General features: G+C 43.8%; 4 protein-coding genes across 5 annotated transcripts; 1 reads left to right on the top strand and 3 right to left on the bottom strand.

Annotated features, from left to right (window-relative positions):
* Positions 1–12844: 12844 nt before the first annotated feature.
* On the bottom strand, positions 12845–15104 carry LOC123169090 (uncharacterized). 2 transcript variants are annotated; one of them, XM_044586936.1, is made up of 3 exons: positions 14877–15104; positions 14107–14334; positions 12846–13734 (listed from the first exon to the last, which is right to left on the bottom strand). In XM_044586936.1, exons 2-3 carry the CDS (start codon positions 14260–14262, stop codon positions 13147–13149), a joined length of 744 nt encoding a protein of 247 aa, XP_044442871.1. In that variant the 5' UTR covers positions 14263–14334; positions 14877–15104; the 3' UTR covers positions 12846–13146. The 2 variants fall into 2 exon arrangements, with proteins under 2 accessions (XP_044442870.1, XP_044442871.1); XM_044586935.1 differs by having other exon boundaries at positions 12845–13734; positions 14107–15001.
* Positions 15105–25939: 10835 nt separating this feature from the next.
* On the top strand, positions 25940–29517 carry LOC123164244 (pentatricopeptide repeat-containing protein At4g18840). Its single transcript, XM_044581656.1, has 2 exons — positions 25940–27695; positions 28826–29517. Exon 1 carries the CDS (start codon positions 25983–25985, stop codon positions 27693–27695), a length of 1713 nt encoding a protein of 570 aa, XP_044437591.1. The 5' UTR covers positions 25940–25982; the 3' UTR covers positions 28826–29517.
* Positions 29518–29667: 150 nt separating this feature from the next.
* LOC100125696 (heat shock protein 81-1) lies at positions 29668–33958 on the bottom strand. Its single transcript, XM_044581655.1, has 3 exons — positions 33680–33958; positions 32342–32764; positions 29668–31417 (listed from the first exon to the last, which is right to left on the bottom strand). The coding sequence occupies exons 1-3, from the start codon at positions 33803–33805 to the stop codon at positions 29864–29866; spliced, it is 2103 nt and encodes a 700-aa protein (XP_044437590.1). The 5' UTR covers positions 33806–33958; the 3' UTR covers positions 29668–29863.
* Positions 33959–34766: 808 nt separating this feature from the next.
* LOC123166206 (sodium/hydrogen exchanger 6) lies at positions 34767–41502 on the bottom strand. Its single transcript, XM_044583971.1, has 22 exons — positions 41217–41502; positions 39743–39794; positions 39592–39651; positions 39456–39480; positions 39288–39373; positions 39090–39201; positions 38942–39004; positions 38830–38849; positions 38658–38752; positions 38461–38489; positions 38107–38138; positions 37973–38020; positions 37835–37895; positions 37654–37751; positions 37510–37585; positions 37094–37113; positions 36660–36757; positions 36461–36570; positions 36223–36315; positions 35595–35707; positions 35314–35405; positions 34767–35233 (listed from the first exon to the last, which is right to left on the bottom strand). The coding sequence occupies exons 1-22, from the start codon at positions 41389–41391 to the stop codon at positions 35160–35162; spliced, it is 1632 nt and encodes a 543-aa protein (XP_044439906.1). The 5' UTR covers positions 41392–41502; the 3' UTR covers positions 34767–35159.
* Between the last annotated feature and the right edge of the window lie 30587 nt (positions 41503–72089).

The following is a 72089-nucleotide window of genomic DNA, read 5'->3' on the forward strand; positions in this document are numbered from 1 at the left end:
CCATGTTAATCTCGAGATACCAGGGGGTAATACTCGACGACAGATCAAGGTAGAGGTTGGACTAGGGTATTGCTCTGCAGAAGACAAGTGCTCAACTTGTACGAGAAATGGTATTTAAAGGAGAACATAGTCGGAACCACGATTGCAAAAGGCCAGATCCCAGATATAAGATGAACTTATACCAAGGGAATAATTAATTTAAGAGAAGCTTTAATGATAAGAGCTACATCGACTCCATGGGCATGAACACTACTATCAGTGTCCGTCTTCCTCTTGAAGATCCATTTATTTCCTATGACTTGCCGATCACCGGGCAAGTCAACCAAAGTCCACACTTTGTTCTCATACATGGATCCCATCTCAGATTTCATGGCCTCAAGCCATTTTGCGGAATCTGGGCTCATCATCGCTTGCTCATAGTTCGTAGGTTCGTCATGGTCAAGTAACATGACCTCCAGAACTGGATTACCGTACCACTCTGGTGCGAATTTCATTCTGGTTGACCTACGAGGTTTGGTAGTAACTTGATCTGAAGTTACATGATCATCATCATTAGCTTCCTCACTAATTGGTGTAGGAGTCACAGGAACAGATTTCTGTGATGAACTACTTTCCAATAAGGGAGCAGGTACAGTTACCTCATCAAGTTCTACTTTCCTCCCACTCACTTCTTTCGAGAGAAACTCCTTCTCTAGAAAGGATCCATTCTTAGCAACGAATATCTTGCCTTCGGATTTGTGATAGAAGGTGTACCCAACTGTCTCCTTTGGGTATCCTATGAAGACACATTTCTCCGATTTGGGTTTGAGCTTATCAGGATGAAACTTTTTCACATAAGCATCAAACTTTAAGAAACGATAGCTTAGGTTTCTCGCCAAACCACAGTTCATACAATGTCATCTCCACGGATTTAGATGGTGCCCTATTTAACGTGAACGTAGCTGTCTCTAATGCATAACCCCAAAACGATAGTGGTAGATCGGTAAGAGACATCATAGATCGCACCATATCTAATAAAGTACGGTTACGATGTTCTGACACACCATTACACTGTGGTGTTCCAGGTGGCGTGAGTAGTGAAACTATTTCACATTGTTTTAACTGAAGGCCAAACTCGTTAACTCAAATATTTTACCTCTGCGATCATATCGTAGAAACTTTTATTTTCTTGTTACGATGATTCTCCACTTCACTCTGAAATTCTTTGAACTTTTCAAATGTTTCAGAGTGTTTCATCAAGTAGATATACCTATATCTGCTCAAATCACCTGTGAAGGTCAGAAAATAACGATACTTGCCGCGAGCCTTAACACTCATCGGACTGGATACATCAGTATGTATTATTTCCAATAAGTCAGTTGCTCGCTCCATTGTTCCGGAGAACGGCGTTTTAGTCATCTTGCCCATGAGGCATGGTTCGTAAGCATCAAGTGATTCATAATCAAGTGATTCCAAAAATCCATCAGCATGGAGTTTCTTCACGCGCTTTACACTAATATGACCTAAACGGCAGTGCCACAAACAAGTTGCACTATCATTATTAACTTTGCATCTTTTGGCTTCAATATTATGAATATGTGTATCACTACGATTGAGATCCAACGAACCATTTTCATTGGGTGTGTAACCATAGAAGGTTTTATTCATGTAAACAGAACAACAATTATTCTCTAACTTACATGAATAACCGTATTGCAATAAACATGATCAAATCATATTCATGCTCAACGCAAACACCAAATAACATTTATTTAGGTTCAACACTAATCCCGAAAGTATAGGGAGTGTGCGATGATGATCATATCAATCTTGGAACTGCTTTCAACACACATCGTCACTTCACCCTTAACTACTTTCTGTTCATTCTGCAACTCCCGTTTCGAGTTACTACTCTTAGCAACTGAACCAGTATCAAATACCGAGGGGTTGCTATAAACACTAGTAAAGTACACATCAATAACATGTATATCAAATATACTTTTGTTCACTTTGCCATCCTTCTTATCCGCCAAATACTTGGGGTAGTCCCGCTTCCAGTGACCAGTCCCTTTGTAGTAGAAGCACTTAGTCTCAAGCTTAGGTCCAGACTTGGGTTTTTCACTTGAGCAGCAACTTGCCTGCCGTTCTTCTTGAAGTTCCCCATCTTCCCTTTGCCCTTTTTTTGAAACTAGTGATCTTGTCAACCATCAACACTTTGATGTTTTTCTTTGATTTCTACCTTCGCCGATTTTAGCATCGCGAAGAGCTTGGGAATTGTTTTCATCATCCCTTGCATATTATAGTTCATCACGAAGTTCTAGTAACTTGGTGATAGTGACTAGAGAACTTTGTCAATTACTATCTTATTTGGAAGATTAAATCCCACTTGATTCAAGCAATTGTAGTACTCAGACAATCTGAGCACATGCTCACTGGTTGAGCTATTCTCCTCCATCTTGTAGGCAAAGTAGAGGTCTGATACCTCTCGACACGGGCATGAGTATGAAATACCAATTTCAACTCTTGGAACATCTTATATGCCCCGTGGCGTTCAAAACATTTTTGAAGTCCCGGTTCTAAGCCGTAAAGCATGGTGCACTTAACTATCAAGTAGTCATCATGCCGAGCTTTTGTCAAAACGTTCATAATGTCTGTATCTGCTCCTGTAATAGGTCTGTCACCTAGCGGTGCATCAAGGACATAATTCTTCTGTGCAGCAAAGAGGATAAACCTCGGATCACGGATCCAATCCGCATCATTGCTACTAACATCTTTCAACTTAGTTTTCTCTAGGAACATATAAAAATTAAACGGGGAGCAACATCGCGAGCTATTGATCTACAACATAGATATGCTAATACTACCAGGACTAAGTTCATGATAAATTAAAGTTCAATTAATCATATTACTTAAGAACTCCCACTTAGATAGACATCCCTCTAATCCTCTAAGTGATCACGTGATCCATATCAACTAAACCATGTCCGATCATCACGTGAGATGGAGTAGTTTCAACGGTGAACATCACTATGTTGATCATATCTACTATATGATTCACGCTCGACCTTTCGGTCTCCGTGTTCCGAGGCCATATCTGTTATATGCTAGGCTCGTCAAGCTTAACCTGAGTATTCCGCGTGTGCAACTGTTTTGCACCCGTTGTATTTGAACGTAGAGCCTATCACACCCGATCATCATGTGGTGTCTCAGCACGAAGAACTTTCACAACGGTGCATACTCAGGGAGAACACTTATACGTTGATAATTTAGTGAGGGATCATCTTATAATGCTACCGTCAATCAAAGAAAGATAAGATGCATAAAAGATAAACATCACATGCAATCAATATAAGTGATATGATATGGCCATCATCATCTTGTGCTTGTGATCTCCATCTCCGAAGCACCGTCATGATCACCATCGTCACCGGCGCGACACATTGATCTCCATCGTAGCATCGTTGTTGTCTCGCCAATCTTATGCTTCTACGACTATCGCTATCGCTTAGTGATAAAGTAAAGCATTACAGGGCGATTGCATTGCATACAATAAAGCGACAACCATATGGCTCCTGCCAGTTGCCGATAACTCGATTACAAAACATGATCATCTCATACAATAAATTCAGCATCATGTCTTGACCATATCACATCACAACATGCCCTGCAAAAACAAGTTAGACGTCCTCTATTTTGTTGTTGCAAGTTTTACGTGGCAGCTACGGGCTGAGCAAGAACCGTTCTTACCTACGCATCAAAACCACAACGATAGTTTGTCAAGTTGGTGTTGTTTTAACCTTCGCAAGGACCGGGCGTAGCCACACTCGGTTCAACTAAAGTTGGAGAAACTGACACCCGCTAGTCACCTGTGTGCATAGCACGGCGGTAAAACCAGTCTCGCATGAGCGTACGCGTAATGTCGGTCCGGGCCGCTTCATCCAACAATACCGCCGAACCAAAGTGTGACATGCTGGTAAGCAGTATGACTTATATCGCCCACAACTCACTTGTGTTTTACTCGTGCGTATGACATCTACGCATAAAACCAGGCTCGGATGCCACTGTTGGGGAACGTAGTAATTTCAAAAAAATTCTACGCACACGCAAGATCATGGTGATGCATAGCAACGAGAGGGGAGAGTGTTGTCCACGTACCCTCGTAGACCGAAAGCGGAAGCGTTAGCACAACACGGTTGATGTAGTCGTACGTCTTCACGATCCGACCGATCAAGTACCGAACGCACGGCACCTCCGGGTTCAGCACATGTTCAGCCCGATGACGTCCCTTGAACTCCGATCCAGCCGAGTGTTGAGGGAGAGTTTCGTCAGCACGACGGCGTGGTGACGATGATGATGTTCTACCGACGCAGGGCTTCGCCTAAGCACCGCTACAGTATTATTGAGGTGGACTATGATGGAGGGGGCACCGCACACGGCTAAAAGATCAAACGATCAATTGTTGTGTCTTTGGGGTGCCCCCCTGCCCCCGTATATAAAGGAGCAAGGGGGGAGGCGGCCGGCCTAGGAGGAGGGCGCGCCAAGGGGGGAGTCCTACTCCCACCGGGAGTAGGACTCCTCCTTTCCTTGTTGGAGTAGGAGAAGGGAAGGGAGAAGGAGAAGGAAGGAAGGGGGCGCCCCCCTCCCTAGTCCAATTCGGACTAGTCCATGGGGAGGGGTGCGGCCACCCTTTGGGGCCTTTCTCTCCTTTCCCGTATGGCCCATTAAGGCCCAATACGAATTCCCGTAACTCTCCGATACTCCGAAAAATGTCCGAATCACTCGGAACCTTTCCGATGTCCGAATATAGTCGTCCAATATATCGATCTTTACGTCTCGACCATTTCGTGACTCCTCGTCATGTCCCTGATCTCATCCGGGACTCCGAACTCCTTCGGTACATCAAAACACATAAACTCATAATATAACCGTCATCTAATTTTAAGCGTGCGGACCCTACGGGTTTGAGAACTATGTAGACATGACCGAGACACGTCTCCGGTCAATAACCAATAGCGGAACCTGGATGCTCATATTGGCTCCCACATATTCTACGAAGATCTTTATTGGTCAGACCGTATAACAACATACGTTGTTCCCTTTGTCATCGGTATGTTACTTGCCCGAGATTCGATCGTCGGTATCTCAATACCTAGTTCAATCTCGTTACCGGCAAGTCTCTTTACTCGTTCCGTAATACATCATCCCGCAACTAACTCATTAGTTGCAATGCTTGCAAGGCTTAAGTGATGTGCATTACCGAGTGGGCCCAGAGATACCTCTCCGACAATCGGAGTGACAAATCCTAATCTCGAAATATGCCAACCCAACAAGTACCTTCGGAGACACCTGTAGAGCACCTTTATAATCACCCAGTTACGTTGTGACGTTTGGTAGCACACAAAGTGTTCCTCCGGTAAACGGGAGTTGCATAATCTCATAGTCATAGGAACATGTATAAGTCATGAAGAAAGCAATAGCAGAATACTAAACGATCGTGTGCTAAGCTAACGGAATGGGTCAAGTCAATCACATCATTCTCCTAATGATATGATCCCGTTAATCAAATGACAACTCATGTCTATGGCTAGGAAACATAACCATCTTTGATCAACGAGCTAGTCAAGTAGAGGCATACTAGTGACACTCTGTTTGTCTATGTATTCACACATGTATCATGTTTCCGGTTAATACAATTCTAGCATGAATAATAAACATTTATCATGATATAAGGAAATAAATAATAACTTTATTATTGCCTCTAGGGCATATTTCCTTCAGTTGATCACCAACGACGGTTAAATCGTAAGATGAAAGAGGTGGTAAGAAAAGAAATACTAAAGCTTCTGGAGGCAGGTATAATTTATCCCATTACTGATAGTCAGTGGGTAAGTCCTGTCCATTGTGTCCCTAAGAAGGGAGGTATTGTTGTTGTTCCTAATGATAAAAATGAATTGATCCCACAAAGAATTATTACAGGTTATAGAATGGTAATTGATTTCCGCAAACTAAGTAAAGCTACTAAAAAGGATCATTACCCTTTACCCTTTATTGATCAAATGCTAGAAAGATTATCCAAACATACACATTTTTGCTTTCTAGATGGTTATTCTGGTTTCTCTCAAATACCTGTGTCAAAAGAGGATCAAGAAAAGACCACTTTTACTTGCCCTTTCGGTACCTTTTCTTATAGACGTATGCCTTTTGGTTTATGTAACGCACCTGCTACCTTTCAAAGATGCATGATGGCTATATTCTCTGATTTTTGTGAAAAGATTGTTGAGGTTTTCATGGATGATTTCTCCGTATATGGAACTTCTTTTGATGATTGCTTGAGCAACCTTGATTGAGTTTTGCAGAGATGTGAAGAAACTAACCTTGTTTTGAACTGGGAGAAGTGCCACTTTATGGTTAATGAAGGTATTGTCTTGGGGCATAAAATTTCTGAAAGAGGTATTGAAGTTGATAAAGCTAAAGTTGATGCTATTGAAAAGATGCCGTGTCCCAAGGACATTAAAGGTATAAGAAGTTTCCTTGGTCATGTCGGTCTTTATATGAGGTTCATTAAGGACTTACTCTAAAATTTCTAGGCCTCTCACTAATCTCTTACAAAAAGATATTCCTTTTGTCTTTGATGATGATTGTGTAGAAGCATTTGAAATACTTAAGAAAGCATTGATTTCTGCACTTATTGTTCAGCCACCTGATTGGAATTTACCCTTTGAAATTATGTGTGATGCTAGTGATTATGCTGTAGGTGTTGTTCTAGGACAAAGAGTTGATAAGAAATTAAATGTTATCCAATATGCTAGTAAAACTCTAGACAATGCCCAGAGAAATTATGCTACTACTGAAAAGGAATTTTTAGCAGTTCTATTTGCTTGTGATAAGTTTAGACCTTATATTGTTGATTCTAAAGTAACTGTTCACACTGATCATGCTGCTATTAAATATCTCACGGAAAAGAAAGATGCTAAACCTAGACTTATTAGATGGGTTCTCTTGCTACAAGAATTTGATTTACATATTATTGATAGAAAGGGAGCTGAGAACCCCGTTGCAGACAACTTGTCTAGGTTAGAGAATGTTCTTGATGACCCACTACCTATTGATGATAGCTTTCCTGATGAACAATTAGCTGTCATAAATGCTTCTCGTACTGCTCCATGGTATGCTGATTATGCTAATTATATTGTTGCTAAATTTATACGACCTAGTTTCACATACCAGCAAAAGAAAAAGTTTTTCTATGATTTAAGACATTACTTCTGGGATGACCCACACCTTTATAAAGAAGGAGTAGATGGTGTTATTAGACGTTGTATACCTGAGCATGAACAGGAACAGATCCTACGCAAGTGTCACTCCGAAGCTTATGGAGGACACCACGCTGGAGATAGAACTGCACATAAGGTATTGCAATCCGGTTTTTATTGGCCTACTCTCTTCAAAGATGCGCGTAAGTTTGTCTTGTCTTGTGACGAATGTCAAAGAATTGTAATATTAGTAGACGTCAAGAAATGCCTATGAATTATTCACTTGTTATTGAACCATTTGATGTTTGGGGCCTTGATTATATGGGACCGTTTCCTTCCTCTAACGGGTATACACATATTTTAGTTGTTGTTGATTACGTTACTAAGTGGGTAGACGCTATTCCAACTAGTAGTGCTGATCAGAACACCTCTATTAAGATGCTTAAAGAAGTTATTTTTCCGAGTTTTGGAGTCCCTAGATATTTAATGACTGATGGTGGTTCACATTTTATTCATGGTGCTTTCCGTAAAATGCTTGCTAAGTATGATGTTAATCATAGAATTGCATCTCCATATCACTCACAGTCTAGTGGTCAAGTAGAACTTAGTAATAGAGAGCTCAAATTAATTTTACAAAAGACTGTTAATAGATCTAGAAAGAATTGGTCCAAGAAACATGATGATGCATTATGGGCTTATAGAACTGCATATAAAAATCATATGGGTATGTCTCCATATAAAATGGTTTATGGAAAAGCATGCCACTTACCTCTCGAACTAGAACATAAGGCATATTGGGCCATTAAAGAGCTCAATTATGATTTCAAACTTGCCGGTGAGAAGAGGCTATTTGACATTAGCTCACTTGATGAATGGAGAACCCAAGCCTATGAGAATGCCAAACTGTTTAAAGAAAAAGTTAAAAGATGGCATGACAAAAGGATACAAAAGCGTGAGTTTAATGTAGGTGATTATGTGTTGCTATTCAACTCTCGTTTAAGATTTTTTGCAGGAAAACTTCTCTCCAAATGGGAAGGTCCTTACGTTACCGAGGAGGTCTATCATTCCGGTGCCATAAAAATCAACAACTTTGAAAGCACAAATCCGAAGGTGGTGAACGGTCAAAGAATCAAACATTATATCGCAGGTAATCCTATAAATGTTGAAACTAATGTTATTGAAACCGTAACCCCGGATGAATACATAAGGGACACTTTCCAGAACGTTTCACACTCCGAAAAGGAATATGTATGTGGTACGGTAAGTAAACCGACTCCAAAACAGTTCTAATGGCAATTTTTCTCCGTTTTGGAATATTTAAGAAAATAGGAAAATAAGAAGTAGTCTGAAAGGGACACGAGGCAGCCACGAGGGTGGAGGGCGCGCCCTACCCCCTGGGCGCGCCCCCTGCCTCGTGGGCACCTCGTGTGCCCTATGGACTCCGTTTTCTTGCACGATACTTCTTTTGGTCGGTAAAAATTCATTATAAAATCTCCCGAAGGTTTTGACAACTGTAGCACGCAAATATCCTCTGTTTTTGTTTCGAGCTGTTTTTCTGACAGATCTAGATCACCATGACGTCTCCAAGTGCCCCCAAGGACAAGTTCTTCGAGAAGGATATCAATCCCTACCTCGCGGAGGTGCTGCAACACCCTCAAACCATTGAGATGCGTGATGGGTTGCTGCACATCCGCGATGTCGAGGGACCAAGGAGGACCGGAAGCGTGGAGACAAGACTCGAAGCAATGGAGCAACAAGTTTTCAAGTGCCAAGGGATGGTGGAACGCGGACTCAACGCCAACCACATGGTGATCGCGGAGTTCACCAACAACCACAAGCTAGATGCCAAGAACATTGGGGAGACCATCTTCAAGCTTCACGAGAAAATCGAGCGCGTCCAAGCCCAGATCTATGACCTGCAAAACCAAAACTGTGAGTATGAATATAGATTCAAGAGGATGAGTTTGGCTGCAGATTTGAGGATTCCAGAGACTCAATCATCCTTCTATGATGGTGAGCCTATGCCTTGGAAGATGGATGACAAACCTACATCATCAACAACTCCATCATCACCACCCCCGAGGAAAGAGACATAATCACATTGGTATGGGCACTCCCCTTGGCAACTGCCAAGCTTGGGGGAGGTGCCCCGGTATCATATCACCATCACACTCCTATGTTTACCGTTTTTCTTAGTTCGATCCCTTTAGTAATATCTTGACCTAGTAGAATAAAGTTTTAGTATGATCTAGTTTTGAGTTTTGCTTTATGATCCCTCTATGTAATCGAGTATGTGAGCTATATATAATAAAGATTAGTGTTGAGTCAAGGGCTTGATTATCTTGCTATGATCGTGAGGGAATTAAAAAGAAAAGAGAAAGAATAAAAAGAAGTAAAGAGATCATATTGATCTTATGGAGAGTAATGACTTCACATATAAAGAGTATGATGAATAAAAGTTGTTGAGAGTTGACAAACATAGTTTTGGTCACCGTTGCAATTAATAGGAAGTAATAAAGAAAGAGAGGTTCTCACATATAAATATACTATCTTGGACATCTTTTATGATTGTGAGCACTCATTAAAATATGACATGTTAAAGAGTTGATGTTGGACAAGGAAGACAACGTAATGGGTTATGTTTTCTTATACCCGAAATAAAGTATATTGTCATGGATCATCCAACATGTTGAGCTTGCCTTTCTCCCTCATGCTAGCCAAATTCTTTGCACCAAGTAGAGATACTACTTGTGCTTCCAAATATCCTTAAACCCGGTTTTGTCATGAGAGTCCACCATATCTACCTATGGATTGAGTAAGATCCTTCAAGTAAGTTGTCATGTTGCATGCAATAAAAATTTCTCTCTAAATACGTATGATTTATTAGTGTGGAGAAAATAAGCTTTATACGATCTTGTGATGTGGAAGCAATAAAAGCGACGGACTGCAAAATAAAGGTCCATATCACAAGTGGCAATATAAAGTGACGTTCTTTTGCATTAAGATTTCATGCATCCAACCATAAAAGCACATGACAACCTCTGCTTCCCTCTGCGAAGGGCCTATCTTTTACTTTTGTCCTATACCTTATGCAAGAGTCATGGTGATCTTCACCTTTCCTTTTTACATTGTATCCTTTGGCAAGCACCTTGTGTTGGAAAGATCCTAATATATATATCCAATTGGATGTAAGTTAGCATGAATTATTATTGTTGACATTACCCTTGAGGTAAAAGGTTGGGAGGCAACACTATAAGCCCCTATCTTTCTCTGTGTCCGATTAAAACTCCATACCCATAAGTATTGCCTGAGTGTTAGCAATTCTGACAGACTAAATGATAGTTGAGTATGTGGACTTGCTGAAAAGCTCTTATATTGACTCTTTCCGATGTTATGATAAATTGCAATTGCTTCAATGACCGAGATTATAGTTTGTTGGTTCTCAATGAAGTTTCTGATTCATACTTGACATTGTGAATAGATTATTACTTGAGCATAAGAAATCATATGACAATATCCATATATGTTGCTGTTATAAGTATGATCATGATGCCCTCATGTCCGTATTTTATTTTATCGACACCTCTATCTCTAAACATGTGGACATATTTTTTGTTATCGGCTTCCGCCTGAGGACAAGCGAGGTCTAAGCTTGGGGGAGTTGATACGTCCATTTTGCATCATGCTTTTATATCGATGTTTATTGCATTATGGGTTGTTATTACACGTTACGTCACAATACTTATGCCTTTTCTCTCTTATTTTACAAGGTTTACATGAAGAGGGAGAATGCCGGCAGTTGGAATTCTGGGCTGGAAAAGGAGCAAATATTAAAGACCTATTCTGCACAACTCCAAAAGTCCTGAAACTTCACGGAAATTATTTTTTGAATTAATAAAAAATACTGAGCGAAGAAAGTACCAGAGGGGGGCCACCCACCATCCATGAGGGTGGGGGCGCGCGCCCTGCCTCGTGGGCCCCCTGGCAGGCCTCCGGTGCCCATCTTCTGCTATATGAAGTCATTTACCCTGGAAAAAAATCATAAGCAAGCTTTCGGGAAGAAACTCCGTCGCCATGAGGCGGAACCAATCTAGGGCTCCGGCGAAGCTGTTCTGCCGGGGAAACTTCCCTCCGGGAGGGGGAAATCATCGCCATCGTCATCACCAACGATCCTCTCATCGGGGAGGGGGGGTCAATCTCCATCAACATCTTCACCAGCACCATCTCCTCTAAAACCCTAGTTCATCTCTTGTATCCAATCTTTGTCCCAAAGCCTCAGATTGGTACCTATGGGTTGCTAGTAGTGTTGATTACTCCTTGTAGTTGATGCTAGTTGGTTTATTTGGTGGAAGATCATATGTTCAGATCCTTCAATCTTTGATAGCATTTTACTTCATATAAGAGTTTGTCCAGGCTTGTCCTTTGCTACAAAAAGGACTGGGCCATCTTGCTGCACCTTATTTACTTTCATTACTTGTTACCCGTTACAAATTACCTTATCACAAAACTATCTGTTACCTATAATTTCAGTGCTTGCAGAGAATACCTTATTGAAAACCGCTTGTCATTTCCTTCTGCTCCTCGTTGGGTTCGACACTCTTATTTATCGAAAGGACTACGATAGATCCCCTACACTTGTGGGTCATCACTAACAAACTTCATAAACTTAAAAACTACTGGGGGAGATTGGGGGAATGATCCAATGAGTTGGCTGATCCCGCTTGCTCCAATGTTCACATGTCGGGCCGCCCGATTCATTTTGATCGGACCAACCAAGTGAAGGCGCAGAGGAGATGAGAAACTTCCCGTAATGAGACGAGAAACTTCCCAAAACGCTATCTCCTCGCTCGACCTTATCCACTCGTTTGATCCGTCTTCCTCGTCTCTTCTTTTTCCCAATTCTCTCCCTACTCCGGCAACATACAGGGCAACGCTCTCTCCTTTTCCTCCTTCGTGCTTCCATAGAGAACTGACACCACGAAGATGCTGCTAGCAACAAGTAGCAAGCACCAGATGCAACAAAGGTCTTGTTGCATGATCCATGGAGTGTGTATGAATAAACTGATGATGCCCCTGTCACCTACGGAACCTCATCGGCCAGGTCCATGGAGTGCCTGCTTCAAGGTGCATGCGTTGTAGGCCAGGCCCCGGACGCTATAGGCTTGTGTCGCTCATCGCTGATTTGTGGACGAAATCCACGGCCTAATGCTACAATTGCTTTAGACGGAATTTTTGCAGCAAAGGTCTTGTTGCAGGAATGCAGAGAAGAGGTCGAAGATGTTGTAATTTTTGCAAAAGATCTTGTTGCAGGAATATAGCAAAGAGATGGTTTTTATGCAATAAAGGTCTTGTTGCAGGAATAGAGAGAAGAGTTTTTTTTGCAACAAAGGTTTTGTTGTAGGAATAAAGAGAAGAGGATTTTTTGCAACAAAGTTCTTGTTGTAGGCATGTAGATGTAGAGAAGAGGCCTCAGATGTTGCAATTTTTGCAACAAAAGTCTTGTTTCTGAAATACAAAGAAAAGGTCAAAGATACTTTTGTAACAAAGATTTTGTTGCAATGGAGTTTTCCAACAAAGGTATTGTTATAGAAAAATAGAGAAGAGGAAGACCCGATCTTTTAAAAAGATCAGCCGGCGGATGCATAGCATGCCCCAAACCCAAATTCTATGGCGGCTCCTAGGGATCAACCGGATGATTTCCTAGAGAAATCATCCGCCTAGCCAGTCGTTGATTTGCGAGAGCATAATTTAATTAGAGCCGCACGATCCCATGGACCACGGCAGGATCAGACCATCGATCACTCCGTCCTAACATGTTCAATTACAACCACTAGGAATGCTTGCTATCTTGCACTAGCCATGCAACAGTCGCGTCGCTGGTCAGCTCACAGTAAAAACGACGACAAGCTCGCCACTACACAACGGCCACGGCTGCAGCGCTGGCGAGCTTAGGGTTGCAGCACCGGGTTGCAGTAATGACGCTGTTGCGAGCCCGCGACCATCCCCATGAAGCACCGGTCATGCTCCGGCAGCCCGGCGATGCTCCATCGTAACACCGACAGCGCTCCGGGATGCTCCATTGCAACACCGCTGATGCTCCGGCGGCCCGGCGATGCTCCATTGTAACACTGGCAGCGCTCCGGGATGCTCCATTGCACACCGATGATGCTCTGGCGGCCCGAGGATGCTCCATAGCAACACCGGCGATGCTCCATAGCAACACCGGCGATGCTCCATAGCAACACTGGCGATGCTCTGGGATACGCCATAGCAACACTAACGATGCCTTGAAGCTCCGCTGCCGCGCGCGCAACACCATGCGTGTTGTGTTGTCAGCTTCCGCCGCCGGCGAGATACGTGGTCGCAGCACCTCCCATGGCAGCGGCCGGCGGTGCTTCATTGCAACCCTCGTCGGAGCTTCAACAACCTCCGGCGCTTCACTGCAGCCCCGACGGCGCTTCATTGCTGTTCTGACGCCTGCACGCGGTTTCCACTCCAGCATCTAGTGAATGTTAACAAGAATTTTCTTTAGATAACAACATCAGTGGCTATAATTTGAATATCTGAAATGTGTAGATGTGAAAGGTGTGTTCAACTCATTGTTGAACTTCTATTAAAAAAACTCAGTCTGAAACTAGAGTGGAAACTATTTTGCTTCCAGAGAGAAGTAATAACTCTAGAGTAAGAAATCAAGGTTGCAAGAACAGAACTCCTACTTAAAATGAGGACTCCTTTTGTTCAGCCAATACTTCTTAGTCTGAATTCCAAAATTGGATGCACTTTTGACACGATATCAAAGAAAACACAACAGGCATGTAAACCCAAGAAGCATTTCTAGGCACTGATGATGCAAGTATAAGTATAGGCCACTAACCTCAGAATTCAAGGAACCAAGATTGATGTCAGAAGCAATGGCACGCCGCTGCCATGTATCCCTGGAAGTCTGCATCTCTTGCATCTCTAGCCTGACCTGCTCCAGCATGTCCTGCATCCTAGTCCATTGCTCCGATTCTGGTATCACTTGCTTCATTATCTTCCCCACAATCTCCTTGCAGCCGCAGCAGCTTCCAGAGCGCACCAACTTGCAGTCTTGAGCCACAATCTGCAAGGAGAAAGATTTTAGCAGGACATAATTTAACTTTAACTCAAATTTTCTTTCAGTGCGCGTGCTCAAAGCATGCTTGTAATGTAACATATTTGGGTCATAAAAAGGAATACTGTGGTGCTCCATAGCAGCACCTCAACGGCCGCCGACTACCTGTTGCCGGAGATGCTCGCCGGAGCATCTCTCCCTCCCTCCCTCCCTCTCTCTCTCTCTCTCTCTTGAAAGTCTGAATGTTTCTGAAACTACTGAAACTTCTGAAGAAAACTAACACCTACAAAATGGCTGCCGTGCCAGTGTTATTGTGCGCAACTGAAATACCCAACAGCGCGACCACCGAGCGGCGGTGCTCCATCGCAGCACCGGCTACCCCTGTCGAAGCTCCACCGCGGCATCCCATGTCGTCGGCGAAGCTTCACTGCAACATAGGGCGGCATCGACGGGGGCTGCGATGAAGCACGCGATGGCGACGACGGATACTACGACACAGCACGGCGGTGTACGGAGATGCTGCAACACAGCAAGTGGTGGTGACGGTGGACCTTGCAGTGGCGCCTTATCTTGCAGTATCATCGCGTCTTACAGCCACAGTAGGTCGGGCCTTGCAGTCCCGTAGCGGAGAGTGAATGGAGAGTAGGAAAGGGGAATCGAAGGAAGAAGACAGAGAGAGGATAAGGTGGACGGGGCGGTGAGTGGATCCCATGTTAAATGCGTCACGCGAGAGACACGCCAGGGAGAGACGAGCGCCACACGATCCAGCTGGATCGGATGACTCGCGGAGCGGTTGATACCAGGGAGAAATCGGTCGGTTTAAAACAGCGGAAACACTAACGCCCACACGTGTGGGCGTTTGCATCTCGCCCACACGCGTGGATCCATGTCTGTTTGTGGTTGCACGAATCTTGCATGTTTGTGGTGCCACATAGGACTGGGTTGGTGTCTGGGCATTCATCCGGTCGCCCACTGATAACCCACAAGTATAGGGGATCGCAACAGTTTTCGAGGGTAGAGTATTCAACCCAAATTTATTGATTTGACACAAGGGGAGCCAAAGAATATTCTCAAGTATTAGCAGTTGAGTTGTCAATTCAACCACACCTGGATAACTTAGTATCTGCAGCAAAGTATTTAGTAGCAAAGTAATATGGAAGTAACGGTAACGGTAGCAAAAGTAATATTTTTGGGTTTTGTAGTGATTGTAACAGTAGCAACGGAAAAGTAAATAAGCGAAGAACAATATGTGAAAAGCTCGTAGGCATTGGATCGGTGATGAAGAATTATGCCGGATGTGGTTCATCATGTAACAGTCATAACATAGGGTGACACAGAACTAGCTCCAATTCATCAATGTAATGTACGCATGTATTCCGAATATAGTCATACGTACTTATGGAAAAGAACTTGCATGACATCTTTTGTCCTACCCTCCCGTGGCAGCGGGGTCCTAATGGAAACTAAGGGATATTAAGGCCTCCTTTAATAGAGTATCGGACCAAAGCATTAACACATAGTGAATACATGGACTCCTCAAACTATGGTCATCACCGGGAGTGGTCCCGATTATTGTCACTTCGGGGTTGCCGGATCATAACACATAGTAGGTGACTATAGACTTGCAAGATAGGATCAAGAACTCACATATATTCATGAAAACATAATAGGTTCAGATCTGAAATCATGGCACTCGGGCCCTAGTGACAAGCATTAAGCATAGCAAAGTCATAGCAACATCAATCTCAGAACATAGTGGATACTAGGGATCAAACACTAACAAAACTAACTCGATTACATGATAAATCTCATCCAACCCATCACCGTCCAGCAAGCCTACGATGGAATTACTCACGCACGGCGGTGAGCATCATGAAATTGGTGATGGAGGATGGTTGATGATGACGATGGCGACGGATTCCCCTCTCCGGAGCCCCGAACGGACTCCAGATCAGCCCTCCCGAGAGGTTTTAGGGCTTGGCGGCGGCTCCGTATCGTAAAACGCGATGAATCCTTCTCTCTGATTTTTTTCTCCCCGAACACGAATATATGGAGTTGGAGTTGAGGTCGCTGGAGCGTCAGGGGGCCCACGAGGCAGGGGGCGCGCCCAGGGGGGCAGGCGCCTCCCACCCTCGTGGACAGGGTGTGGGCCCCCTGACGTGGATTCTTCTTCCAGTATTTTTAATATTTTCCAAAAATATGTTCCGTGGAGTTTCGGGTCATTCCGAGAACTTTTTTTTCTGCACATAAATAACACCATGGAAAGTCTGCTGAAAACAGCGTCAGTCCGGGTTAGTTCCATTCAAATCATGCAAGTTAGAGTCCAAAACAAGGACAGAAGTGTTTGGAAAAGTAGATACGACGGAGACGTATCAACTCCCCCAAGCTTAAACCTTTGCTTGTCCTCAAGCAATTCAGTTGATAAACTGAAAGTGATAAAGAAAAACTTTTACAAACTCTGTTTGCTCTTGTTGTTGTAAATATGTAAAGCCAGCATTCAAGTTTTCAGCAAAGATTATGACTAACCACATATACAATAACTCTTAGGTCTCATGTTTACTCATATCAATGGCATAATCAACTAGCGAGCAATAATAATAAATCTCGGATGACAACACTTTCTCAAAACAATCATCATATGATATAACAAGATGGTATCTCGCTAGCCCTTTCTGAGACCGCAAAACATAAATGCAGAGCACCTTTAAAGATCAAGGACTGACTAGACACTGTAATTCATGGTATAAGAGATCCAGTCATAGTCATACCCAATATAAATTAATAGTAATGAATGCAAATGACAGCAGCGCTCTCCAGCTAGTGCTTTTAATAAGAGGGTGATGACTCAACATAAAAGTAAATAGATAGGACCTTCGCAGAGGGAAGCAGGGATTTGTAGAGGTGCCAAAGCTCGATTTTAAAGCAGAGATAAATAATATTTTTGAGCGGCATACTTTCATTGTCAACATAACAACCGAGAGATGGCGATATCTTCCATGCTACACACATTATAGGCGGTTCCCAAACAGAATGGTAAAGTTTATACTCCCCCCTCCACCAACAAGCATCAATCCATGGCTTGCTCGAAACAACGAGTGCCTCCAACTAGCAACAGTCCTAGGGGGAGTTTTGTTTGCAATTATTTTGATTTAGTTTGCATAAAGCATGGGACTGGGCATCCCGGTGACCAGCCATTTTCTCGTGAGTGAGGAGCGGGGTCCACTCCTCTTGAGAATAACCCGCCTAGCATGGAAGATACAGACAACCCTAGTTGATACATGAGCTATTCGAGCATACAAAACAGAATGTTTATTTGAAGGTTTAGAGTTTGGCACATACAAATTTACTTGGAACGGCAGGTAGATACCGCATATAGGAAGGTATAGTGGAATCATATGGAATAACTTTGGGGTTTAAGGGGTTGGATGCACAAGCAGTATTCCCGCTTAGTACAAGTGAAGGCTAGAAAAAGACTGGGAAGCGACCAACTAGAGAGCGACAACAGTCATGAACATGCATTAAAATTAATAAACATTGAGTGCAAGCATGAGTAGGATATGATCCACCATGAACATAAATATCGTGAAGGCTATGTTGATTTGTTTCAACTACATGTGTGAACATGTGCCAAGTCGAGTCACTTAAATCATTCAAAGGAGGATACCACCCCATCATACCACATCACAACAATTTTAATAGCATGTTGGCACGCAAGGTAAACCATTATAACTCATAGCTAATCAAGCATGGCATAAGCAATGATCTCTAATTGTCATTGCAAACATGTTTATTCATAATAGGCTGGATCAGGAACGATGAACTAATCATATTTACAAAAACAAGAGAGGTCGAGTTCATACCAGCTTCTCTCATCTCAGTCAGTCCATCATATATCATCATAATTGCCTTTCACTTGCACGACCGAACGATGTGAAAATAATAAAAGTGCACGTGCATTGGACTAAGCTGGAATCCGCGAGCATTCAATAAACAGGAGAAGACAAGGCAATATGGACTCTTGGTTAAATCAACAATAATGCATATAAGAGCCACTTTAAAAATTTAATTATGGTCTTCTCCTATCGACCCCCAAAGAAAAGAAATAAAACTATTTACACGGGAAAGCTCCCAACAAGCAAAAGAAGAACGGGAAATCTTTTTGGGTTTTCTTTTTAATTATTACTACTACAACAAGAAAGTAAACTAGCTAAAAGCTACACTAATTTTTTGGTTTTTTCTTAAGGTTTATTAAACACACAAGAAGAAAGCAAGGAAAAGGAAAATAAACTAGCATGCATATTACAGTGAAAGAGTATGAGCACCGACAACTAGCAATGAGTGTGTGAACATAAATGTAATGTCGGTGAGAAATACGTACTCCCCCAAGCTTAGGCTTTTGGCCTAAGTTGGTTTATTGCCACGGCTGGCCTGGCGGATATCCATAATTGTAGTCGGGGTCGTACTGAGATGAAGAAGACTCTGATTGCCACTGGTTGGCAATCATCTCTGGATCCCACTGGTAATTAGACTGTCGTGGAGGTTCAAATTGTGGTTCCGGCTCCGGCTCTATGGCTGATGTAGGGTTCCGGTAGGCGTGAATGGCCGCCAGCGGAACGAGATACGGACCTGCAGACAAATCAAACAAGGAAGGAGCAGGCAAGGTAATAGTCTCAGGGTGATGTTTATCAAAGAACAATTTGTATTTAAGCGCCCCTTCCCTATTCTTAACAATAAAGTCATGTGCTACCATACTCTTATAATCTAAATAAGCAGTGGGCAGCAATTTTTCTTCTTTTTCATAGTGCCTAATAGGTATGTTATAGTGTGCAGCAAGGCGTGAAGCATAAATACCTCCAAAGATGGGGCCCTTTGTACGGTTCAGACTTAACGTTTGGAAATAATACCGCCCATACTAACAGTGTTATCACAGAATAAACCATGGAACAGAATAATAATATCAGGAACACTAAGGTTTCCACAGTTTCCGCGACCAATTAAGCAACGACTAGCAAATATGGCAAAGTAGCGTAAGACAGGAAAATGTATGCTAGTGATTCTTGCATCGGAAACCTTCCTAGTTTCCCCTACAGTAATAGTGTCAATAAACCCATCCACATCTTTACGATGTGGTTCATCTAAACTACCCTCAAAAGGTATTTTGCAAACCTTGCAAAATTCATCTAGTGATATCTTCTTAACCACATCATATAAATGAAACTCTACTGAAGGAGGTGATTCCTTAGGGTAATAGTAGAAGTTTTGCACAAAAGTATTGGTGAGTAAGAGATACTGTTCACGTTGGTCGCGGAGGAAGTCGGTGAGGCCTGCATTCTCAACCAATTCATAGAAATCATCATAAATCCCGGCTGCTCTCAAGAAATCATTGGAAGGCCATTCACACGGCCGGACCTCCGCGGTGCGAGGCAAATTATATTTGGGCCTCTGTGCTTCTTCACTTTGCTTTTCCTTCGAGCTTCGGCTCGATGAGCCCCTCAAAAATCTCTTCATTATTTTCTGAAAAATTCTGAAATTTTTAGTAACTTCAAATAAAAGTGAACCAAGCTCAACAAAATTGATAGCAACTACTCCTACAAGTGCCTAGAGACTATATCAAGCATTATAACTACTTGGAACCATATAAATTTGACATGCAAGCTCAAGAACATGGTCACCTAGGCAGCACAAATTTGCAATGAATAAAGCACTAGAACAAAAACTAATTGGACCAATGGAGGAGTCACATACCAAGGAACAATCTCCCCAAGCAGTTTTGTGAGAGGTGCTTTGAGCAAGGAGATCGAAAATCGCAGCAAAATGAGCTAGAACTCGTGCTTGAGCTGGATGGTGATTTTTTGGGAGGAAGAAGAAGTGTGTGGGTGCAGGAATAAGTGGAGGGGAGCCACCGTGGGCCCACGAGGCAGGGGGCGCGCCCTGTAGGGGTGGGCGCGCCCTGGACCCTCGTGGGTAGGTGCTTGCTCCCCCTGCTGTGTTCTCAGTGCCAGATATTCTCAAATATTCCAGAAAAAATCATATTCCATTTTCAGGGCATTTGGAGAACTTTTATTTTTGGGGTATTTTTATATTGCACGGATAATTCAGAAAACAGATAGGAAAATACTATTTTTACTTTATTTCAACTAAATAACAGAAAATAGAGAGAGGGTATAAAAGGTTGTGCCTTCTAGTTTCATCCATCTCATGCTCATCGAAAGGAATCCACTAACAAGGTTGATCAAGTCTTGTTAACAAACTCATTCCGAATAACATGGAACCGGAGAAATTTTGAATAACACTATGTTACCTCAACGGGGATATGCACATCCCCTATAATAAGAATATCATATTTCTTCTTGACAGTAGGAAGAGGAAATTCAAAACCTCCAAAAATAATCGATGGAATTTTTCCAATAGAATTGATACTATGAACTTGAGGTTGTTTCCTCGGAAAGTGTACCGTATGCTCATTACCATTAACATGAAAAGTGACATTGGCTTTGTTGCAATCAATAACAGCCCCTGCAGTATTCAAAAAAGGTCTTCCAAGAATAATAGACATATTATCGTCCTCGGGAATGTCAAGAATAACAAAGTTCGTTAAAATGGTAACGTTTGCAACTACAACAGGCACATCCTCACAAATACCGACAGGTATAGCAGTTGATTTATCAGCCATTTGCAAAGATATTTCAGTAGGTGTCAACTTATTCAAATCAAGTCTACGATATAAAGAGAGAGGCATAACACTAACACCGGCTCTAAGATCACATAAAGCAGTTTTAACATAGTTTCTTTAATGGAGCATGGTATAGTTGGTACTCCTGGATCTCCAAGTTTCTTAGGTATTCCACCCTTAAAAGTATAATTAGCAAGCATGGTGGAAATTTCAGCTTCCGGTATCTTTCTTTTATTTGTAACAATATCTTTCATGTACTTAGCATAAGGATTCATTTTGAGCATATCAGTTAATCGCATACGCAAAAAGATAGGTCTAATCATTTCAGCAAAGCGCTCAAAATCCTCATCATCCTTTTTCTTGGATGGTTTGGGAGGAAAAGGCATGGGTTTCTGAACCCATGGTTCTCTTTCTTTACCGTGCTTCCTAGCAACAAAGTCTTTCTTATCATAACGTTGACTCTCTGATTGTGGGTTATCAAGATCAACAGCAGGTTCAATTTCTACATCATTATCATTGCTAGGTTGAGCATCATCATGAACATCATCATTAACATTATCGCTAGGTTCATGTTCATTACCTGATTGTGTTTCAGCATCAGAAATAGAAATATCATTTGGATTCTCAGGTGGTTCAGCAATAGGTTCACTAGAAGCATGCAAAGTCCTATCATTTTTCTTTTTCTTCCTTTTAGAAGGACCAGGTGCATCTAAATTATTTCTCTAAGAATCCTGCTCAATTCTCTTAGGATGGCCTTCAGGATACAAAGGTTCCTGAGTCATTTTACCAGTTCTAGTAGCCACTCTAACAGCATAATCATTATTCTTACTATTTAATTCATTGAGATCATTTTGAGCTTTAAGTACTTGTTCTACTTGAGTGGTGACCATAGAAGCATGTTTACTAATGAGTTTAAGTTCACCTTTAACTCTAGACATATAATCACACAAGTGTTCAATCATATAAGCATTTTGTTTTAATTGTCTACCAAAATAATCATTAAAATCTTCTTGCTTAACCATAAAGTTATCAAACTCATCCAAACATTGACTAGCAAACTTAGTAGGAGGGATTTCAGCTTTATCATATCTATAGAGAGAATTTACCTTTACTACCTGTGTCGGGTTATCAAGACCATGTGTTTCTTCAATAGGTGATGGATTAAGATCATATGTTTCTTCAACAGGCGGTAAATTAAGACCATGTATTTCTTCAATAGGAGGTAAGTTCTTAACATCTTCAGCTTTAATACCTTTTTCTTTCATAGATTTCTTTGCCTCTTGCATATCTTCAGGACTGAGAAATAGAACACCTCTCTTCTTCGAAGTTGGTTTAGGAATAGGCTCAGGAGTTGGCTCAGGAAGTGTCCAATTATTTTCATTGGTCAACATATTATTCACTAGAATTTCAGCTTCATCCGGTGTTCTTTCCCTGAAAACAGAACCAGCACAACTATCCAGGTAATCTATGGAAGCATCGGTTAGTCCATTATAAAAGATATCAAGTATTTCATTTTTCTTAAGAGGATGATCGGGCAATGCATTAAGTAATTGGAGAAGCCTCCCCCAAGCTTGTGGGAGACTCTCTTCTTCAATTTGCACAAAATTATATATATCCCTTAAAGCAGCTTGTTTCTTATGAGCAGGGAAATATTTAGCAGAGAAGTAATAAATCATATCCTAGGGACTACGCACACAACCAGGATCAAGAGAATTAAACCATATCTTAGCATCACCCTTTAATGAGAACGGAAATATTTTAAGGATATAAAGGTAGCGAGATTTCTCATCATTAGTGAACAGGGTGGCTATATCATTTAATTTAGTAAGATGTGCCACAACAGTTTCAGATTCATAGCCATAAAAAGGATCAGATTCAACCAAAGTAATTATATCAGGATCAACAGAGAATTCATAATCCTTATCAGTAACACAGATAGGTGAAGTAGCAAAAGCAGGGTCAGGTTTCATTCTAGCGGTAAGAGATTGTTGCTTCCATTTAGCTAATAATTTCTTAAGATCACTTCTATCATTGCAAGCAAGGATAGCTCTAGCAGATTCTTCATCCAAAACATAACCCTCAGGCACAACAGGCAATTCATATTTATTAGGGGGAGAGTCTTCATCATCACTATCTTCAATATTATCAGTTTCAATAATTTCATTCTCTCTAGCCCTAGCAAGTTGTTCATCAAGAAATTCACCAAGTGGCACAGTAGTATCAAGCATAGAAGTAGTTTCATCATAAGTATCATGCATAGCAGAAGTGGAATCATCAATAACATGCGACATATCAGAATGAATAGCAGAAGCAGGTTTAGGTGTCGCAAGCCTACTCAAAACAGAAGGTGAATCAAGTGGAGAGCTAGATGGCAGTTCCTTACCTCCCCTCGTAGTTGAGGGATAAATTTTTGTTTTCTCGTCTTTCAAGTTCTTCATAGTGAACAGCAGATATAAATCCCAAGTGACTCAAAGAATAGAGCTATGCTCCCCGGCAACGGTGCCAGAAAATAGTCTTGATAACCCACAAGTATAGGGGATCGCAACAGTTTTCGAGGGTAGAGTATTCAACCCAAATTTATTGATTCGACACAAGGGGAGCCAAAGAATATTCTCAAGTATTAGCAGTTGAGTTGTCAATTCAACCACACCTGAATAACATAGTATCTGCAGCAAAGTATTTAGTAGCAAAGTAATATGGAAGTAACGGTAATGGTAGCAAAAGTAATATTTTTGGGTTTTGTAGTGATTGTAACAGTAGCAACCGAAAAGTAAATAAGCGAAGAACAATATGTGAAAAGCTCGTAGGCATGGGATCGGTGATGGAGAATTATGCCGGATGTGGTTCATCATGTAACAGTCATAACATAGGGTGACACGGAACTAGCTCCAATTCATCAATGTAATGTAGGCATGTATTCCGAATATAGTCATACGTTCTTATGGAAAAGAACTTGCATGACATCTTTTGTCCTACCCTCCCGTGGCAGAGGGGTCCTAATGGAAACTAAGGGATATTAAGGCCTCATTTTAATAGAGTACCGGAGCAAAGCATTAACACATAGTGAATACATGGACTCCTCAAACTATGGTCATCACCGGGAGTGGTCCCGATTATTGTCACTTCGGGGTTGCTGGATCATAACACATAGTAGGTGACTATAGACTTGCAAGATAGGATCAAGAACTCACATATATTCATGAAAACATAATAGGTTCAGATCTGAAATCATGGCACTCGGGCCCTAGTGACAAGCATTAAGCATAGCAAAGTCATAGCAACATCAATCTCAAAACATAATGGATACTAGGGATCAAACCCTAACAAAACTAACTCGATTACATGATAAATCTCATCCAACCCATCACCGTCCAGCAAGCCTACGATGGAATTACTCACGCATGGCGGTGAGCATCATGAAATTGGTGATGGAGGATGGTTGATGATGACGATGGCGACGGATTCCCCTCTCCGGAGCCCCGAACGGACTCCAGATCAGCCCTCCCGAGAGGTTTTAGGGCTTGGCGGCGGCTCCGTATCGTAAAACGCGATGAATCCTTCTCTCTGTTTTTTTTCTCCTCGAACACAAATATATGGAGTTGGAGTTGAGGTCGGTGGAGCGTCAGGGGGCCCATGAGGCAGGGGGCGCGCCCCCACCCTCGTGGACAGGGTGTGGGCCCCCTGACGTGGATTCTTCTTCCAGTATTTTTAATATTTTCCAAAAATATGTTCCATGGAGTTTCGGGTCATTCCGAGAACTTTTGTTTCTGCACATAAATAACACCATGGAAAGTCTGCTGAAAACAGCGTCAGTCCGGGTTAGTTCCATTCAAATCATGCAAGTTAGAGTCCAAAACAAGGGCAAAAGTGTTTGAAAAAGTAGATATGACGGAGACGTATCACCCACACGTCCGTTTTCATCACACGGAGGGACCGGTGTATGGGCGTTTAGCAGTTCGCCCACACATCAATTTTCACTCACGCACGAGGGCTGATGTGTGGGCATTTATCAGTTCGCCCACACGCTCGTCTGCTCTCCCACACCCAAAGCTGCCAGTTGCCATGTGTTTTTGCAAGGTACATGGCAACTGCCCTAGTGTGCTTGTAACCAGATGGCAACTCTCTCTTTTATCCGAACATATTAGTTGCCATGTGTTTTGCAGGGTACATGGCAACTGCCCTAGTGTGCTTGTAAGCAGATGGCAACTCTCTCTTTACCCGAACATGTTATTTTGCCATGTCTCTTTGTGGCACTACACGACAACTGCCTAGTGTTAGTAGGTGGCAACTCTTAAACTTTTCAAATCATGACAACTGTAGTAAACAGACCATACATGGCGACTTCCTAGTGTTAGTAGATGGCAGCCCCTGAAGTTTTCAAATCATGGCAACTATAGTAAACCAAACCATACATGGCAACAATTGCGGCTGTCCAAAAATGGCATCTGGCACTTGACCTGAGATGGCAACTGCAGTTGAGCAACCATGGCAACTGTAGTTGTCCGACATGGCACTGTAGTTAAGCAACATGGCAACTACAGTTAAACGAACATGAAAGAGGGTTCGGACCATGGCAACTGCGGGGCGCGTGGTGACTGTCACGCGGGGCGTGCGGGACCATGAGGTAGGAGGCCTGACGTATGGGAGTGTGGGCGTTATCTATTTTACCCACACGTAGGCATATGAGAGGGACCGCGAGAAAAAAAAAAGGCATGTGGTCATTACTTATTTTGCCCACACGTAGACGTGTGAGCTGATCCTCTTAAACACCACACAAAATGTATGGGCAGACCCTCTAGATGGCACACGCGTGGCAGTTATCATCGTCCTAAAACAAACCTTTTCCAAATTCTATAGCAATCGGCTATTTGCCCCCCTTCCAGACCTACCCTCAGCCGTCGGATACCAATCAAATGGTTAAGCTTCAGAGCTCTCCATTTTTCGTGGTACAAAAACTCCCCTCCGCGGCCGAACTCAAAACGGAATGGCACCGCCGCCTCGCCTCCTCCCTCTCCTCCTCGGTCGCCTCCTCGTCTCCGGCGACCTCCTCCGCAACACCGCCCACCTCCGCCGCATCGTGCCCCTCCTCCCTTCCCACCCCCACCTCGCCGCCTCCCTCTCCAGCCTCTACTTCCCGCTCTTCCCCTCCTCATGCATCTTCCTCCACAACCTGCTCATCCGAGCCTCCGCAACCTCCCCGTCTCCTCGCATCGCCTTCGCCGCCTTCTCCTCCATTCTCCGCTCTGGCGATGCTCCCGACCGATTCACCTTCCCTTCCCTCCTCAAGTCGGCGTCCAGGCTCGCCTCTTTCCCGCGCACGGGCGCGCAGGTGCACGCGCAGGCCGTCCGGCGCGGCTTCTTGATCGACGTCTTTGTCGTCAATGCGCTCCTCGCGATGTACGCCGCCTTCCGGGACACGGCATCCATGCGGGAGGTGTTCGATTCGTGCGCAGGGGTCACCGACGTGGTGTCTTGGAACACGGTGCTCGGTGGCTATGTGAAGTGCGGGGACATCAGGAACGCCCAGATGGTGTTCGAGGAAATGCCACAGAGGAATGGGGTGTCCTGGAGCGCGATGGTTGGGGCATACGCCGGTTCTGGCGAGTTGGATGTGGCCAGGGAAATGTTCGATGAGATGCCGGCCATTGGGAGGAACATTGTGACATGGAACTCGATGATAACAGGATTCGCGCGGCATGGGCTACTGCCACTGGCTAGGAAGATGTTCGATGAGATGCCGGTACGGAATCTGGTATCGTGGAACACAATGATCCGGGGGTATGCAGTGAACGGTGAGATGGATGGTGCACGGAAGCTGTTTGATGTGATGCCGGAGAAAGACGTGGTTTCCTGGACGTGCATGATTTCTGGGTATGCACAGGCTGGACGCTACGCAGAAACCCTTGAGCTGTTTAGGGAAATGCAGAGCGAGAGCAGTGCCCGTCCTAATGAGGTGACCATGGTGAGCGTGCTTTCAGCATGTGCACATTTAACAGCTCTGGAAGAAGGGAGGTGGGCTCACACTTACATTGACAAGCACAAGATGGTGCTCGACAATGAGTTCAATCTCGGTGCTGCCCTCATTGACATGTATGCCAAGTGTGGGAAAACCGACATGGCTGTCAAAATCTTCTACTCGTTGGACCAGAAGAATGTCTCCGCCTGGAATGCACTCATCACTGGGTTGGCAGTGAATGGTGATGTTCAGGATTGCATCGGTGTGTTTGAGCAGATGAAGAGGTCAGGAGAGAAACCGAATGACATAACGTTCGTTGGTGTGCTGACTGCTTGTGCCCACAGCGGGCTGGTGGATGAGGGTCGACGGTGCTTTCAGAGCATGTCATCTACTTGCAGAGTGCAGCCAGAGGCAAAGCATTATGGCTGCATGGTTGACATGTTAGGCCGAGCAGGGCTTCTTGAAGAGGCAGAGGAGCTGATAAGGACCATGTCGATGGCCCCAGATGTCATGGTTTTGGGAGCACTACTAGGTGCCTGTCGAATGCACAAGAGATTTGATGTGGCTGAAAGAGTCCAGAGTGAAATTATTGGTCTCAACACACGGCAGGCTGGCTGCCATGTCTTGATATCAGACGTTTATGCTGCTGCTGGCAAATGGGGAGAGGCTTTAGATGCAAGGCGTGTTCTTCAGAAGTGCACAATCAGGAAATTGCCAGGATCATCCAGCTCGATGCGATAGGTTTGAATTTATTGCAAAAGCCTAAGCCATCGCATATAGGGCTGCATTCTCTAGCATTAAATGGTGTCCTTTCTATTGGTATTGGGATTAGACCATTATAAATTTCTGTTAAAAGTGTTCAGCTGCCCTGTGTGCTTCATATCTGAATTTGAGATGAAACAGACCACATGCTTGTCCCTTCTTGCTGATAACCGTTTCTCTGTTTTGGAGTATTGGTCATCCGTAATTCTTGTAGAATAGGAATTGAACTTACCAAATTTCACTGATGGGATTCGCTTCTCAAAATTTGGTTGTATCATCTTCGCAATCTGTACAATAACATTTCCAAATTTCAGCTGGTGTTAATGTGACTATGATCTGGTTCTTTTCGATTCTGCTGAATTCTAAGCAAAAAAGAGTGAGTAACCCTGGCTGACGCCAGAAGAAATAGTAAGGCTGCAAACACAAATGTCATGTACTCCCTCCGTTCCTAAATATAAGTCTTTTTAGAGATTTCAATATTGACTACATACGGATGTATATAGACATAGTTTAGAGTGTTGATTACTCCTTTTTTTTCGTATGTAGTCCATATTGAAATCTCCAAAAAGACTTATATTTAGGAACGGAGGAAGTATCTTTTTTGCTATGGTTAGTTGGAGGATCATGCCAAGACGTCTTAGTAATAATATACGCAAGCACATATATATACTCATGTGGAAGTCTGAGGGAAAACATTGATTTTTTTCCTAAAAATATGATTCTATAACTACTTTGAGGGGAGATGGACTTTGGAATACTGGCCACGAAATATATTTGAGAGAATACAGGACGTATTCATTCAGAATTGTACTTTCCAACTGAGAAATCCCTGCAACGTTCAACAGCATGTAGCCGTATTCTTTTAACTGTATAAACTGCAGATTCTTCTTGTATTTCTTCTAGCAGAACTCCCATTCTTCTAGCGGTATATCTAGGACTACAAATTTTCCGAGAATATTTAGGACTAATGCCAACAGACGCCATCTTAAAATGATTTCAACCTTCTCAAGGAATACAAGGCATCAATAGAAGTATGATAAAAGTGTGAGGCGTTGTCGTTTTAAGGTACTGCGAGTTATACAGTACTAAACTGGTTTTTCATTGTTCAGATCTTCAGAGTCAAAGTGGAGTCTGTCAAATAAGGGCACATGGAGCCAGTGCTGAACACCGCCAAGAGCTATATCAAAAAAGGAGTCAAAGTGGAGTCCTCCCTGTCAGCAGAAACAACAACAGGAATTGGCATATTCATTCAACTTGAAAAAGAACAGCGACAGCAAGGCAATTCAATTATTCATTCAGGCTCCCCCTTCCAGGCTACCAGCCTAGGGAGTGCATTTTTAGAAGAGCAAGTTTTCTCTTTGATGTTCACCAAAACATATCAGTGACCTGGTGAACCCGCATTTACCAGTTGCTTCCTTTGATGTTCAGGCTCGTTTCTCAGATTGTAACGATGACTCAAAAGTTGGCGTGTAGCTCAATTGATCACTCATGGAGCTAGGGATTCTTAAAATAAAGCTCAGGCGCCACCAAACATGGCTTTAGATGCAAGGCATGTTCTTCAGAAGTGCGCAATCAGGAAATTGCCGGGGTTATCCAGCTCGATGTGGGTTTGAATTTATGGGGTTTGAATTTAAATGGTGTGCTTGGATCATTAGAATTCAACTGCTCTGTGCTTCGTATCTGAATTTGACATTTTCAGTTGATTTTTAATGTGAAAATTAGAGGCTGCAAGCACAAATGTCAAGTCTTTACAGATTGAGTATCTTTTATGCTGAGGATCACGCCAAGACGTCCGAGGAATATACGCACATACTCAAAGCTGAAAGAGTTATTTGTAATCATTCAAGAACAAGTCAGCACCAAACTCGAGAAAAACTTCACCGAGAAATACAGGAATTCGCAATAAAAAGCCAAGAAGGCCAGCAGAAAGCAAAAAGAGCAAACAAGGCGATTAACTCGGAAGGTACTAAAGACGATATATATAAGCAACGATTACGGTACGCAGTTCCGGGGACTCCACAGACCACTCCCCTAGCCCCATTAGGGCAGGCTAGGCACAGTAAACCACAAAAGACAAACCGACCACGCGACAGTAACCCAAAAGATAAACTAGCTCTAGGACTCGGATAGCAAGCAAATGCACACGCCTAGTCGACCTCCTCCATCTTGCTCTCGCCGGCGTCCTCCTCCAACGGCGGCATGTCCGTGTCAGCCTCAGCAGCCTCCTCGTCCTCGTCGATGCTCAGGCCCAGCTTGAGCATGCGGTGGATCCTGGTGCCGAAGGTGTTGGGGTCGTCAAGGCTGAAGCCCGAGGTGAGCAGGGAGGTCTCGAACAGCAGCATCACCAGGTCCTTGACAGACTTGTCGTTCTTGTCCACGTCGGCGCGCTTGCGCAGCTCCTCCATGATGGCGTTCTCTGGGTTGATCTCCATCGTCTTCTTGCTCGACATGTAGCCGCCCATGCTCGTGTCCCTCAGGGCCTGGGCCTTCATGATCCTCTCCATGTTGGCGGTCCAGCCGTACTCGCCGGTGACGAGGCAGCACGGTGAGTCGACGACGCGGTCAGAGACGATCACCTTCTCAACCCTGTCGCCCAGCACCTCCTTGATCACCTTGCAGAGCCCCTCGAACTTCTCCTTGAGCTCCTCCTTCCTCTTCTTCTCTTCCTCGCTGTCATCAAGCTTCAGGCCCTCCTTGGTGGCGGAGACCAGCTTCTTTCCCTCAAACTCCTTGAGCTGGCCAATGGAGTACTCATCAATGGCGTCAACCATGTACAGCACCTCATAGCCCTTCTTCTTCAGCTTCTCAAGGAAGGGAGAGTTCTCCACGGCCTTCTTGCTCTCACCGGTGATGTAGTAGATGTCACTCTGGCCCTCCTTCATCCTCGTCACATAGTCCTTGAGGCTGGTAAGCTCATCGCCGCTCTTGGTGGAGTGGTACCTCAGGAGCTCAGCAAGCTTGGTCCTGTTGGTGGAGTCCTCGTGGACGCCGAGCTTGAGGTTCTTGGAGAAAGCCTCATAGAACTTGTTGTAGTCCTCCTTGTTCTCAGCAATCTCAAAGAAGAGCTCGATGCACTTCTTCACAAGGTTCTTCCTGATGACCTTGAGGATCTTGTTCTGCTGGAGTGTCTCACGAGAGATGTTGAGGGGGAGATCCTCAGAGTCAACAATGCCCTTGACGAAGCTCAGCCACTCTGGGATCAGCTCCTCACAGTTGTCCATGATGAAGACACGGCGCACATAGAGCTTGATGTTGTTGAGCTTCTTCCTGGTGTCAAAGAGGTCAAAGGGGGCCCTCTTGGGAACGAAGAGGACGGCCTTGAACTCAAGCTGACCCTCCACCGAGAAGTGCTTGACGGCAAGGTGCTCCTCCCAGTCGTTTGTCAGGCTCTTGTAGAAGGCAGCATACTCCTCCTTGGTGATCTCCTCAGGCTTCCTCATCCAGATGGGCTTCTGCTTGTTGATCAGGTTCCACTCGTGAGAAACCTCCTTGATCTTCTTCTTTTTCTTCTCCTTTTCTTCCTTCTCTTCATCAATTTCCTCAACCTTGCCCTCCTCAGTATCCTTCTTCTCATCCTCATCTTCATCATCAGAAATTTCCTTCTCAGTGGTCTTCTCCGTCCAGAGAGAGATGGGGTAGCTGATGAACTCAGAGTGCTTCTTCACCAGATCCTTAAGGCGACGCTCCTCAAGGTACTCCAACTGCAGAGAACAATAGTTAAATTGTCAGGGACAAGTCACATGCCTTAATTATCAATACCCGTTAGCATCAATGGAAGGCAGAACTGCAACATCCCAAAAACATAGCACTATGATTTTGAATGTCCCAAAGTAAAAACACAAAATAGCACATGAATTGAGGTCAGTCCACATGGTCCAAGCCACTTGGCACAAATGCAGTACCAACAGCTTGGTCCAATTTAGGATGGACAATCTAGGATGGCACTCACTATACTGGTCCAATTTTATGCAATGACAACAGTAATGACTCATATTTTGCAGGATTCGTGCCAACAATTATACTAACTGAATCTATAACAATGGAAAACAATTAAATTCAACTACAACAGACATGCCAAAAACTAGCACTATGATCAGCATACAACTCAAGTTTCACCAGCACTGAATTACTATACAGAACCCTCCAAAACTGAGCATCATTAATCAACAAGAACAGGTATTCTCTCCGTCTAGGTGTGTAAGTCAGCTTACGAAAACCAAATAATCCCAAAACACTTAGGCGCGGTGCATTAACTTCTATCTCGTTTCTTGTTTCTTGACATATCAACCAATAAGAGATGAGGGGTGTGCAAGCTTTTAATGACTTGAGACTACCAAACACAATATGCAGTGGTTAGTTCATTGCATGCAATGCTATTAATATTAAGGTCTCTCGTTTTACCCTCCTCCTTGGTCACGGTGCACAACCTAAGATGGCTTGCTCACCTAGACGGAGGGAGTACACCCTTCCATTTACAACCTCAGAGCATAGAAACAAAAGCAAGACATGAACAGCATTTCAATCTAACAGTAACCTACCAAGTGTACCCAGAACATATTAAAATGTGAACAGAACAGGTAGCATGAGCAAGTAAATAATGGCGAGACTTCTGAGTTTTGCCATACCTGATCATCCTTGAGGTAGAGGGTGATCTTAGTACCCCTTCCAAGGGGCTCTCCAGTAGTATCACGTGTCACAGTGAAGGAACCACCAGCCTGGGACTCCCACACATACTGCTCGTCGTCGTTGTGCTTGCTGGTCACAACGACTCTCTCAGCAACAAGGTAAGCAGAGTAGAAACCGACACCAAACTGACCAATCATGGACACATCAGCACCAGCAGCCAGTGCCTCCATGAAATCCTTGGTGCCAGACCTTGCAATGGTACCAAGGTTGTTCACGAGGTCTGACTTTGTCATACCAATACCACTGTCGATAAGAGTGAGTGTGTTCGTGGCCTTGTCAGGGATAATATGGATAAACAGCTCTGGCTGAGCATCCAGCTTGCTCTTGTCAGTCAGGCTCTCAAACCTGATCTTATCCAACGCCTGCACAACAAAGCGCCCAAATACGCAATTCAGTGCGAGTCTCACAGATTAAACCAGTATATAATGCAAACATAAATCAAAGTTCTGACTAATAATGCATTACAGTAGAATCAGCCTGTATTTTTTATTTAACATAGATGTAGATGACATATGCAATAACCTAGCAACCATGCCTTTATTTTGTATTTAACATAGATGTAGATGACATATGCAATAACCTAGCAACCATCCAAATCTAGTTTGAATCAGAAAAGTTATGCCACCAGCCATGCAAAGCTACTTTAGGAATTCGAATTTAAACACAGATCCAACAAAATTAGCACACATGCAATCTAGTCATGGGATTGTTTTTACATTTTATAAAGCCTATCTGCCTATAGGAAAATTTATAATTCAAGTGAGCGTTTCCTAATCCCAAGCTTTTATAATAGTCCAATGATCTCTACTCATTAAGATCTGCACGTGCGACAGTACAGAGAATAAACAAAGGTATATTCAAGTGAGCGTTTCCTAAGCTTTTCTAACAGTCCAATTAGCTCTAATCAGGAGATCTGCACGTGCGACAGTACATACAGAGATTAAACAATTGTATAACTACGTTCTACTCACTAGCGCATACAGGAAATTTTACGATGCAAGTAATGATGCTTCCTGGCTTTTAAAACAGTCAATTAGCTCTAATCATGGAGATTCTCAGGTGCGACAGGACAGAGAACAAACAAATGTGTAGCGACGTCCTAATCGCACAAACCGCAGATTCGTCGATGGGTTTGAAATCCCATGCACTAACATGCGCGAACCGACAAACGCACCGATCTACTGAACATCGGTACGGCAAAGGGGCCCTATCGCGCACGGATCTAAACAGAGCCGCGAGTCACAGCATTACAGGGGAGCGCGGGGGAGGGAGCTTACATCGGAGGCGTTGGAGATGAGCTCGCGGAGGAAGATCTCCTTGTTGGAGTAGAAGGTGTTGATGATGAGCGAGAGCAGCTGGTTGATCTCGGCCTGGAAGGCGAAGGTCTCGGTCTCCGAAGCCATGGCGCCGCCGGCACCTGAAGCTCCTGGAAAACGCGCGCTCGACGAGGGCTGGGGGGAGAGGAGATGGCTAGGGTTAGGGCTTTGGAGCGGGGGGTTCTCGGGTTCTGGGACGCGAGGATGGAGGGGGCCGGGCGCCGGGGGGAGGATTATATAGTCGGAGGAGGGGTTCTCGAACGTTCTGCCAGGTGCGGGAAGGGGGGACAACGGGGGGGGTTGGGGGCTCGGGACGACGGGTCGTTGGGCCCGGCGAGTTGGGATGGTGTGGCCCGCATGTCAGTTGGCTGGGTTTAGGCGCCTTGCGGTTTTGGTTTTTTTATTGTGCTCCTACGATAGTACGCTGGAACGTTCCGGAGATCGGAGGGACCGAGGGAGTGAGTTTAATAAAGGACCCCAGAGACCAATTATAGCTGGCAAAAAAAAAGGACTCCGTGCTTGGAACTTTTTTTTTGCGGTTCCATATTTAGCACATCGAGCAATACCATAGAGCGTAATTATAGCTGCACACGGTAAAGAAGATTTTTTTTTTGAAATTCGGTAAAGAAGATTTTCTCGGTGTTTTTGCATGGTGTTGGCTTTGTGTTTTTTCCTCTTCGTGTGAATAACAACTGATTATTTTTTCTGCAGTCAGACAAATCCATTCATGCCGTTCCCCGCAAAAATAATAATCATTCATACCGTTCAAAAGCGTGCAAAAGAGGTCCAGAGGTTAAAAAGAACGGGCAGGGCTCAGACGTTCGGTGAGGACATGCATCCTCCTCCAATCTGGCCAACGCAACGCGGCAGCGCCAGCGACCGTGGTGCCAAACGATTTCGTACGCATGCGGAAACGGCAGTAACAATTTCCAGATGCGTTCAATCCTTCGGTCCAAGTCGTCGGGGACGAAAGCAGACAGCTACAGCCGGGGGAGCTGCAAACACACATACATACACATTCCTGAAGACCGAAGAGCGCTCCACTATGTGAAGAAAAATCAGCAAACAAGTTATGATTTCGAGTGGGCTCTGAACATGCGGCAAATAAAAAGAGGAAAAAGGAAAAGACACATGGATGCCTTGCTTGTCAGGGTGATAGAATCAGTCGATTCAACATCCAACTGTAAAGGAAAAGTTCATCACAGTACAAGTCTACAAGAAGCTGCTATGGGGTCTGGGGAAAACATCTGCTACCATTACTAACCTGGTAACTTAAACGTGCAGGTCCTATCATCTACTTACATGTGGAGCAAGCTATCATTGTCGACGGCCCATAAGATGCTATGTCTTTCCTCTGTGTTTGTTAGCTGGGGTGTCAGATGCTGCCTTGGACTAATGGTGACACGGAAGCGATTGCGCGACACCGTCGAAATGGGGCTCTTCAGCCCGTCTCTCGAGCCGGTAATCCATGGCTCTCCAGGTCTTGCAGCTCGTTAGATCTCCGTGGCTCTCTGTCTGCTTTGCATCCAGAGGCAGTCAGTCCAGAAAAAAGCTGTAGATAAAAACTGAGGCGCAATCAATCAAAACAGACTTACTAGGACCATGTTCGTCGTCATCACTATCGCCGTTTTGAGATGTGAAAAATGGAGTGAGGTAGTTTCTGTCCAATGCGGCCAAGGACGGCGTGCTGCAACAACATTCAAAACAAGTGGTTTCAAATGCATAGTAGAATTCATGTGGAAAATCGTGTGCCTAAACTTGGTGTCATTAAAATAAAAAAACTGGTATAGCATACTAAAGTGTGTGTCGGCAACTATCAGTGTTCCTTCAGCCATGAAAAGCATGTGGTGTCCTTTGATTAGTAAAATTTAATTACTTTTTCTGGATTTCTTGGAGTTTCAGTTTGAATTTGCTTGTGGTAGAAGTCCCCTCTTCACTGCCCAGTTCTATGTTGCCCGCATTATTGTTCCCCTCATAGTTCTCCTGGTCCTGCAAGTCAACAATCAATAAAACTAGTACAAATACAAATCGTACAGGATGCTCAACAGCTACCTACAAGCCTTTATCAGTAGAAAGAAATAATACACCAGTAACCCATGAAGATCCCATACCTATCACATGTATGCATATACGGGCCACAACAAGGCTGCATTATCTTATCCCATGAGGCCATGACAGAACCAGTGACAACAACAACCATAAATTACTATAGGTCATTTATTGAAAAGTTTCTAAAGAAACTTAGTTTCTAATAAATGAACTTATTTGTTATCAGCATAGAACCTATTGGAGCATAGCTTATGCTGCCGCGGCGAAACCTATACTGAACGACAACACAATCGTGCCAAATTTTCTCTCGGGAAAACGCAAAAGCTTTGCGTCTCGATGCATTGATAGATAAGAAGTTTAATTACATGCCTAGATTGGGATTTGTAACCATGCCATCTGATAGGCAGAAATGTAGGATATAACGTGCCAATTTTGATGAAGTGCATATTACTTGCCTCAAGTGAAGAAGGGCGACGACCTTCATTACCATCTCCCACAACATGCAGAGCTTCAAGCATTGTGCTTGTTGAGCCTCCAATCAGAAGTACCTGGATTATCGCCATGAGAGAAATTATTCGGGATGGTCTACACTCGATACTAGCAGTAGTAGCAATACCAGCATGTCTTCCTATTGCCATAGCAATTCTTTCACTAATGACATCTCTAGTGTAGTCTGATTGTTTGATATCTTACTGTTAGAACAACAATAGATATGGTAGCACTCAAAATTGTCTGTCCATGGCCGTCAGGAAGATCATGAACAGATTGAAGAGCAAGGGCAAAAGCCATAGCCCCTCTAAGACCTGCACAAGTAAATGCACAAAAAACTTTGATAGAACTGCTTAATATGCCAAAAATTATACTGAGCAAGCATGCTTGTCAGACTACATACCACTATACCAAAGTGCCTGTTGATATTGCCTGGATATTTGCCGCTGAGGTGGCCGTACCAGATTTACCAAGAAAGCACATGAGAAAACATTTGCAGCCCTTCAAAATAAGAGGACACAGCAAAAACAAGCAACTTGAGCAAACTCATATACACGAATAATGTGCAGTTGCCCAGTTCAGTTAACAAATTTAGAGCCTGCCCCACAAGTGCTTCAGCTTGAGCATCGATCTATTGTACCAAACAAAATGCCATTTTTATAATGCTTGTGTGGTTCTGTCGGATCTTATTAAGTCTATGTCGTATCGAGAGGTTGATGTTCAGTTGTTGACTGTTCAGGCTTACTGGCTGACATACAAACAAACCCTCCAACCTCACCAAACGAACCTTATGAAACAGCAACAATAGAATTTGAACAAGGTCAAATGAAGTCATACCTTGCAACTAATATGAAGATCTTCATGAATCGAACGAAATAAATGCTAAGGAAAAGGAAAAATAGCAGTGTATCTCATAAGAAGGAATTATGCGCAGTATAAAGTACTCCCTCCGTTCCATAATGTAGTGCCTATAGATTTTTTGAGAAGTCAAACTTTGCAAACTTTGACCAAGTTTGTAGAGAAAAATATTTATATCTACAATAGCAAAAATATATAATGTGAAACTACATCTTACAATGAATCTACTGATATATGTTTCACACTCTAGATGTAAAAAAAATTCTCCACAAACTTGGTCAAAGTTTGTGAGATTTGACTTTTCAAAAAATCTATAGGCACTACATTATGGAACGGAGGGAGTAGCACCCAGTCAAAGTGAAGGATTTTTTTTATAAAGTCAAAGTGAAGGATACAACTGAGAAAAATATGAACCCAATGTGTGACCAGCTTTGACGCTCCATCGCAATATCAAATCCCATATATATGAACCTGTAGGGAGATTAGACAAGCATGTATGTAAATTTACCCAAACATAGAGCTTTTAAATGTTGACTTACACAAAAGTTTCTGCTAATGACGAAAGCAGATGGAAAAGTGCAGCAGTGAAACGCTGGGAGTCCTCTGACAAGTTTGAGAATGTGTATCTCTTCATCACCTGAAAAGAAAGGTTCCACTATCAAGTAAATAACTTCAGGCAGAAATAATAATCCCTGACTGCCTCATTTAAGTTGAACCTACGATTCCAGTAAAGAGTATTGAGACTATGCCAGACAGACCAAAGCCTTCAGCTAGCATGTACCTGCAAACAAATATACAATTGAATCTAGAAGCCTCAAGGCCTGAAAAAAAAAGGTAATTCAAGTAAGGTGTGCTTACGAGAAGTATGGGAAAACTACAAACAAGCAGCTCTCGAGGTTATAAAGGCTGAAAAATAATAAGAGTGAAATTGCTTATTATATCCAGGTAAACTTTTGTTTCCCAAAAAATAAATGATCAGGGATGTTGCTTACTTCTCAACACCAAGTGTTGAATACTTGAAGAGGTTTTACAGAATTAAGGAGTAACAGATGGTTGTCAGTATGCCAAAATAATGCAGAATACAACCTAGCGGCATGCTAACTATCTGCAACAAGATCGGCTTTTATTCAATCCAGATATGAAAAGAACACATCTAGGTTTGGTTTTGCCACCAAAAGTATGTAAGCAGTGTCCTCATATTCAAGCAGAGCAACAAACCAATATCGTGTGATCAATGCTTCAGAAAGCATTGCCAAAAAAACATCACATACAAATTGCAGCTTTCAGTGGGAGAAAACCATTAAAGCTCTACCAACGATGCAAAAAGTAGGGTGAAGGAAGGATATGAGAGCAGAAATAAATCCAGCTCCAACACCTGCAAAGATGAAAGTAACTAGAAAGTCAGTTCTCAGATGCCATGCACTTTGCACCTATATGCATAAGCATAAAATAAAACCAGGGCAGATGGACCGCAGTGACATCAAAACTGTAGGCAGGAAATCTGTAGCAAATGACAATATGAATGCAATGTTTGTCACGATACCTGTTGACATTGACCCAAAGAAGTTCTCAAGAAACCTCAAGATAACTACGAAAATGTTTTGGCTAGAAGCATTCGTCCTCAGAGATGCCATAGTCCTGAAGATGAGGGAGTCAAGGCGGATCCTGAACAATCAAAATAATGAACCAAAGGAGATCACAAACACCGTGCTGACCTGTACAAGGAGATTGCCATCTTCATCGCCACAAAACAGATTGATATCAAGAAAGGTGTAAGTATCAGTAAGAGCAATAATACTAACAATTTTATGTAAACAGAAATCATACAGCATCATTTAGCACAGATTCACCGAAAACCAGTGCATAGAGGTTCACATCCGTGGCAAGTTCCTGCGGTTAAATGGAAAGTAAGTAACCGTCGCTTCTAGGATACCAGTAAACATAGTGTGCTAGTACCTAAGTTGATGACATAAACCTGAAATATCGACAACACAGTTACAGGATCAGTTGCTGACACAAGGGCACCAAACATCATACACTCAACCAGAGGCATCCTATAGACAAGATGTATTAACCCAGCAAGGTAGCTGCAATGACAGTGCATCATCAGATGTTCAGAGATCAAAGGGTTCACATACAATATGCATGCAAGCAAAGTAGTCTAGACTCTTACACTAAAACACCCGTGACAATGGAGGCAATTAAGGTTCCAACAATTGCAAAAGTAATAATAGCACCAAAGTTTGAGAAGAATGGTTTCTGCAAGTACAGAGATAATATATTTTAGCTGCAGCTAGACAGAATCTCGAAAAAATAGGGGCATGGGAAACGCAACACTTACTGGTGCTAAGCTGAAGCCGGACTGGGTAGCATGCAGTCAAGCAAAACATTTAGCGTGAGATTTACAAAAGACATAGTGAGAAGTAAAATGAAGCATTTGGAAAAGGGAGGTAAAATGAAACATATGCTAAGGATATAATATAATAGGAGGCAGCAAGAACAGAAAGAAGAGCTCCTCCCGGAAATTGAACCATCTCCTGAAATTACAAAGAAAATGATATCAAATCAGCATGGTAAACAAGGAACATATTGAGACGCTTAGGTTCCTGGGAAGAAGGCAGTATATACCTTGTACTTTTCTGGGCGTTAGATACGCTAGCAAGCCCTCCCACGATCAACCCTGCCATAAGTGGATGGTAGGTTATCATATATAGAGTCATAATAGAAGAGATTTATCTAATTCCTGAACCAAGTATAACTAAAACTGTAACTCGCAGATGTTCTCATCTTTTTGCAGACCAGCAGCAAAATCACAAGAGAGAACAGCAACCAAAATTATGAAACCATTGGGTCTTGCAGGCATATACACTGATAAAATGCCCAAATGCTCATATGCAAAACGGATATAACCAGTTGATACTGCAGGTATGTTGTGAAACTTCATTGCCATCATTATTTATAACCTCAGGACTCAGGTTTCAGCACAATAAAGAAATAATTTCGAAATGAGTACGAGTTTCATATCCAGGGGAGATCGCACCCCCCCCCCTCCCTATTCAATTAGAGCATGAAACAGTGCTTCCAAAGTGCTGACAAAATTCATGGATGCAGATACTTCATTATTGCAAACCTTGCAAAATCTCATACTCAATCGTCTCTCTTGTCGGGAATAAAGAAAGAAAAGCACTCAGTCATGAACAATGTATCCATTTGCTACAGTGCTGCTTGACTTTCTTTTTTATCCTCGATAACAGGGGGATAAATTAGTATGAAATTTAACATAACATTATGTGAACTACATCGATGAATTTGTTCAGAATTTTTTGAAACATTTTATCCTGAATTTGTATGTGATTTTCTCAAAAAGGTGGGAAGTTGCGCTGGACATGTAATTTTACATGCCAAAATATACCACTATGCCCTTGAGATGAAGGGTGGAGCCACAACATGTGCATGTCGCTCCTTTTGCTACAGTAACATCAGCGCGGATACACAACAAAAAAATATGTACAAAAAGGGAGAGAGAAAATGTAGCATTCGTTTTACTTAGACCCCATGGCATGGTAGTGGATTATGATAACCCCGTTTGTCTAACCAGTTGTTTCATGCAATAATGCTTCTGTAACTAGTTTTCTGAAGCAAATTAAACTAAGTAGTACAACACAGCACAGTTCAGCAACTGCAAGCTGAGCCTTCGTGATCTAAAGCAAGCCCACAATCAAATGGTCAAACATGGTCAAATTCATCTCTAAATTGGCCACTGTGTTCCTGATTCATGAATCTGTAATTTTTGGAGTTGGACCGAGAATTGTTTGGAGAAGCATCGATTTGTCAAGGATTTGTTTTTAGTTCGCGCGGCAACAGTACAAATTCAGCAGTTGACTATTGTTAATGGCTTTATCATGCTATCAGCCAAACATCATACCACCAGCATTTGATCGCCCAAACCCCAACAAAGCAAACCCGCTACTGTAGAACAGCCTCCCGTTTTCGCGGACAACCGACACGTGTCACGAAACCGCAGTAACCGGGAGAGGCCACATCAATCAAGCAGCCCAGAATCTTCGAAATGGCGCGGGCGCCGGACGCACAGCAGACGTACCGATGAGGAGCGACGCGCTGGCCTCGGGGAGGTAGTAGACCCTGCGGCGGCGGAGGAGGTGGCTGAGCACGAACGCCAGCACCAGCATCGATATCTGCAGCAGGATCCCCACCCCCGCCGCCTCCTCCTGCTCCTCCACCGTCGGCGCCCCCTGCGGCGCCGCCCCCGCCGCCATCCCTCCCGGCCTCCCCCTCTTCCTCGCAAGCTCTCGCGGGTGCGAATGCTTCCTTGGCCTCGGCGCCTCGTTTGATTCCCGATGATTCCTTGTCTCAGGATATTTGTCGCTGTTTTCCTTTCGAAAGTTCTTTTTCCGCCTCTGAATTTTTCTTCGGGTTTCCTCCCGTCCTCGTTCCTCTCTGCGTGGACGGCCGGGATGCGTTTGACTACACCTGACGGCTGGGATGCGGCTGGGACTGGGGAGCTTGCCACGTCTCCGTGGACATTTGCACGCAGGAAGCATGAAAGAACAAGGTGTTTGGTTCCAGATTGGTAACGCAAACGTAAACGTAATGAGTTTACGGTGTTAATGTAAATGGAATGGACAAAACTTGAAATTTGTTTGGTTACCTACTGTAACGTCAATCAATACCGGGGTTGTTCAAGAATTCACGCCAGTGAACATGGATAGGCAGGCCGGGAACGGCAGTGGCGAGCCACCGTTGGATATGGCGGCGGAGTACAAGGGCCCGGACGGTAAGAGCACGAGTGAGCGACGCGGCGGCCGCTTCCGCCGCCGGCCGGCGAGCGGCGACCTGCCGTCAAGGCTGAAGGCCGAGGCGAGGCGCCGCAGGCATGCTGAGGAGCGACGCGCCGGCGTCGATGCCGCCGTCAGCTAGACACGACCATGACCGGCGCTATAGGCACGTATTCAACGCCGAAGCTTCCTTGCGGCGCATGAGGAAGGAGGCCGCATAGCTCGTGCGATCGCATCTCGTGCGGAGAAGATATGGCTGTAGCGTTTTCTATTACAACAGATTTCCAGCGGTATCGGTTTTGTATTAGGCTGGGATTTGATACCATGTTATCAGATTACAGAGCAAGGGAAACAAACACGATTTAGCGGGACCTGTTAACGGTGTAATCAGATTACGTTACAGTAGCGCGAACCAAACACCTCCCGAGTTTCACTTGTTAAACATTCAGCTTGCAGTTGTTATAAATGGTGCTTCGTATCTTCATTTGAAATTAGTAGCTAGTTGTAACGGGATTATTATAGCTACTATTATGCATGTCAACTAGACAATCTTGCTTAAAGCATGGTTAACAATATAGCTAATTGATGGCTATAACGTGTTGCCATGTCATTTATAGCCAATATAATAGTCAATATGTATAGTAGTGAGCTACAAGAAAGTACTATTTTTCTAACACATGACCCACCCATACACTCTCATATAGCTTCTTGGAGCCCGTGCTACAGTCGGCTGTAAATCCACAGTCCGCTTACCTTCTCTCTCATCCAACTCGGTAAATAACGATATAATATTTAAAGTCTTACAGCCCGCCTACATCACCTTAGAGCATGGTTAATAGTATAGCCAGCTGATGGCTATAAGAAACTGCCATGTCATGTATAGCCATCACATATAGTCACTCATATAGTAGTGTGGGCTACAAGGTTGGCTATAATATTACTACTTTTTTCAACCTTCTCTCTTTCTCTTTCTTCACATTTATTTTATTTGTCTAGAAATCCGTATATAGCTTTGCATGAGAGCCCACTCCCCTACTTTTTCATCACTCTCTCTTCCACATAGGCAAAAATGCCATGTATGTAGGCTATAAGCCCATTATTATACTTGCTCTTAGGTGCCATAGAATTAAGTGAAGAAAGAGATAATTGAGTATAAATGTTATGCTATTACTACCTTTGTCCTGGTTTATTGGTCCTCATTGTAATTTGTGTCGAATTTTAACTATAAATTTAACTCACAAAATGCTCATGCATGTCACAAAAAATTATATCATTGAAAACTATGTTCAAATACGAATCCAACGATATATTTTTAGTTGACATGCACTAACATTTTGTCAGTTAAATCTTTGGTCAAAATCTAGCACAAATTACAAAGGGGGCCAATAAACCAGAACGGATGTAGTATGTGTCATGCATGACAATAAATAAGGACATCTATAATACTGATATATGATAGCATGCATTACAAATGATGTCATACACTAGTATTGTACTCATGATACTAAATATGATACTACCCACTACGAGCAGCCTAATAGAGTAAATTTTATTTTTACCCTCTAATTTCATGTTTGTGATAACAATTACCCTATTTCATAGTTCTTTTTTGTATTTTTATCCAATTTGTGTCACAAATTACTCCTTTTAATATTTTTTGCAATCCGGCAAGACGGTCCCATGTATCAGTGATTACTTGGCTCTCCACATAGACCGAGTAAAATTTAGCCAACCAAGTTTCTTTGGTCAGTTCGATTTTGTTTTTTATGCCATGAGCATTTCTTCAAACACCAGGTGTGAGTCGAGCTCGACGGCTCCTCTCGTGTTTCTCGTACCCGAGTAGCCGAGCTTGTCGATTTCATGGATTTAGGCACCGGCGTCATGGGGGAAAATGGTGATGCAACCCGAACTCCCATGCTTGAGTGCCTCCTCCTCCGAGGGGGATACAACGACGATGGTGGCCTCTGATACGTCTCCAACGTATCTATAATTTTTGATTGTTCCATGCTATATTATATTCTGTTTTGGACATTATTGGGCTTTATTATATACTTTTATATTATTTTTGGGACTAACGTATTAACCGGAGGCCCAGCCCAGAATTGCTATTTTTTGCCTATTTCAGAGTTTCGCAGAAAAAGAATATCAAACGGAGTCCAAACGGAATGAAACCTTCGGGAACGTGATTTTCGGAACGAACGTGATCCAGAGGACTTGGACCCTACGTCAAGACATCAAACAGGAGGCCACGAGGTAGGGGCGCGCCTACCCCCCCCCCCCAGGCGCGCCCTCCACCCTCATGGGCCCCCTGTTGCTCCACCGACGTACTCCTTCCTCCTATATATACCTACGTACCCCCAAACTACCAGATACGGAGCCAAAAACCTAATTCCACCGCCGCAACCTTCTGTACCCGTGAGATCCCATCTTGGGGCCTGTTCCGGAGCTCCGCCGGAGGGGGCATCGATCACGGAGGGCTTCTACATCAACACCATAGCCTCTCCGATGATGTGTGAGTAGTTTACCTCAGACCTTCGGGTCCATAGTTATTAGCTAGATGGTTTCTTCTCTCTCTTTGGATCTCAATACAAGTTATCCTCGATTCTCTTGGAGATCTATTTGATGTAATCTTCTTTTGCGGTGTGTTTGTCGAGATCCGATGAATTATTTTCAAAGTTTTCCGGCTTAGCGGCCATCTTATTAACTAAGGTGACCTGCTTATCCGATATTTCAGCTATTAACTTCTCAAGATGAGCAATTTGGGATCTCAAACCATCAAATTCTTTAGACATATCATCGAGCTCTTTATTCATATAACTCATAAAGCTTTTTTGTTCCTTAAGTTCGTTTCTAAAGAAATTGTTATGTTCAAATTGTAAGACCATGAAACTCCTAATGTTGCTTTTGATCTCTTCTAGCCTTTTAAGGTGGAGATCACCAAATCTTGGTAGAGCCATCGAGACAGGCAAGCAATCCAACACACAAGCAAACAAGAAGTGAGCGAAAAAGAGGCGAACGAAAAAGAGAGGGCGAATAAAACGGCAAGGGTGAAGTGGGGGAGAGGAAAACGAGAGGCAAAAGGCAAATAATGTAATGCGGGAGATAAGGGTTTGCGATGGGTACTTGGTATGTTGACTTTTGCGTAGACTCCCCAGCAACGGCGCCAGAAATCCTTCTTGCTACCTCTTGAGCACTGCGTTGGTTTTCCCTTGAAGAGGAAAGGGTGATGCAGCAAAGTAGCGTAAGTATTTCCCTAAGTTTTTGAGAACCAAGGTATCAATCCAGTAGGAGGCCACGCACGAGTCCCTCGCACCTACACAAACAAATAAATCCTCGCAACCAACGCGATAAGGGGTTGTCAATCCCTACACGGTCACTTACGAGAGTGAGATCTGATAGATATGATAAGATAATATTTTTGGTATTTTTATGATAAAGATGCAAAGTAAAGAAAACAAAATAAAAACGGCGCCAGAAATAGCTAAGTGTTGGAAGATTAATATGATGGAAAATAGACCCGGGGGCCATAGGTTTCACTAGTGGCTTCTCTCAAGAGCATAAGTATTTACGGTGGGTGAACAAATTACTGTTGAGCAATTGACGGAATTGAGCATAGTTATGAGAATATGTAGGTATGATCATGTATATAGGCATCACGTCCGAGACAAGTAGACCGACTCCTGCCTGCATCTACTACTATTACTCCACACATCGACCGCTATCCAGCATGCATCTAGAGTATTAAGCTCATAAGAACAGAGTAATGCTTTAAGCAAGATGACATGATGTAGAGGGATAAACTCATGCAATATGATATAAACCCCATCTTGTTATCCTCGATGGCAACAATACAATACGTGCCTTGCTGCCCCTGCTGTCACTGGGAAAGGACACCGCAAGATTGAACCCAAAGCTAAGCACTTCTCCCATTGCAAGAAAGATCAATCTAGTAGGCCAAACCAAACTGATAATTCGAAGAGACTTGCAAAGATAACCAATCATACATAAAAGAATTCAGAAGATTCAAATATTGTTCATAGATAAACTTGATCATAAACCCACAATTCATCGGTCTCAACAAACACACTGCAAAAGAAGATTACATCGAATAGATCTCCACGAGAGAGGGGGAGAACATTGTATAGAGATCCAAAAAGAGAGAAGAAGCCATCTAGCTAATAACTATGGACCCGAAGGTCTGAGGTAAACTACTCACACATCATTAGAGAGGCTATGGTGTTGATGTAGAAGCCCTCCGTGATCGATGCCCCCTCCGGCGGAGCTCCGGAACAGGCCCCAAGATGGGATCTCACGGGTACAGAAGGTTGCGGCGGTGGAATTAGGTTTTTGGCTCCGTATCTGGTAGTTTGGGGGTACGTAGGTAGATATAGGAGGAAGGAGTACGTTGGTGGAGCAACAGGGGGCCCATTAGGGTGGAGGGCGCGCCTTGGGGGGGGGGGGGGTAGGCGCGCCCCCTACCTCGTGGCCTCATGTTTGATGTCTTGACGTAGGGTTCAAGTCCTTTGGATCACGTTCGTTCCGAAAATCACGTTCCCGAAGGTTTCATTCCGTTTGGACTCCGTTTGATATTCTTTTTCTGCGAAACTCTGAAATAGGCAAAAAACAGCAATTCTGGGCTGGGCCTCCGGTTAATAGGTTAGTCCCAAAAATAATATAAAAGTGTATAATAAAGCCCAATAATGTCCAAAACAGAATATAATATAGCATGGAACAATCAAAAATTATAGATACGTTGGAGACGTATCAAGCATCCCCAAGCTTAATTCCTGCTCGTCCTCGAGTAGGTAAATGATAAAAACAGAATTTTTGATGTGGAATGCTACTTGGCATAATTTCAATGTAATTCTTCTTAATTGTGGTATGAATATTAAGATCCGAAAGATTCAAGATAAAAGTTCAATATTGACATAAAAATAATAATACTTCAAGCATACTAACTAAGCAATTATGTCTTCTCAAAATAACATGGCCAAAGAAAGTTCATCCCTACAAAATCATATAGTTTAGTCATGCTCCATTTTCGTCACACAAAAATGCTCTCATCATGCACAACCCCGATGAAAAGCCAAGCAATTGTTTCATACTTTAGTAATCTCAAACTTTTTCAACCTTCACGCAATACATGAGCGTGAGCCATGGATATAACACTATGGGTGGAATAGAATATGATGATGGGGGTTATGTGGAGAAGACAAAAAAGGAGAAAGTCTCGCATCAACGAGGCTAATCAATGAGCTATGGAGATGCCCATCGATTGATGTTAATGCAAGGAGTAGGGATTGCCATGCAACGGATGCACTAGAGCTATAAATATATGAAAGCTCAACAAAAGAAACTAAGTGGGTGTGCATCCAACTTGCTTGCTCACGAAGACCTAGGGCACTTGAGGAGGCCCATTGTTGGAATATACAAGCCAAGTTCTATAATGAAAAATTCCCACTAGTATATGAAAGTGACAAAACTAGAGACTCTCTATCATGAAGATTATGGTGCTACTTTGAAGCACAAGTGTGGTAAAAGGATAGTAACATTGTCCCTTCTCTCTTTTTCTCTCATTTTTTTGGGCCTTCTCTTTTTTTTATGGCCTTTCCCTTTTTTTTATTCCTCACTTGGGACAATGCTCTAGAAAATGATGATCATCACACTTCTATTTATTTACAACTCAATGATTACAACTCGATACTAGAACAAAGTATGACTCTATAAATGTCTCCGGCGGTGTACCGGGATATGCAATGAACCAAGAGTGACATGTATGAAAGAATTATGAACGGTGGCTTTGCCACAAATACTATGTCAACTACATGATCATGCAAAGCAATATGACAATGATGAATGTGTCATGATAAACGGAACGGTGGAAAGTTGCATGGCAATATATCTCGGAATGGCTATGGAAATGCCATAATAGATAGGTATGGTGGCTGTTTTGAGGAAGATATAAGGAGGTTTATGTGTGAAAGAGCGTATCATATCACGGGGTTTGGATGCACCGGCGAAGTTTGCACCAACTCTCAATGTGAGAAAGGGCCATGCACGATACCGAAGAGGCTAGCAATGATGGAAAGGTGAGAGTGCGTATAATCCATGGACTCAACATTAGTCATAAAGAACTCACATACTTATTGCAAAAATCTACAAGTCATCAAAAACCAAGCATTACGCGCATGCTCCTAGGGGGATAGATTGGTAGGAAAAGACCGTCGCTCGTCCCCGACCGCCACTCATAAGGAGGACAATCAAAGAACACCTCATGTTTCAAATTTGTTACATAACGTTTACCATACGTGCATGCTACGGGACTTGCAAACTTCAACACAAGTATTTCTCAAATTCACAACTACTCAACTAGCACAACTTTGATATCACTACCTCCATGTCTCAAAATAATCATCAAGCATCAAACTTCTCTTAGTATTCAACACACTCATAAGAAAGTTTTTACTAATCTTGAATACCTAGCATATTAGGATTATTTAAGCAAATTACCATGCTATTTAAGACTCTCAAAATAATATAAGTGAAGCATGAGAGATCAATAGTTTCTATAAAACAAATCCACCACCGTGCTCTTAAAAGATATAAGTGAAGTACTAGAGCAAAAACTATATAACTCAAAAGATATAAGTGAAGCACATAGAGTATTCTAATAATTTCCGAATCATGTGTGTCTCTCTCAAAAGGTGTGTACAGCAAAGATGATTGTGGTAAACTAAAAAATAAAGACTCAAATCATACAAGACGCTCCAAGCAAAACACATATCATGTGGTGAATAAAAATATAGCTCCAAGTAAAGTTGCCGATGGAAGTAGACGAAAGAGGGGATGCCTTCCGGGGCATCCCCAAGCTTTGGCTTTTAGGTGTCCTTAGATTATCTTGGGGGTGCCATGGGCATCCCCAAGCTTAGGCTCTTGCCACTCCTTGTTCCATAATTCATCAAATCTTTCACCCAAAACTTGAAAACTTCACAACACAAAACTCAGCAGAAAATCTCGTGAGCTCCGTTAGCGAAAGAAACCAAAAGACCACATCAAGGTACTGTAATGAACTCATTCTTTATTTATATTGGTGTTAAACCTACTTTATTCCAACTTCTATATGGTTTATAAACTATTTTACTAGCCATAGATTCATCAAAATAAGCAAACAACACACGAAAAATAGAATCTGTCAAAAATAGAACAGTCTGTAGTAATCTGTAACTAACGCAAACTTCTGGAACTCTAAAAATTCATCCAAAATAGGACGACCTAGACAATTTGTTTATTGATCAGAAGCAATTGGAATAAATATTTTATCACGTTCTGGTGATTTTTAACAATTGTTTTCGTGAACAGAAAGTTTCTGGAATTTTCTGCAAGATCAAATAATTATCATCCAAGAAGATCCTATAGGTTAAACTTAGCACAAACACTAACTAAAACATAAAAACACATCTAACCAGAGGCTAGATCAAAGATTTATTCCTAAATAGAAGCAAAAAGTAAAAACTAAAAATAAAATTGGGTTGCCTCCCAACAAGCGCTATCGTTTAACGCCCCTAGCTAGGCATAAAAGCGAGGATAGATCTAGGTATTGCCATCTTTGGTAGGCAATCCATAAGTGGCTCTCATGATAGATTCATATGGTAATTTTATTTTCTTTCTGGTTAGATGTGTAGAATATGTAGGAGCCAATATGAGCATCCAGGTTCTGCTATTGGTTATTGACCGGAGATGTGTGAATACATAGACAAAACAAAGTGTCCCTAGTATATTGGAAGGTAAAGATTCATATATTGGAAGGTTGCATTCGGACATCGGAATGGTTCTGAGTGATTCGGGCATTTTTCCGGAGTACCGAGAGGTTACCGGAACCCCTCGGGGAAAGATATGGGCCTTGTGGGACATAGGAGGGAGGCTAACCAGCCCACAAGGGGCTGGTGCGCCCCCCACAAGGGAGGAGGCCGAATTGGACTTGGGAAGGGGGCGCCACCCCCCTTTCCTTCTCCTACTCCCTCTCCTTCCCCTTTTCCCCCTCCGATAGAAGGAAAAAAGGGTGGGGCTGAATCCTACGAGGACTGGAGTCCTAGTAGGACTCCCCTCTCCCTGGCGCGCCCCTTGTTGGCCGGCCTCCTCCTCCCCTCCTTTATATACAGGGGCAGGGGGGCACCCCAAAGGCACAACAGACAATCTCTTAGCCGTGTGCGGTGCCCCCCTCCACAGTTTTACACCTCGATCATATTGTCGTAGTGCTTAGGCGAAGCCCTGCGCCGGTAAGTTCATCATCACCGTCACCATGCCGCCGTGCTGACGAAACTCTCCATCGGCCTTAGTTGGATCAAGAGTTTGAGGGACATCACCGAGTTGAACGTGTGCAGATCGTGGAGGTGCCGTGCGTTCGGTATTTGATCGGTTGGATCGCGAAGACGTTCGACTACATCAACCGCATTACTAAACGCTTCCGCTTTCGGTCTACGAGGGTACGTGGACACACTCTCCCCACTCGTTGCTATGCTTCTCCTAGATAGATCTTGCGTGATCGTAGGCAAATTTTTTGAAATACTACGTTCCCCGACAGTGGCATCCAAGCCAGGTCTATGCGTAGATGTTATATGCACGAGTATAACACAAAGAGTTGTGGGCGATAATAGTCATACTGCTTACCAGCATGTCATACTTTGATTCAGCGGTATTGTTGGATGAAGCGGTCCAGACCGACATTACATGGCCGCGTTCATGAGACTGGTTCTACCGCCGTGCTTCGCACACAGGTGGCTAGGGGTGTCTGTTTCTCCAACTTTAGTTGAATCGAGTGTGACTACGCCCGGTCCTTGTTGAAGGTTAAAACAGCACACTTGACGAAAAATCGTTGTGGTTTTGATGCGTAGGTAAGAACGGTTCTTGCTAAGCCTGTAACAGCCACGTAAAACTTGCAACAACAAAGTAGAGGACGTCTAACTTGTTTTTGCAGGGCTTGCTATGATGTGATATGGTCAAGACGTGATGATATATAAATTGTTGTATGAGATGATCATGTTTTGTAACAGTTATCGGCAACTGGCAGGAGCCATATGGTTGTCGCTTTATTGTATGAAATGCAATCGCCATGTAATTGCTTTACTTTATCACTAAGCGGTAGTGATAGTCGTAGAAGCAATAGTTGGCGAGACGACAACGATGCTTCGATGGAGATCAAGGTTTCAAGCCGGTGACGATGGCGATCATGACGGTGCTTTGGAGATGGAGATCAAAGGCACAAGATGATGATGGCCATATCATATCACTTATATTGATTGCATGTGATGTTTATCCTTTATGCATCTTATTTTGCTTAGTACGGCGGTAGCATTATAAGATGATCTCTCACTAAACTAGATGATTCCCCGCGCGTTGCTGCAGACATCCTTGTGCAACTTGCTGTAAATGTTTGGTTTCCCACGAAAAATTGAATCGTTGAAGTCTGCAATTGAGTTATTTCAAGGCAGTTTCATGTGGCCATATAAACAAAGGTACAACGATAGGCGTGAAAAATACTTCAACTCAGCTAGTGACCCGAATGGGTAGATTAATCTAAAAGCCAATGCAATTTGCATCTACTATGTTGTCAGGGTTGGGTTTCAATTGAAGCTGAAAGTCCTTCATTACATGGCTGTAAGGCTAGACCATGAAAACTGAACCGTTGCAACCAAAGGCGTTAGCAACGCTCGAATAATATAATGTGTAACATCATAGGAGAAGGATAATAATCTACACCAAACAAAAAGATCATGGATCAGATCTGTATAAAAAGAGTATAGTTAGAAAGAAAACACCAATTAGTTCCTAATAAAAAAGCCTACAGTAGAGTGCACACTTTAAAATATAAATCCATGAAGAATGCATAGAAAAACAATTAGGGACATGATTCCCCATGGGCATTGCTGCAAGTAAAACAGATGTTGAAACACTCCGCTAGGGTTCCCACCCCCGCCGTCGCCGGCGACCTAGCCTCCCCACCGCCGCCGGCCGCCGGGCGCGCGCCTCCCGGCTCGCCCAGCTCCCCCTTCTCCTCCCCTCCCCTCCCGCAGCACGCCCGCGCGCGCCCGGGGGGGACCCCTGCGGCTGCGGCCTTCGTCCCCGCCTCCCTCCCCTCACCCCCGCCGTCGCCGGCGAGCTTCGTCGGGCAAAGACCGGGGGGGGGGCGACGGCGGCGGGGCCCTTCTTCCCCGTCCGCTTATGGGCGCCGGCGCGGGACGGCTCCTTCGAGCGGCGGCGCTGGACGTCCGCAGGATCCAGCGGCGCGGGGGGGTGGCTTGCTGGTGGCGGCGCTCCGGCGACCTTCGTTCCGCGTGCGGCGGGGCGGCTGCGGTGCTCCCGTCTCGGGAGGTAGCGTGCGGCCGGTCTCTTGCCGGATCCGGATGGATCTGGCTTTGGGGACCGGCCGGCGGCGCCTGGCTCCGGTGGTGCGTGCCCGGCGGCTCCGGCGCTTGGAGCTCGCCGGGCGACGCGGGTAGGGCAGCGGCCGGGCGTGGCCGCTGCTCCGGCCGTGGGCGATGGCATGGGTAGACCTCGGTGGTGGTCTACCGGTGTCATGGCGACTTCACGGTGGCTCGATGGATCTGCCCGCGGCAACGGCCCACTTCTCCGGCGTCGGCTTGTCTGCGCTCGGGCCATCTCGACCTTCACCCCATCTCCTCGTCGCCCGGGCTCTACTCCCATCAATGGGTTGGTCCTCTCCCAGCTGCGGTCCACCGCTCGTCTCGCGCCCGGTGCCGCAGGACCGAGCTCGTCTCGCGCACGATGCAGCAGGACCGAGCTCGTCTCGCGCACGGTGCAGCAGGACTGACCTCATCCCCCTCTCGATGCTGTAGAACCGAGCTCGTCTCGCGCTCAGGGCAGCAGGACGGGTCGGTGGATGCCAGTTCTGGCCGACCTATTGGGTCTCGACGCTGGGGGTCGCCCAGGGGCGTGAAAGGTGGGACCTTTCCGCTCGTCTTTTCGTTGGGGTGCGGCAGGTCTCGGGTGAGGTGGTGTCGAGGTCTTGGATGCTAGGGCGGTAGTGCTGGAGGTGGTGTTGCTGCGCTCGACGCCTATGTATCCTGTCCTGGGTGTGTGCTTGTGTTGCGGTGACGTGGCGTGTGTTTGTACTGGGTGCTTGTGGTTTGGTGCTTTATATATAAAGCGGGGCGAAACCCTTTTTTGGTAAGTAAAACAGTTGTTATCCAAATGTGCAAAGCTTGTATGAATATGCATAGTAGAGAAATGTGACTGGATTCATTTATAACTATTCAATACCAAAAATCTAGAGAATCTAGAATATTTTGCTGTAAGTTCAAGATTCCAAACGAAAAAAACGTCTAGAGCAGGCTAATATATGTTTGCCACGATATAGTTGAAAGCACGCCATATATCTCCTAGCACTTAGGTGGCTAGCTTGTAAAACTGACATAACCATAGAGGGGCCTTACTAAGAGATAGACACTGTAGACATGAACATCCTTTAAACAAAACTTTTCATTCTAAATTGGTTCGTCCTGATTAACATTTCGCACATAAGAAGGGATTCAGTAGATAAAAAATTGAATCCGAGAGAAGTCCCCTTTATCGGATTCAGCAGAAGTTGAAGACCGTCCCACTCTGAAGTTTGCATCATAAACATCTTCCCTCTTAACATATCAAGAGCCTGAAGGAAACCAAGCTTATTGTAATAACTGAGAGAACACATTTAGTTCATCTTTACTGACCTAAGAATTATAGCCTTGCACATGCCACTGATTTATTACAAAAGGCAAAAAATGACCAGCCAAGCCCCTCCTAACCTCAAGGCACCGATCCAGGAAAGAAGTAAGAATGCAACATCTAAAAATGAGAGGGATGTAGGATGTAGGAAATCAAGCTCCTCAAACTAACAACTATCCAAGTCTCAAAAGGTTGATGGTTTGATTAGTAAGCAAACATAGAGCCGCAGCTAGCCATGCACTAATATCTGACGGCGTAGGTGCACAACAAAGTAGAAGTAGGACATAATACTCCAAGCTCTGGAAAAAAATAACAATTATTTAGCGAGATTGACAAACTATACTCCCAAGATCTGAAAGCATTACGATTACATAGTGGATGGTACTTCAGTATTTTTTTTAGAATACGGCTATAAGATGTGAGAGGCAAAGGTTGTTACTTAAAACTCATCGCTTCAGCGAGACAAAGCTGTCCACCTGCCCGAGGAAGAGCAAAGGTCTCACACAGGGAGTCCGGACGCCGCCCGCCTCCGCACCTTTCCACTGGATCCGAACGGCCGCCAATGGTATTCGTCATCTTATAGGTGAACGTATAAGCGCGTTAATGCTCACCTGATTAACTGATGTGCCAGCCCCGAAGATGGAGTCCCGGGGAAGTCGTCTTTGCTGATGAAGCCCGGCAACGGCACGTAGGGCATCATAGGTTAGCCTTCATCGAGGATCTGCGGTTCTGGGCGACCGGCGATGGAACGTTCCCGGCCCATGTACCAACGCCCAGAGAGACGTCGGAGTCAAGACAGATCGGATGTAGGAGCTTCAGACTTCAGAGCAGAGGAAAGCATGCATAGGCTGATTCGGATGTGCTCACGATCTAACTGGGCGACAAATCGCAGGCAGCCCACGTACAAGGGCCCAGAGTGGCATCGGAGGTGTGGAAGACCGGTGGTCTTCTGGACTGAGGGGACTTCATGCCAGAGCACGAGGGCACCGCGGACGTTGTCTCGAGGATGCTGCCACACACCGCCAAGGTGTATTTTGCCCGAGAGAATCCCAGAAGCCGCGGAGACGACCCGGACCGGCTGTCATGTCGGAGGAGCCGCCGCGTCGTACGTAGATGAGGAAAAAGTGAGGGCTCGATGTGTTTCCGAGAGGGCTCGATGGGTTGTGATTAAAAGGATTAGGAAATGAATCGTAGGGAGGTGGAAACGAAAGGCATGGGGCAGACGGTTGGGCTTCTCTCCTCTTCTCTTTGCGTATTGGAGGTGTGGTGGGGAGTCTAAGACGATGCGTCTCTCCTCCTAAATATCTCATCAGTTATACAGAACAGGAAGATGAATCAATCTGTTCTAAAGAGAAATTAAATCACAAGTTGAAATAGAAAAATAAAATGAAATGTTGACGTGGCAGGATTGCTACTGGTAGTGGGAACTAAAACGCTGATGTGGCATGCATGCTGAGGTGGAGTGTGTGCATGTTGAGAGAATGCCTTGTAGTGGGGAGCAACTTCTTAAGAATGTAGGATTCCAATGTATAAGTGTTCTCCCTGAGTATGCACCGTTGCGACAGTTCGTCGTGCCGAGACACCACGTGCTGATCGGATGTGATAAGCTCTACGTTCACATACAACGGGTGCAAGCCAGTTTTGCACACGCAGAATACTCGGGTTAAACTTGACGAGCCTAGCATATGCAGATATGGCCTCGGAACACTGAGACCGAAAGGTCGAGCGTGAATCATATAGTAGATATGATCAACATAGTGATGTTCACCATTGAAAACTACTCCATCTCACGTGATGATCGGACATGGTTTAGTTGATATGGATCACGTGATCACTTAGATGATTAGAGGGATGTCTATCTAAGTGTGAGTTCTTAAGTAATATGATTAGCTGAACTTTAATTTATCATGAACTTAGTCCTGATAGTATTTGCATAAATATGTTGTAGATCAATAGCTTGCGATGTAGCTCCCCATTCATTTTTTTATATGTTCCTAGAGAAAAACTATGTTGAAAGATGATAGTAGCAATGATGCGGACTAGGTCCGTGATCTGAGAATTATCCTCATTGCTGCACAGAAGAATTATGTCCTTGATGCACCGCTAGGTGACGGACCTATTGCAGGAGCAGGTGCAGACATTATGAACGTTTGGCAAGCTCGGTATGATAACTACTTGATAGTTTAGTGCGCCATGCTTTACGGCTTAGAACTGGGACTTCAAAAATGTTTTGAACGCCACGGAGCATATAAGATGTTCCAAGAGCAGAAATTGGTATTTCAGACTCATGCCCGAGTCGAGAGGTATGAGACCTCTGACAAGTACTTTGCCTAGAAGATGGAGGAGAATAGCTCAACCAGTGAGCATGTGCTCAGATTGTCTGAGTACTACAATCGCTTGAATCAAGTGGGAGTTAATCTTCCAGATAAAATAGTGATTGACAGAGTTCTCTAGTCACTATCACCAAGTTACTGGAACTTCGTGATGAACTATAATATACAAGGGATGACGAAAACAATTCCCGAGCTCTTCGTGATGCTGAAATCAACGAAGGTAGAAATCAAGAAAAGCATCAAATGTTGATGGTTAACAAGACCACTAGTTTCAAGTAAAAGGGAAAGAAAGGGAACTTCAAGAAGAATGGCAAGCAAGTTGCCACTCCCATGAAGAAGCCCAAAGCTAGACCCAAGCTTGAAACTGAGTGCTTCTACTACGAAGGAAATGGTCACTGGAAGCGAAACTGCCCCAAATACTTGGCGGATAAGAAGGATGGGAAAGTGAACAAAAGTATATATGATATACATGTTATTGATGTGTACTTTACTAGTGTTCATAGTAGCCCTTGGGTATTTGATACTGGTTCTGTTGCTATGATTAGTAACTCGAAACAGGGGTTACAAAATGAACAAAGACTAGTTGAGGGCAAGGTGACGGTGTGTGTTGGAAGTGATTCCAAGGTTGATAAGATCACCATCGCACACTCCCTTTACCTTCGGGATTAGTGTTGAACCTAAAATAAATGTTATTTGGTGTTTGCGTTGAGCATAATATGATTGGATCCTGTTTATTGCAATACGGTTATTCATTTAAGTCAAAGAATAATTGTTATTCTGTTTACATGAATAAAACCTTATGTGGTCATACACCCAAGGTGAATGGTTTATTGAATCTCGATCGTAGTGATACACATATTCATAATATTGGTGCCAAAAGATGCAAAGTTGATAATGATAGTGCAACATATTTGTGGCACTGCTGTTTAGGTCATATTGGTGTAAAGCGCATGAAGAAACTCCATGCTGATGGGCTTTTGGAATCACTTGATGCTTGCGAACCATGCCTCATGGGCAAGATGACTAAGACTCCGTTCTCCGGAACAATGGAGCGAGCAACTGACTTATTGGAAATAATACATAATGATGTATGCAATCCGATGAGTGTTGAGGCTCGTGGCGAGTATCGTTATTTTCTGACCTTCACAGATGATTTGAGCAGATATGGGTATATCTACTTGATGAAACATAAGTCTGAAACATTTGAAAAGTTCAAAGAATTTCAGAGTGAAGTGAAAAATCACCGTAACAAGAAAATAAAGTTTCTACGATCTCATCGCGGAGACGAATATTTGATTTACGAGTTTGGTCTTCATTTGAAACGATGTGGAATAATTTCGCAACTCACGCCACCTGGAACACCACAGCGTAATGGTGTGTCCGAAGGTCATAACCGTACTTTATTAGATATGGTGCGATCTACGATGTCTCTTACCGATTTATCACTATCGTTTTGGGGTTATGCATTAGAGATAGCTGCATTCACGTTAAATAGGGCACCATCTAAATCCGTTGAGATGACACCATATGAACTGTGGTTTGGCAAGAAACACAAGTTGTCATTTCTTAAAGTTTGGGGTTGCGATGCTTATGTGAAAAAGCTTCAACCTGATAAGCTCGAACCCAAATCGGAGAAATGTGTCTTCATAGGATACCCAAAAGAAACTGTTGGGTACGCCTTCTATCACATATCCGAAGGCAAGATATTTGTTGCTAAGAGTGGATCCTTTCTAGAGAAGGAGTCTCTCTTGAAAGAAGTGAGTGGGAGGAAAGTAGAAGTTGATGAGGTAATTGTACCTACTCCCGAATTGGAAAGTAGTTCATCACAGAAATCAGTTCCAATGATTCCTACACCAATTAGTGAGGAAGCTAATGATGATGATCATGAAACTTCAGATCAAGTTACTACCGAACCTCGTAGGTCAACCAGAGTACGGTCCGCACCAGAGTGGTACGGTAATCCGGTTCTGGAAGTCATGTTACTAGACCATGACGAACCTATGAACTATGAGGAAGCGTTGATGAGCCCAGATTCCGCAAAATGGCTTGAGGCCATGAAATCTGAGAAGGGATCCATGTATGTGAACAAAGTACGGACTTTGGTGGACTTGCCCGATGATCGGCAATCCATTGAGAATAAATGGATCTTCAAGAGGAAGACGGACGCTGATGGTAGTGTTACTATCTACAAAGCTCGAATTGTCGCAAAAGGTTTTCGACAAGTTCAAGGTCTTGACTACGATGAGTTTTTCTCACTCGTATTGATACTTAAATCGATCCGAATCATGTTAGCAATTGCCGCATTTATGAAATTTGGCAAATGGATATCAAAATTACATTCCTTAATGGATTTATTAAACAAGAGTTGTATATGTTACAACCAGAAGGTTTTGTCAATCCTAAAGGTGCTAACTGTTGGGGAACGCAGTAATTTCAAAAAAATTCCTACGCACACGCAAGATCTATCATGGTGATGCATTGCAACGAGAGGGGAGAGTGTTGTCTACGTACCTTTGTAGACCGAAAGCGGAAGCGTTATGACAACGCGGTTGATGTAGTCGTACGTCTTCATGATCCGACCGATCCTAGAACCGAAAGTACGGCACCTCCGCGATCTGCACACGTTCAGCTCGGTGACGTCCCACGAACTCTCGATCCAGCTGAGTGTCGAGGGAGAGCTTCGTCAGCACGACAGCATGATGACGGTGATGATGAAGTTACCGACGCAGGGCTTCGCATAAGCACTGCAACGATATGACCGAGGTGGATTATGGTGGAGGGGGCACCGCACACGGCTAAGACAATGTCTATTGTTGTGTTCTAGGGTGCCCTCCTGCCCCCGTATATAAAGGAGCAAGGGGGAGGCCGACCGGCCCTAGGGTGCGCCAAGGAGGGGAGGAATCCTCCTCCTAGTGGGAGTAGGATTCCTCCTTTCCTAGTCCAACTAGGAGGAGAAGGGGAAAGAGGGAAAGGAGAGGAAGAGGAGAAGGAAAGGGGGGCGCGCCCCCCTCCCTAGTCCAATTCGGACTCCCTATAGGGAGGGGGCGCAGCTGCCCCTTGTGGGCCGCCTCCCCTCTTCCCTATGGCCCATGTAGGCCCAATCTTTCCCCGGGGGGGGGGGGGGTCCGGTAACCCTCCGGCACTCCGGTTTTCTCCGAAATCACCCGGAACACTTTCGGTGTCCAAATATAGCCGTCCAATATATAAATCTTTATGTCTCGACCATTTTGAGACTCCTCGTCATGTCCGTGATCATATCCGGGACTCCGAACCACCTTCGGTACATCAAAACACATAAACTCATAATACCGATCATCACCGAACGTTAAGCGTGCGGACCCTACGGGTTCGAGAACTATGTAGACATGACCGAGACACATCTCCGGTCAATAATCAATAGCGGAACCTGGATGTTCATATTGGCTCCCACATATTCTACGAAGATCTTTATAGGTCAAACCGCATAACAACATACGTTGTTCCCATTGTCATACGTTGTTCCCATTGTCATCGGTATGTTACTTGCCTGAGATTCGATCGTTGGTATCTCAAGACCTAGTTCAACTAGTATAATGCCCGTGCGTTGCCACGGGCTTCTGAAATATTTTTCTGAAGTTATGTAAATATAATGCATGCTAAATTTCACAGATAAAGACAATATAACATGATCACAATTGCATAATAATTGAAGGTCACTTCACTTGTAATGTAAATTGATCACGAAATGACAAATTGACAATGTGTACAAACATAATTTGTTGGCCTGATAAAAAATGAGTGAAATTAGGCAATGACAAAGGAAAGATCAGTAACAACATTGGAAAAAATACCTTATGCGGTAAAATTTAAATTGGCGTCATTTTTTGTTTTTTATGAGATATCACCGCTTCCATATTATTATGTCGTAAAAATTTCGATGAATTTTCGGCCCCTTTTAGTGGCGTCGGTTCGGAACCCTTGTCAATGGATTCTTGTTGTACATCTCCAAGTTCCATATCTATGTCTCCTATATTCTAAAAAAAATACATAAAGAATACACCTTTAGCTATATACAAAGAATTAGCTATATGCACCTCTTCTCGTAGAGTTTCAGTCAGGCCAGTCATCGTTACATCAGTGCGCATGTTGGAACCCATCACTTTCTATCTATGATGAAAGAAACATATATAATATATATAATAAAAATATAAGTGAAACTAACACAACAATTTTATTTTGTAAAATAGAAAATCATATTATAAAAAAAGATGTTGCATTTCTCTCGAAGCGAACAACCAACTATAATGTTCAATTGTACGTTCATATATAAATAAACAATCATCTGAAATTTCTTAAATCATTTTAATTTATTTGTATAGGCTAAGGAAAATTGTCCGACGAAAGATAAAAGCATGCAAGCAATCCAACACAAACCAAGTATATTCGGTTTCTTCTCTCAAAATTGTGTTTTTTGTGTGATACTCTGAATATATCTAATAAGTATAAAAAATATTTTTTTTGTATGATCCATGTTTAATTAATATGTATACACTTTAATATATAGTACTCTCTATGTACCGAAATAATTGTTCTTCTACGTTTCTAGTGTAAAATTCGTCACGTACAATTTATTTGGTTGTTTCCTAAACTACCCTCCCACCTCTCTCGTCCACTCTCTCGCTCACTTACTGATACGTCTCCAACGTATCTATAATTTTTGATTGTTCCATGATATTATATTATCTATTTTGGATGTTTTATGGGCTTTACTATGCACTTTTATATTACTTTTGGGACTAACCTATTAACCCAGAGCCCAGTGCCAGTTCCTGTTTTTTCCCTTGTTTCAGTGTTTTGAAGAAAAGGAATATCAAACGGAGTCGAAACGGAATGAAACCTTCTGGAGAAGTTATTTTTGGAAAGAAAGCAATCCGGGGGACTTGGAGTGCACGTCAGGAAAGCAACGAGGGAGGCACGAGGCAGGGGGCGCCCCCTCCATCCTCGTGGGCCCCTCGTGGCTCCCCTGACGTATTTCTTCCTCCTATATATACCAATATACCCTAAAACCATCGGGGAACAGAATAGATCGGGAGTTCCGCCGCCGCAAGCCTCTGTAGCCACCAAAAACCAATCGGGACCCTGTTCCGGCACCCTGCCGGAGGGGGGATCCCTCACCGGTGGCCATCTTCATCATCCCGGCGCTCTCCATGACGAGGAGGGAGTAGTTCACCCTCGGGGCTGAGGGTATGTACCAGTAGCTATGTGTTTGATCTCTCTCTCTCTCTCGTGTTCTTGAGGTGGTACGATCTTGATGTATCGCGAGCTTTGCTATTATAGTTGGATCTTATGATGTTTTTCCCCCTCTACTGTCTTGTAATGGATTGAGTTTTCCCTTTGAAGTTATCTTATCGGATTGAGTCTTTAAGGATTTGAGAACACTTGATGTATGTCTTGTCATGCTTATCTGTGGTGACAATGGGATATTCACGTGATCCACTTGATGTATGTTTTGGTGATCAACTTGCGGGTTCTGTAACATTGTGAACTTATGCATAGGGGTTGGCACACATTTTCGTCTTGACTCTCCGGTAGAAACTTTGGGGCACTCTTTGAAGTTCTTTGTGTTGGTTGAATAGATGAACCTGAGATTGTGTGATGCATATCGTATAATCATGCCCACAGATACTTAAGGTGACATTGGAGTATCTAGGTGACATTAGGGTTTTGGTTGATTTGTGTCTTAAGGTGTTATTCTAGTACGAACTCTATGATAGATTGATCAGAAAGAATAACTTTGAGGTGGTTTCGTACCCTACAATAATCTCTTCGTTTGTTCTCCGCTATTAGTGACTTTGGAGTGACTCTTTGTTGCATGTTGAGGGATATTTATATGATCCAATTATGTTATTATTGTTGAGAGAACTTGCACTAGTGAAAGTATGAACCCTAGGCCTTGTTTCCTAGCATTGCAATACCGTTTGTGCTCACCTTTATCTTTAGTTACCTTGCTGTTTTTATATTTTCAGATTACAAAAACCTATATCTACCATCCATATTGCACTTGTATCACCTTCTCTTCGCCGAACTAGTGCACCTATACAATTTACCATTGTATTGGGTGTGTTGGGGACACAAGAGACTTTTTGTTATTTGGTTGCAGGGTTGCTTGAGAGAGACCATCTTCATCCTACGCCTCCCACGGATTGATAAACCTTAGGTCATCCACTTGAGGGAAATTTTCTACTGTCCTACAAACCTCTGCACTTGGAGGCCCAACAACGTCTACAAGAAGAAGGTTGCGTAGTAGACATCACTCACCCACTCTCTGGCTCGCCCCAGTCGAATCCCTAGCTCGCCAATGCCGCCGCCGCCTCTCCCTCGCACTCGTCGCCAGCGCCTCTCCTCACCCGCGTTGCCGGCGCCTCTCCCTCACCCGCGTCACTTTGCCTCTCCTTCTCGCGTCGTTGCCGCCACTCCATTGGCCCTCTCGCCGTCGCCCCTTCAGGACCCCATTTTTACTTTCTGACTGGTGGATCCGAAGCGCGGCGGCTCGACCTGCAACGCCGGCAGCTGCGGTACATCCCCCCTCCCTCCCTCGCTGCTGCTCATCCCCGACCGGGGCTTTAATCCGGAGCTCATTTAACTTGGCCGGGGCTTTAATCTGGAGCTCCATGGCGTCCCACAAAGTGCGGCGGCCAGATGGAGCGGATACATTGCTCCTGCATGCACCGGGCGCTCCGCGGCCTCCTGTTCATCAGCAACAACAAGGCCAGCAACGTCTGGAGGGAGGTGCAGGGCAACTTCATCCCCTTCTGCTGCTGCCAATGTCGAGGACGGTGTTGGGTAACGTAGTAATTTCGAAAATTTCCTACGCACACGCAAGATCATGGTGATGCATAGCAACGAGAGGGGAGAGTGTTGTCTACGTACCCTTGTAGACCGTAAGCGGAAGCGTTATGACAACGCGGTTGATGTAGTCGTACGTCTTCACGATCGACCGATCCTACTACCGAAAGTACGACACCTCATGTTCCGGCAAAGATATCACTAAGAAAAACCTCCCTTAAAGTGTGCTGCGCAGATTTTAAAAGTATAGCCAACCACTCCGGCCCCGGCGGCCACCCCTCCTCCCGCCGGCTGCCACTCCGGCGCCGGCGGCCACTGTCCACCCTGCAGTCTCTGGTCCCTTTGTGGGAAGAGTTGGCCCTTGGTTGGCCATGGATCCTCCCTCGCTCAACTTTGCTCGAGGTAAAGATTTTCAGCTTTCAATGAGACAAAAGTTTGGTCATCCGGTGGTGTTTTCACCTGGTTTTCGTCAACGAGAATTCACTTTGGTGGTTTCCTTCTGCCGTGCTCGATTCCGGTTGGATTGTCACATAGTCAGTGTCACGTTGCAATCTTGTTTTGGTGGTTGTCCACAAGGTTTCCGTGTGCTACATCTCAAAGACAGAACATTCAAGTTTTCTGTTGCCTCCAAAGCTGTGGGTTTTGAAATCTATAATCTTGGTCGGGTGGTTGAGAAGGATTTTGAGTTAGTGTTCAATCTTTGGGGTTTTGGAGGACCAAACTGGTTACGTGAAGAACAACTTTTTTATCGCGAGGAAGAAGCTTCTTGGACTTTGGTCACTTCTGGATCAAGCCCGCGATCCGCCGCCGGTAGAATTTCCGGTGATCAACCACGGCAGTCGGTTTTTGCTCGGTTAGCGAATTTTCCGACCGCCAGCAGTAATGTGGCCTCGGACAATAATGTGCACTCATTGCCCAATTTTAATTCCTCAGGAGAGGATCTCGCCGCGGTTACGTCGGGCGGGAATCTGGGTCGCTCTAATATCTCTTTTCAGTGTTACGCGTGTGGCAAGTTGGGCCATTTTGCTAAAGTTTGCCACTTTCCCCAGCCCATCGATTGAGGCCTGGGACTTAGACGCGGTCCAGGACTAGTTCAAGTCAGTTGGCCCAGCCCGCGAGCCTCCACTCGTTTCCTCTTTTAGCGAGCTTTGTTTGGGATCTTTTCCTAATTTCCAGCCTCGTCGTCCTCTTGCCTCCTCAACTTCTCCGCTCTGCTCCTCTGTTTCACCTCTGTGCACACACTCTGCTTCTGGTGCCTTGAGCCTCACATCGCCGGCAAACCCGCGTTCTTCTGCGACGCCGATGGCCAACATTCCGATCGACCCGCGCCCTTTTGTGCCACATGGTTTCGACATTCAGCAGGTACCTAGGCGCAATGGTGTGGCTCGGGTGGTGCTGCCACAGCGCCCTCGTCGCCATGAGGATTGGGCGATTGCGACTATACACCCTCTCCCAGCAGATGCTCCATTCCCCAATGTAAGAGATGTTCTTGAGGAATTTATTGTTGAGCATAGACAGTTGGGGCTGCGAGATATTCAGCGCTGTCCGTTCGGAGAGGCATATGTTCGTCTCACGAGGGTTCGGGATAGGGATAAGTTGGTCCTTGATAGCCCCCATGAATTTGTAGATGTGTTCATTAGTTTTGTGAGGCATGACGAGGGAAGAAATCACAGGAGGGTTCATCTCAATAGAGTTGTGTGGTTGCTTCTGACGGGAGTTCCTTTTGATTTCCGCACCACTGAAGATCTTGCTTGTGCTGTTAGTAAGTTTGGCCGCATGATTTCCTGGGACAAGGAGGATGATCACATGGGGCGCATTGTGGTCAAGGCAAGAGTTTTGAACTTAGATATCATCCCAAAAAGTATGCGCTGGTCTGAAGGGGATGAATTTGAGGAGGACGGCTGGTCTTCCTCCATTGAAGTGCTGGCAAGTGAGCTCCTTGGTGGAGGACCTGCAGATGAGGACCCTTTTCCTCCTGCCAATGAGGATCCGCACCCCTTACCCGAGAATGTTGTGTCTGCTGAGGGTTTTCATGTTGTTGCAGCCAACAATAATGAGGTGGCTGTTCAGGCTGCTGAGAACTGGGATAACTGGGACGATAACCATCAGAACATCCATAATGCTGAGTTGGAAGATCTTCTAGACGCTGTGCAGCAGGAAAAAATGGCCTGGGCAGATGGAGAGGAGCTGCTTCCAGCACCTAGTAATAGCAGTTTCTCTTCAGACATGTCTTTTTCTGAAGGAGACAATTCTCATATATTTTTGCCTTCCGTTACTGTGGAAGCTACTCATTCTAGGGCTGCAATTCCTGCTATTGTCCAACCTACTGCTGCTGTGATTGCTAATGGACTGCAGAACATAATTCAAACATATCAGTCAGATGATGAGGAGTCTCCTGTATTGCAAGAGCAGATCCAGGTTGTGGCTGCTTTGCATGATCAAATTGTTGCAGGCCAACTGCAGCATGTTGCTTCAAACCCTCTTGCAGCACAGGTTGCTCCTGATGTCTCTTCTCTTTTGGATGTGGCTACTGTCCAACCTGCACTTCTGGAAGCAGCTTTGGAGCCTGTTATGTTTTCTGATCTTCCTCTGACAACTGGTGGATCATCAACTGAAGTCTTGGATGGCAGTGTTGAGCATGTTATTACTGCCAGAGGAAGTTTACAGCCTGTGGAGAATCTAGAGGATCTTCAGTCAGGACTCCAAGGTAATTGGGTTAATCAAATAAATGAGCACTTTAACATGGCACCTTCCCTCCTTGGTCTGAAAAGTATTCAGATGGCTGCTACTGCTAACAATGAACATTCTGTTTCTGAAGAAGGCATGTTACTGTGGAAGCAGCACTTTAAAGAGAAAGCCTTGGATAACAGGAGCTCTTTCTCTACCAATATTCCTGTAAGTTGGTTTAACTTTATTGTCCACTTGCTTCTGTCCCCTGATAAGTTTACCTGGACTGTCAATATGTTAAAATCTGGAATGTGGGATCTGTTCACTGCTGTGGAAAATATGGATCAAGCCTTTCTGTTTCATATACCTGACAAATGTCCTACCTCTCATGCACCAATCTGTCAGGTCATGGAGGAAGGTGATAAGGACAAAGGTAAAGAAAATATTGGGGTGGCTGCCAATTTGCAAGATATGGAGTCACAGGCCTTGCTGCAACCTTTTGGCCAGGAAAACTTGAGGAAGAGAAGAAGTGGAAAAACTCCACTTGTGGAAACAGAGGTAAGAAGAAGTGACAGAATTAAGAAAGACAATGCTGGTTACAAGAGAAATTCATGCCCTAATAATAATTGTTTACCTTGCAATGCTGTCCCTCCCACCATCAAAAAATCAGTTGTTAAAAACCTCACTGCCTCTTTCTGTAAGGTTACTGAGGGGGAACTGGAGGACATGCTGGCCAAGAAGCCCAAGAGAAGGCAAGAGGAGGTTTTGGACAAGGTGCCCTTGGCCAAAGGAGAAGGACATGCTACCACCTCTTCTTAATGTTTAGGGCTCTTACTTGGAGTGTTGTGTGGTGGGATTGTGTTTGTAGTCTCACACCACCTAGTTTGATGCTGCTTTTGACGATTGTAAGACTTGGATCTTGGTGCTTTCTGAACCTTGTATGTCCTGTGGCTGTACTCTCCTACTAGTCCTTTCATGTGTTATATTTGGATGCTCTGCTAGAATTATGATATGTTGTGGATCAGGGCATTATGCCAGTTTCTATCCTATTTGGATGATGATCAAGTGATGGTGCTTGCTCTCTGGTACAAAATCTCAATTTGTTTCCATGAATAACACAAACAGAAGCTGGAATATTCTAAATTGGAACATTAGAGGTATGAATTCTGAGGACAAATGCCTGGCCTTAAGACAGAAGATTGATGAGAGTGATTGTAATATTGTGTGCCTTCAAGAAACCAAAAGAGAGACCTTTGACACAGCTTACTTAAAAAAAATTTGCCCCTCTCGAATTAATAATTTTGCTTTCCTCCCCTCTGTTGGAGCTTCTGGGGGGCTCCTGGTGGCCTAGAATGGCTCACAGTTCTCAGGAGAAATCATTGCACAAAACAGGTTTTCACTTTCCATGCAGTTCACCAGTTTGATTTCCAATCAGTCTTGGATTCTTTCAAATATTTATGGTCCATGTGACCCACAAGACAAAATGGAGTTTATTAACTGGTTTTTAAATATTCACATGCCTGATGATGTTGATTGGATCTTAATGGGAGATTTCAACCTTATGAGGGCACCATCAGATAGGAGCAGACCTGGGGGAGATGTTAATGATATGCTTATGTTCAACGAGGCAATTAGTAACCAAGATTTGGTTGAATTACCTTTGCGTGGTAGAAAGTTCAGCTGGAGTAACATGCAGCATGATCCTTTGTTGGTAAAACTTGACTGGTTTTTCACTTCTGCTTCCTGGATGACTTCATTCCCTAACACAATTGTGCTACCACTTGCAAAACCTATATCTGATCACTTGCCCTGTGTAATAAAAGTTGGTACTTCTATCCCAAAGGCAAGAGTATTCAGGTTTGAAAACTATTGGCTGCATCATTCTGATTTCAAACAGGTTGTTGCTTCTGCTTGGAGTATCCCAGTGGGAAACCTTGATTCTGTTAAGACTTTGAATGCTAAGTTCAAGATTTTAAGAAGAGCTTTGAAGCTGTGGGCTAAATCTCTGTCCTGTCTGAAAACTGCAATTGCAAAGTTAAATGAGCTCATCTTCATGTGGGATTTCTTTGAGGAATTTAGAGAGCTGGATATTCATGAATGGAACTGCAGGGCTATGCTTAAAGAACAACTGCTTATATTGCTGAGGAATCAAAAGATATATTGGAAGCAGAGAGGAAAAATCAAGGGGGTGAAGTTTGGAGATGAAAACACAAAATTCTTTCACACCAAAGCCTCCATCAATTACAGGCATAATCATATTGCTATTCTTCACAATGAGGACCAAGTGGAGATTTCAGATCATGCTGGCAAAGCTGCAATTCTCTTGGATGCTTACAAAAAAAGAATGGGCACATCCCAAAAAACCACAATGCACTTTGATCTGGTTTCTTTGTATGGGCAGAGACAACATTCAGATATTTTTGACAATCTGGAACTGCCTTTTACTGAAGAAGAAATTGAAGCTGTTGTTAATGATCTCCCAAATGACAAGTCTCCTGGCCCTGATGGTTTTAACAATGAATTCCTCAAGTCATGTTGGGATATTATTAAAGGAGATGTGCTCAAATTCATTTATGATTTTCATGCAGGGCACATCTCTCTTGAGAGTTTGAACACTTCATTCATAACACTCATTCCAAAGGGGAGTACTCCATTGACAGCAAATGATTTTAGGCCTATCTCTTTACTGAATAGCTGTCTGAAAATTGTTACTAAGCTGCTGGCAAATAGATTGCAAAAGGTGATTCTGAAATTGGTCCACATCAACCAATATGGTTTCCTTAAAGAAAGATCTATTCATGATTGTTTGGGGTGGGCTTATGAATATTTACACCAATGTCATAAGTCAAAGGAGGAAATCATTGTTCTGAAATTGGATTTTGAAAAGGCTTTTGACACCATTGAACATCAGGCAATGTTGGATATTTTAAAAGCCAAGGGCTTTGGGGACAGATGGCTTACATGGATCAAACTACTGTTTACTTCTGCTTCCTCTGCTATATTGCTAAATGGTGTCCCTGGAAAAAAGTTTTATTGCCTTAGAGGTGTAAGGCAGGGGGACCCTCTGTCCCCTCTTCTCTTTGTGCTTGCTGCTGATCTACTTCAGACAATTCTTAACAAGGCAATGCACCTGGGTTTGGTAACTTCTCCCTTGCAAGTGGAGTCATGCCCTGATTTTCCAATTGTCCAGTATGCTGATGACACCTTGGTTATTCTGCAAGCAGATGCAAAGCAATTACATTGCCTCAAAGCCCTTCTCAATACTTTTGCTGATGCCACGGGCCTTAAAGTTAACTACAATAAATCAAGTATGATTCCAATAAATGTGCCAGAAGAGAAGATGGAGATTTTGATAAATACTTTTCATTGCAAGAAGGAATCTTTTCCAATCAAATATTTGGGAGCACCCCTAGGCCTTCATAAGCCTACTGTTGAGCAATGTTTTCCTCTTGTCACAAGACTGCAGAAGAAGATTGTGGGATTGTCCACCTTTATGACTTTGGCTGGGAGATTGCTGCTAGTGAAATCTGTCCTCAACTCATTGTTGATCTATCTCATGGGATGCCTTGATGTGCCTGTCACCATCAAAACCCAAGCCATAAAATACTTGAGACATTGTCTTTGGAGAGGCCCTGATCTGGAAGACCATAGACCTGCCATGGTGGCATGGAGTACTGTGTGTAGACCTAAAAATCAAGGTGGCTTAGGAGTGATTGATATTTTTGTTCAGAATAAAGCGCTGCTTCTCAAGAACCTACATAAGTTCTACAACAGACACAATATTCCCTGGGTCAACTTGATTTGGGAATCCTACTACAGCAATGATTCTCTGCCTGGTAATAGCTGGATGGGATCTTTTTGGTGGAAGGCAAACCTTAAGCTGATTGATAACTATAAGTCCTTGGCCAGATGCAACATAGGTGATGGAAAGAGTGCTTATTTTTGGACTGATCTTTGGCACTCACATTGCTTGCAAGACATGTTCCCCCACTTATTCTCTTTTGTGAAAAACAAGGATGCTACTGTTCACACCATTCTCCAAACTGAGTACTTAGAGGACCTATTCCATCTACCACTGACTGTGCAAGCTTTCCAGGAATTTGAGGCTATGGAGGACATATGCATTGCTTTAAGGGCCTCTGATACTTTGGATTGCACTGACACCTGGAGTTACATATGGGGAAATGAGCAATTCTCTGTGGCTAAGGCATATAAAGTACTGATGGGAGTTAAAGTTATGCCACAGCAGTTCAATTGGATCTGGAGCAGCTCTTGTCAGCCAAAACATAAGGTGTTTTTTGGAGACTACTTCATGACAGGCTCAATACTAGAAATCTTCTGAGAAGGAAATCTTTTCAGCTGGGCAACTATAATTGTGCTGTCAACAATTGTCCATAGGAAGAGACTCTTCAGCACCTTTTCTGGACTTGCCCTTTTGCTGCACAGTGTTGGGACCTGATTTGCCCTTCAAGACAGGCAAATGTTTCAATCATGGAAGCTTTTCTTGATCTCAAGCAGAAACTTCATGTACCTTTCTTCATGGAGATAGTTATCCTTGCCTCTTGGGCTATTTGGATCTCCAGGAACAACCTGATTTTCCAAGCAATTCAACCTAGCATTAAAAGGTGGAAAGCCATCTTCATGGAGGAGCTCTTTCTTCTCAGATTTAGAATTAAAAAGAGTTATGCTGGAGCATACTGTTTTTGGCTGGATAATCTTGTTCTGTAATCCTAGTTCTTAGTTGTTAGTTTTCTTTTCTCTTTTTGGCTTCCTCCTTGGCTTATCTCAAGCCTTTTGTACTTTGGTTCCATTTTGGGACTTTACTTTTTTAGATTAATAAAAATTGCAGTGGGGTTTTGTCCTACTGTGTATAGTAAAAAAAAGTACGACACCTCCATGATCTGCACACGTTCGGCTCGGTGACGTCCCACGAACTCATGATCCAGCAGAGTGTCGAGGGAGAGCTTCATCAGCACGACGGCGTGATGATGGTGATGATGAAGCTACCGGCGCAGGGCTTCACCTAAGCACTGCAACGATATGACCGAGGTGGATTATGGTGGAGGGGGCACCGCACACGGCTAAGAGATCAATGATCAACTTGTGTGTCTATGGGGTGCCCCCTTGGCCACGTATATAAAGGATTGAGGGAGGAGGAGGCCGGCCCTCATAGGGCGCGCCCAAAGTGTGGAGTCCTACTAGGACTCCCTAGTCCTATTAGGATTCCACCTCCCACATGGAATAGGAAAAAGGGAAGGGAGAAGGAGAAGGAAGGAAAGGGCCGCCCCCTTTCCCTAGTCCAATTCGGACTAGTCCATGGGGAAGGGGCGCGACCACCCTTGAGGCCTTTCTCTCCTTTCCCGTATGGCCCATTAAGGCCCAATACGAATTCCCGTAACTCTCCGGTACTCCGAAAAATACCCGAATCACTCGGAACCTTTCCGATGTCCGAATATAACCTTCCAATATATCGATCTTTACGTTTCGACCATTTCGAGACTCCTCGTCATGTCCCCGATCTCATCCGGGACTCCAAACAAACTTCGGTCATCAAATCATATAACTCATAATACAAATCGTCACAGAACGTTAAGCGTGCGGACCCTACGGGTTCGAGAACTATGTAGACATGACCGAGACTTATCTCCAGTCAATAACCAATAGAGGAACCTGGATGCTCATATTGGTTCCTACATATTCTATGAAGATCTTTATCGGTCAAACCGCATAACAACATACGTTGTTCCCTTTGTCATCGGTATGTTACTTGCCCGAGATTCGATCGTCGGTATCTTAATACCTAGTTCAATCTCGTTACCAGCTAGTCTCCTTACTCATTCCATAATGCATCATCCCGCAACTAACTAATTAGTCACAATGCTTGCAAGGCTTATAGTGATGTGCATTACTGAGAGGGCCCAGAGATACCTCTCCGATACACGGAGTGACAAATCCTAATCTCGATCTATGACAACTCAACAAACACCATCGGAGACACCTGTAGAGCATCTTTATAATCACCCAGTTACGTTGTGACGTTTGATAGCACACAAGGTGTTCCTCCGGTATTCGGGAGTTGCATAATCTCATAGTCTGAGGAACATGTATAAGTCATGAAGAAAGCAGTAGCAATGAAACTGTAACGACCATAATGCTAAGCTAATGAATGGGTCGTGTCCATCACATCATTCTCCTAATGATGTGATCCCGTTCATCAAATGACAACACATGTCTATGGTTAGGAAACATAACCATCTTTGATAAACGAACTAGTCAAGTAGAGGCATACTAGGGACACTTTGTTTTGTCTATGTATTCACACATGTACTAAGTTTCCGGTTAATACAATTCTAGCATGAATAATAAACATTTATCATGAAATAAGGAAATAAATAATAACTTTATTATTGCCTCTAGGGCATATTTCCTTCAGTCTCCCACTTGCAGTAGAGTCAATAATCTAGTTCACATCGCCATGTGATTGAACACCAATAGTTCACATCACCATGTGATTAACACCCATAGTTCACATCGCCATGTGACCAACACTCAAAGGGTTTACTAGAGTCAGTAATCTTAGTTCACATCGCCATGTGATTAACACCCAAAGAGTACTAAGGTGTGATCATGTTT

Source organism: Triticum aestivum, chromosome 7D, assembly GCF_018294505.1.
Source record: "Triticum aestivum cultivar Chinese Spring chromosome 7D, IWGSC CS RefSeq v2.1, whole genome shotgun sequence".
NCBI lineage: Eukaryota > Viridiplantae > Streptophyta > Magnoliopsida > Poales > Poaceae > Triticum > Triticum aestivum.

Bases quoted from the DNA above. Each gene is read 5' to 3' on its own strand.
- LOC123164244 (XM_044581656.1), top strand. From the start codon at position 25,983: ATGGCACCGCCGCCTCGCCTCCTCCCTCTCCTCCTCGGTCGCCTCCTC.
- LOC123166206 (XM_044583971.1), bottom strand. From the start codon at position 41,391: ATGGCGGCGGGGGCGGCGCCGCAGGGGGCGCCGACGGTGGAGGAGCAG. The intron at 37,586-37,653 runs GTAAGTCAACAT...ATCTCCCTACAG, and splicing joins TCATTAGCAGAAACTTTTGT to GTTCATATATATGGGATTTG. The intron at 36,571-36,659 runs GTATGTAGTCTG...TTACTTGTGCAG, and splicing joins ACAGGCACTTTGGTATAGTG to GTCTTAGAGGGGCTATGGCT.
- LOC100125696 (XM_044581655.1), bottom strand. From the start codon at position 33,805: ATGGCTTCGGAGACCGAGACCTTCGCCTTCCAGGCCGAGATCAACCAG. The intron at 32,765-33,679 runs GTAAGCTCCCTC...TTTGTTGTGCAG, and splicing joins TCATCTCCAACGCCTCCGAT to GCGTTGGATAAGATCAGGTT. The intron at 31,418-32,341 runs GTATGGCAAAAC...TGTTCTCTGCAG, and splicing joins TCTACCTCAAGGATGATCAG to TTGGAGTACCTTGAGGAGCG.
- LOC123169090 (XM_044586935.1), bottom strand. From the start codon at position 14,463: ATGGAGCACCACAGTATTCCTTTTTATGACCCAAATATGTTACATTAC. The intron at 13,735-14,106 runs GTTAGTGGCCTA...AACATTCACTAG, and splicing joins TTGGTTCCTTGAATTCTGAG to ATGCTGGAGTGGAAACCGCG.